The sequence below is a fragment of the Anarhichas minor genome, unplaced genomic scaffold (assembly GCF_050575085.1).
Source record: "Anarhichas minor isolate MPS153535 unplaced genomic scaffold, ASM5057508v1 ptg000027l, whole genome shotgun sequence".
NCBI classification, from domain to species: Eukaryota; Metazoa; Chordata; class Actinopteri; order Perciformes; family Anarhichadidae; genus Anarhichas; species Anarhichas minor.
This window is the reverse complement of record NW_027466473.1, coordinates 5,161,157-5,218,399: the sequence shown is the minus strand read 5'-3', so window position 1 is coordinate 5,218,399 and position 57,243 is coordinate 5,161,157. Positions and strand designations below refer to the sequence as shown.

The 57,243-nt window shown below is 41.6% G+C and overlaps 3 protein-coding genes across 5 annotated transcripts; 2 read left to right on the top strand and 1 right to left on the bottom strand.

Moving 5' to 3' along the window:
• Positions 1–10,254: 10,254 nt before the first annotated feature.
• On the top strand, positions 10,255–16,719 carry slc37a4b (solute carrier family 37 member 4b). 2 transcript variants are annotated; one of them, XM_076102315.1, is made up of 9 exons: positions 10,255–10,758; positions 11,201–11,433; positions 12,779–13,025; positions 14,162–14,314; positions 14,411–14,496; positions 14,579–14,692; positions 14,773–14,838; positions 14,942–15,080; positions 15,180–16,719. In XM_076102315.1, the coding sequence occupies exons 1-9, from the start codon at positions 10,611–10,613 to the stop codon at positions 15,344–15,346; spliced, it is 1,353 nt and encodes a 450-aa protein (XP_075958430.1). In that variant the 5' UTR covers positions 10,255–10,610; the 3' UTR covers positions 15,347–16,719. The 2 variants fall into 2 exon arrangements, with proteins under 2 accessions (XP_075958430.1, XP_075958431.1); XM_076102316.1 differs by lacking the exon at positions 14,773–14,838.
• Positions 16,720–18,742: 2,023 nt separating this feature from the next.
• Positions 18,743–22,052, bottom strand: hmgn1b (high mobility group nucleosome binding domain 1b). Of its 2 annotated transcripts, none has more exons than XM_076102208.1 (6): positions 21,853–22,052; positions 20,349–20,366; positions 20,173–20,202; positions 20,035–20,076; positions 19,839–19,946; positions 18,743–19,743 (listed from the first exon to the last, which is right to left on the bottom strand). In XM_076102208.1, the coding sequence occupies exons 1-6, from the start codon at positions 21,868–21,870 to the stop codon at positions 19,696–19,698; spliced, it is 264 nt and encodes an 87-aa protein (XP_075958323.1). In that variant the 5' UTR covers positions 21,871–22,052; the 3' UTR covers positions 18,743–19,695. The 2 variants fall into 2 exon arrangements, with proteins under 2 accessions (XP_075958323.1, XP_075958322.1); XM_076102207.1 differs by having other exon boundaries at positions 20,035–20,079; positions 21,853–22,049.
• An 11,589-nt stretch (positions 22,053–33,641) lies between these two features.
• igsf5a (immunoglobulin superfamily, member 5a) lies at positions 33,642–40,813 on the top strand. Its single transcript, XM_076101702.1, has 8 exons — positions 33,642–33,708; positions 35,486–35,803; positions 36,891–37,181; positions 38,340–38,459; positions 38,616–38,640; positions 38,762–38,863; positions 38,987–39,062; positions 40,715–40,813. Exons 1-8 carry the CDS (start codon positions 33,642–33,644, stop codon positions 40,811–40,813), a joined length of 1,098 nt encoding a protein of 365 aa, XP_075957817.1.
• Positions 40,814–57,243: the final 16,430 nt, after the last annotated feature.

The following is a 57,243-nucleotide window of genomic DNA, read 5'->3' as shown; positions in this document are numbered from 1 at the left end:
TTGCCAAATCCTACACAGTAGACCTTTTAAGGGCTACCTAGAAATGCCTTTGATCTCTGCTGTCTTTCTATGGCTGTTTAAGGGGACATAGGTCTGACATATTTTATTTGTAGAAATAGGAAAAGGAGACAAAGTTATTTTTGTCCTGTGTAATGTTATGAAATGATGTTACTCTCTGGTTTCACCAAAGCGGCAGATAACTGCGGTGGTGAAACCAGAGAGGTGTCTTATAAAAAATATAAATTAAAATCTATGACTATTATGAAAATAAGAAGTGTTAAGGAGCCTGCATACTCGATCAGTGTATGAAATCCCCTCCACCCAACACCTCTCTGATGTTGAATTGGAGGGACTGTGTCCAACGATCTTTGTAATGCAGCCCCCTCATTCATTTGAATGAGACCAGCCTATTGATGCAGCGGGGTGCCAACACAGATGGCTCCGGCAAAAAGGTTGAACCTGGCTCAAACCTTCAATGTGACGTCATCCGTCTAAGCGAGGCGTTGGACGAATCAAGTAAGTGCAAGCGCACATTTAGATTACTTTGTAACGTGAACGTTGCATTCATAACCTGTGTATAATTAACTCGTTGATTGTCTCTGACTGAAGTTGTAAAATATACACAACACGTCAATACCTTATTCAGAGGAAGAATCATGTTTGAATGCCATTTTGGATTTCTTCAGATAGCACAGTATGGTTGGTACCGTTCCAAAGCCCTTAAAGAGTGCAGCATTGGGAAATGAATGAGTTTTTGTTTGTTAATGGGAGCAGAATTGTTCCAGTGGGCAAGAACTGTGTACAAACAGGACAAGATGTTTCTGAAATTGGTCATGCTAATGCAAAGACTCTATCACAGTACACAGTAAGGAGACCCAATATACAGGTGGTGGCATTTTACTTTGAAAACACACATGACAACAAAATAGGTCCCTCCTTGAAAGCTTTGACCAAAATGCTTTCAACACTGACAGGTGACATGGGAATAATATAGATTGATATTATTTTACTACCCCTGCTGTCATTCATGCACAATCTGTCCCTTTCCACACTAGTCTTTTAGCTTTTTTTGTCAAGGATTGTTCTTCCCTAGATTTGAGTAGTATAAATTACATTAAGAAGAAAAGTCACTTTAAAAAAAAAAAGTCATGAAAGAAGCAGCAGAAAAATGCCAAATTGAGCAGCTGCAGCGAAGAAGAAGCTGCATTATGAATCACTATACATTTTTGGTGGATTTACAGCAGTATCTTACAGTATTTCATAATAACTGTAACATAGTTAGATATTCATCCTTCCCATGTAAATTAACAGTTAATGCCGTTGGTTAACCAAAGCGGCAGATAACTAATTTATCAGCATAATACAGTATTTTCTATGTGGTGGAAATATACTTCCCTAAGTTCAGTGAGTCACTATCCATCACATCGTGCTGTTGATTGTAGGCTGTTTCTGCTATGATGATAGCACATTTGTACTAATCAAACTGCTGATAGCCCACTTATCATTTTTGAATGGCAAGATGTGACCGACTTTGTACCGCACAGCTTTGGTAGTCATCCTACTGAGCACAACCATGTGGAGATGAACCGAGGAGCCCAGGTACAGTGTCCGGTATTGTTTTGTCTTCAGGATTATTGAACTGTTAACATCTCAGATAATCTTTCATTTGGTTTCATTACATCAGGTTGTTAAAATTGGCAAAGCAAGCTCTGTAACGTTAGCTAGCTCGAGCTCAAGTAGCTGTAGTAACGTTAGCTAGCTAACAGCATAGCCGACAAAGCTTACGTTAGTAAAGTCAATCATCAATTACAGTGTGACGATGAACGACGATGATTGTTTTTGTCTGCTGCCTGCTCTCCAACATTGACGAGCCCGGACGAATGCAAAAGTCTGTTTTCTTTCTCGAGAATTTGCATTTCAGTGCTTTATTTAACAACAAACACTAATGATGAAATTTTGTGCACACACACACACACACACACAAGCCATCTCACTTTTCCTACAAGAAAATCTGTAAACCCAGTTCATCTAATGTCACTACACCTTTCAATGAATGTGTTGCGTTCAGGAAGGTGAGGGTTGTTGGTTTTGGCTTCATCTGTAACTGACATCTGACTCTGTAACATCCCATCTGTTGACTCTGCAGCCCACTGAAGCCATGACGACATCTATAATCAATCCAAAATTTAAATTTCATGGAATGTAGACTTGTACTCATTTGTAATGTGTACTTCTCTTTGATTTAGTGAACTCTGCAGCTGTGTTTATAAAAGTTACAACAGAAAGACACCCAAATATGACCCCCTCAGCTGGGTGTACGGTGAAGGCTCATCAGCTATGCATACTGGATAATGTATGCGTCTACTGTAAATCAGTTTAGAACAGAGTGACTGACTTTAAATTTCTTTGTCTTTTGGCTCTCGGGTAAGGGGATGAGGGTGCTCTTTCTTATGGAGACTGGTGAATTGTGTGTTCATTTAGCTGCATAAGTATGTAGTGTCCTTCGTTTTCTAAGTAATACATAGTGATATTTCTTAAACTGCCTGCATTGGAGAAATGTGAGGTGAACTTTTATTTATCAACTTGGAACACCAAGCAGCTACTTCATAATTGACCCTTCACTAAGCCCTGCCCCCACTGCTACTCTGTCAAGCTGTCAGAGCTACCATGGAGCCCACACTGTCACAAACTTTTTTTGGGAAAAAAACTAAAAAAGTTATTTCAGAATGAAGCCGTGCATGAAAACAAGTGAAAAAGACAAACATAGAAGCTAAAGCCTACAGATCACAGCGTAAAAGTGAAGCACCACATCACCTGAAGATCGAGACAAAAGACAATGACATTAAGGAACAACACTGTTCCCGTAAAGCCGGATAGGTCTTTACTCACTGTTACAATCATACTTCCAGACCTCATGTGAACAGCTGTCCCAGCGCTCCCTCCGCACAAGACCACTAACAAATGAGGAAAATGGAATGATTGCAATGTGCCTGTTATGCCTGATGGTAAAACTGTTAAGGTACCTCTTTCCTTGTTAGTCTTTTAAATTGATCAGAAGGTGAAATGTAAAGTAAGTGAATAACGGGTAAATAACACTTTTAAATTAAGTATATTTATTTCTTTCTCTGTCTTAAAACCACACTATGCTTGACTCTGTTGTTTGAGCTTTTACTAATGGGCTGGGATGTAATGCAATCAATTTGACGGTTGACGTCATTATGTCACCCTGATATGGATAGACTGTAATACTCAAAGCCTGATACATAAGAGACTCCTCCGTATTCATTAGAATTTACTTTGTGAGATTACCTTAATAAATACATTAATTCAACCTGTATCATTATATTATTTTCATTGTATTAAAATAATTGAAAACATATTTTACTTGACCTGCTTTATATGGAAAATGTCTTCTGCCCTGATTTGGAGCTATTGACTTGGCTGACTTGAGCCCCCAGCCTGGATGTTGGAGACTTCAGAGAGACACCATGCTAGGTTTGAATACAAATTTCAAACTGTATCTACTTTTGAGATACATTTTTTTCAAAGCGTGACAATGTAGGTGGGGTTAAGGATTTTTCTCAAGTGTAACCCCTTTTATAAATGTCAGCTCTCTGCTGCCGGATGGAGAGCGACACGTTTAATTTGTTAGTTCAAGAGAGAAGGAGTTTATGTGACATTCACCCTCAGCAGCACTGCTAACATATTCCCTTGTATGTACAACAGTATGAGGCACCGCATGGCATAACCCCCCCTTGTTTGATCAGTGTAATGGGAACACTCTCTGACTTCAGATGGTAGCTATACGACAATCTAAATGTACTTCATGATTTCTAAACTGGGGTTGAGGAAACGTTCCTCTCGTATACATTTTACTGCTTCATAAATGGTGAGCTACGAGTGCATTTTGGCAGCTGGAAATTATATGAGACACGATTATGAATTATGCTTTGAGAGTGTGTGAAAAAGTGGGTCTGGATGTGTCTATTATTATTCCGCGCTATCATTTCGCTCCCACTCTGGTCCACTCTGATTCATTTTTCTCATTAATTTATTCTGTTCAAATTTACATAATACTTGTGCCAAGCCTGTGAATTTTTTTTTCTGCATAATTTAACAATGGTTAACTAATTTATGATGGTGCAACTATCCAGTCATAGCGGTCTAATCATAATTGTGCTTCCTGTTTTATCATGGATTACAATTTGCGTAGAGAGAAAGACAACAGTACATCACACTTATCGAAACAGGCTTTGATCATGAGTGGCGGTGAGCGACGTTTAATGCAGCGTCTCACTGAACGCATGGCTACACTCTCTACAAGTCGGCGCTGCACTGATATGTGATACAGTTGGTCTGCAATCCCATGTTCACGACGAGCACACCGGGGTTTAATAGCTCAGGAACCATAACAGCAAGTCCTGCTGCCTCCATTCGCTTATACCGTCCAATTATCCAAACGTTGCTCTGCAGATCCTCAAATTGCTTCTTATAACTCTTGAGAGGAATTTACATTTTTATTAAACTTCCATCTTTCCTTGTGTATTTTTTTTTTTGCCTCTGCACCTGTGATCTGCTTCCTCACTTCCCATTGGCCTCTGCCCCGCAGCTTTGGGTGGTGAAGTGTTGGTGTAGGAGCTGCCTTTGGGAGATACACCCCATGCAGAGTATCGATTGCATAGTGAGTCCATCTGCCTTTGATGCAGGAGAAATAAGATTCACTTTTCATAAATATTGCATTACACAGATTCATTATTTTTTTGTATTTGATACAATTAAAAGTGCTCTCAAGGAAACATTTGCATAACCCCCCCCCAGGACACATACCTCCTCATATTCCCGTTTACATAGAGGAGAACATTGTGTATTTTCCCCTTAATGCCTATGTATGCCTATGTTTATTTGAATTCTTGTGAAGTCTGCACCAATTCCCCCAAAACACAATGAAGATTAAATTAATTGATTACAAAAGAAAAGAGGTGAGAACGCATGACATTTTCTCGACAGCGTCGCTGATGCAGTGCTGCACATGGGTGAAATTGGATCTGTAAGAAATAAGTGTAACCCCAAGGGGGGGTCAATCCTCATCCAGAGCAGGGAGATAGGGGGAAAGAGAAGGATGGGGAGTTGTAATGGCCTTGCCAAGTCCCCAGCAGCAGGGGCTGAGTTTGATGCATTAATTGGGATGTGAAGCTTATTCCTGCACTGTGGCATGTGCCTGCGGCTGAGAAACCCTGATTGCTGCTGGTAAGAGTCGACTGAATGAGCGGAGTAACACCCCCCCCCCATTATTTCTCTTATGCTGGAGTGTTATTCCAAGTATCAGTGCTGTTGAGGTAGCCTTTAGACAGATAAACAGAAACAGAAAGATAATTAAATAAGCTTTATTTAAAAGTGCTAAATTGAGGCCATTAATATGCAACAAACAACTATTTTCTTTGTGTGTTCACAGTAACATCGTCCCGACCAACAGTGCAGAACGTGTTGCTCCCACGCTCCGGAGTTCCCCATCCGGTGAAACACTGTTAGCTCCGTTGCCGTCGTTTGAGCTGTTAGCACCGTTAGATGCCAGCCGCCGGCTCAGCTGTCGCCATGTTGAGAGCCGCGCGGAGGATGTGCTCCGAATTCCATATTCCGAGAATGTACTCTGCTCTCATTACGATGTCCTGGGAGCTTCTTGTTGACAGCACAGAGTCTATAGTTCCATTATGATGACGTTTCATATGAAACATTAAATGCATTGAAATCACGTCTTCGTGTAGACCACATTTCACCCGCCAGCGTAATATGACTGAGGAGAAATACTTTCAAACCAACCAATATCGTGTCTCTATCAACCTACAACTGAACAAACCATCAATATTTTAAAACAAATTGGTGTTTTGTGACACGTTGGTGTTGTAACCGCATTTTAGCCGGTTGAACAGACGGTGAAAATAGTTCTTAGACGTTCAGACCCAATTTCAACCAGTTTTCAACCAGAAATCAACGTTGAAATCCGGGTTGGTGCTCACTGGGTGAGGTCTCCTCATCAGTCTTGGACGTTGTCCGAGCTAGCTTCGATGTTCTCATGCTTCTTCCTTTAAATCCACTTTTCTGTCATTTGGGAGTAAATTAATCTTTAATTCATTACACAATACAGCCATGGGGCATTGTCTTGAATAATTTAAAACTAGGCTGAGGTATGTATGTAGGTTGCGTCATTGCAATAGTGTCCAAAAAAACGATTGCCTCCCAATTCCACAGCACGTTAATTGTGTATACTGTGTATTGTAAAGAACAACCGATGTGTTATTTGATGCAGTGCAGGGAACTCCCTCTCTCTGTGGATGCGGCTGGCTGTCACTCACCGTCGATCAGTGCATCCACTCTGCAGGTTACAGAGTACAGACGAGAGAAAAAGGATCACCTTGTGTCTTCAAAATGGTGCCGTGTCCTTGGGTGGAGAGAAAAAAAAAAGAGATGTCTGGTCAGCTAGATCACATTCACAGTGAATAACACTGAAACTAACATTTGAATGAACATCCCGTCAACATGTCAAAGTGTAAAAACAGAGATAGAAAACCAGTCTACATACTGTATGATTGAATGACTCTTAACTGTGAGTATGAACTTATTGAGCAAACTGTGTACCATCACCCTCTAAATGGTTCACTTGCGGAGCTGGATTCTCAAGCAATTTTAAGGATTAATAAAAACTCTCACCTCAGAAGAAAAACGAAATTCACAGGAAACAAACAAGCACAATTTTGACTTTGGATGTCAACAGGAAAAAAAATGAATGATTCAGTCATTTGATCTGCATAAAACTGTCTGCATGGCCTCCTGGAATATGCACCATACTACCTGTTCTGTCATATTACGTATGCAAAATACATACGCCAGTCTGTCACGGCCTAATAGTCCACCACAAATAGCACATACCTTTAGCTCCATCTGCTGGATGGAGAAGAAACCAGGCATTCAGTGACAGAACACTAACCAAAGAGTTTATACAAAGACAAGATCACGATCCTACTCTCTACAGTGGTAATGTATTGGCAGGTGTTTTAGTAATTGTAGGTGATTTGACCTCTGCTCTGGTAAAAGTTAAGTGGATTTTTTTATTAGGCCACTAAACTCCATATACTATGATACAGGTCTGAGGGTGTGGGTGGACAGTGGTTGTGTAGCGCCCTGACTGCCCATAATGAATTGGTCATTAACGATATATTGTATATTGGTTACGGGATACAAATTTCAAACAGTGAGAGTCACGTTGTTTAGTTAGTTCATTTTATATTATTCTATTTTATGTATATATTGTGTATATTCATATTTAATATTTTTTACTCTGCAATTTTTATTGCTTACTTATATAAATGCTGCTGTAGCAAAATAATTTCCCCTTGTGGGATTAATAAAGTAACTATCTATCTATCTTTCACAAAGACTTACCAACAACACAGGAGCACAAATTACATCATCATCAAAAAAGAATAAAAAAGGATACTATAAAAGCCACATACTGTATAACAGATATCACTGAAGAGAGTAATGCAGTAAACAAAAAGTGAAGCAAACGAAATTCAATACGCCTCTTTTTCCGCAGCAGACATTTTGACATGTCACTGTCAGAAAAGCACAGGTGTGAGTAATAAAATGAAAGTGGAATTCCGTTCAGCTGCTTCAGTTTCAGGGTCCTGGCCTGTGTCTGAAACAACTCCCCATTGGTGCACTATATTTACCCTCCACCATCATTTTTGAAGTCTTTGCCCTATATACTACTAACCTATATAGCATACTGCTTTCTGCAGTTTGTATACAGGACATCAAGACAATCTTCTTAGAATGTCACTGCCAATTAAATTTCAACAGTTATTTTTCAGTTTTCCTAAATGTTTTTGGTGTTCCACCATCCAGGAGAAAAGTCTCCAACAGCAACACACTTAAAATCAGTATTTGTTTCTAGTCTGCACACTGACTTTTGTCACTTTTCCTGTGCATACTCTAAAAACCTGCTTAGAATTAGTGTGTAGTCTGGATATAGGACACAGAGTGAGTGTAAAATGGATGCACTGTGCAGTTCTCTCAAAATTCAAAGTGACCATGACATGCACACTACTTACACTTCCAACAATCCCACAATGCAATGCTTTGCATTATATTACAGTCAGGATGTGTCTCTCTATCTGTCAGTGAAGAGGGCCAGTCCAGCTTATGGTGCCCTGCTGCCTCTCAGTCATGATGCTAAGCTAAGCTTCATAATTAACAGCGTTTGAGCGTAGGTCTCCCAAAGGTTTACTCTGCTCAAAGACTGTTTTGCATGTTAACAACAGCCATTCTGACAATTCATCTGCATTCTTCTGTTGCTGACACCACTGCTGCCCAGAGATCAAATCTCCTGTGAACTGTTTCAAAAATTAAATTGACTCTGTTGAATACTGGCCTACTGCACTGAAAATATCTATTTTTTAGTGCCATATCTAGTGGAGCTTTAAGTTTGTCCTCTCAGCACTGTTTTACCCATCCAACTTCATTAGTCCTTCTTTGCCAGACGGGCCCCAGATGTTGCGTTCGAGGACATCCCACTTTTGAGACCTTACAAACACACGGGAGACTAAAATTTGCCTTTTTCCCAGCAGTGATTTTGGGCTTTGAAGGTGACCCGATACAACATCGTTCCAGCTGGCAAACGCGAATCTGACGACCTTGGTTGCTTCTCATCGCACAAGCTGTATCGCTGCTATGACTTTAAAATAAACTCTAAATAATAATAATAAATTAATAATAATTTTATTTAATTTTTTATTAATAATAATAAACTTATAATTCTGCTATAACTATTCACTAATACTTATACTATTAATACTCGTGCATGTTTTTGCTGACTATTAAAATATTTTGTTAAAGCAGTCAGACATTAAACCAATAATGCCGCCAGAGGATGGCAGTGGTGAGCAGTGTTTTATAATAGATCTACATAATATTGGCCTATATATATTAGATCCTAGACTATGCCGAAGTTTATTCTGCAGGTCTGACTGATCCCGAAACGGTTTTGGACCATGACGCATTCCACGTTGGCAGCGCCGTGAGAAATTACACATTTAAAGTCGCATATTTGAAATGGAGTTGGGTGGCATGAATTGATTGCGTTAGGAATGCCACCAGGATCGCAGTGCAACATTTGTAACTAGTGTGCGGTGGTTCGTGGCCACGCTGGCTGCTGCGAGTGTGTCACGGTGACGCGCTCACGAGCTGCAGATTCATGAACGCGCGTCGTCCCTTTTTTCTTTTTTTTTTTTGTTGCATGGATGGGATCAGCGAGAGGGACGCGAATGAAAGGTAACCAGCTTTAATGTCTTTCCCCCCCATTCACCGTGGCAGCGACACGGTAACCGGCGTGTCAGACGGCGCAGAGCATCGATACGTCTTGCTTTATGTCGGCATTTGGTGACGTTAAAGCCCCGAAGGACACTCGGATAAAAGGACCGCAGCCCCACACTTTAGTTCGCCACGAGTAACGTTCACTAACTGAGGGTGTTTGTGTACCAACGGGGGCGAAGAATGGTCCTGTTCAAAGAGTTTCAGTCCATTGTCATGTGTAATGTTGTCGTATGCACTCTGTCTGTGTCAGGCCTCCGTCAGAGAGGTCAACTCCAGGGAGTTGAAGTGTGTACATGCATCTAAGAGCTAAACGCTCCGGATTCATGACGGCAATGGATAAACTGACAGGCTGTTTGAGGTCCTCGTGCTTCCTCGTATCGTTTTATATTTGAAAATAGGATACAAACCGCGTCGGTTATGTGAGTTCCTTATTGGACACCTGATATCTTCGGGGTTGCTGCCTGGAGACCCCCAAAACAGATCTAGCGCGTTAGAGCAGCAACTTTGTATTTATATGACGAGTGAAACATAGACCAAGCTGCGGGTGGAGAATGTCACTTTATCCTGAACCTGTGGGGGCTGGAAATATCAAGGTGGCTGCTGGGGGTCAACTGACCAACTGTGTGTGTGTGTGTGTGTGTGTGTGTGTGTGCGCGCGCGGCTCCAGATGTCACATTGCTATGAGAAGAAAGTGTTCTGTTTATTCATGAAGACTTTTCTTCTAATTCATTTATACATCATTTGTTGTGTCCAAACTAAATATCATTCAATTGTCTTTTATCTACTCGTTCAAACCAAAGTGTCCATGTGCTAAGTATCTGCAATTTTCAGAATGACCAGTCGTAATGGTTTCTGTTATTTATTATGGTGTTTTTGTTTTTTTAGGTCGGTGTAAGGTTTCCTCCCTCGGTCCTCGTTTTCTACAAGCAGCAGCCTCACAGATAAGACAGACTGAGCCTCCAGCCGGCAAGAAGAGAGCTGTCAGGAGTGTTTGTCCTCCTCATGGAGAACATTTAATCAGCGCCGCCCAGCCAATGCTGCGTCCTGTCTCCGCCGTCCCAGTGCAAACAAGTAGTTAATAACCTCTACTTTTTAAGAAGAACAGTCCCAACGGCGCAGCTCTCACTTCGATTGGATTCAAACACAAGACTCCACTGAATACACAACTCAGAGGAAATAATACTTCTTCTTTTTTTTCACCCCGAAGTTCTGCGTCTGTGTTTTCGGAACCGACTGCAACCATGGGGGCCACAGGCTACGGCTATTATCGAGCAGCCGTCTTCTCCTGCATGTTCATCGGCTACGCGCTGTACTTCTTCAACAGGAAGACCTTCTCCTTCGTCATGCCCTCTGTGATGGAGGAGATCGAACTGGACAAAGATGACTTGGGTGAGAGAGTAGCATCTTTTCTTATTTGTTTGGTTAAGTAATATTTGCTCAAGCAATCATTGGGTCTGTAACGAGGCTGTTGTTGGCGAAAACACTGCAATAAATCTGTCCTAAATCAGTCTCATTTAGCTTGCTATCCAAGCACAGTGCAAAGGCATTAGCATGCAGTGTGGCAAACTGAACGGCCACCAGTCAGTTCACCCACTCTTTGATGTTTTGTAATTCTCACCCTCACCCCAAATCCTCCCTGCACATGAACCGTGTAAATGTCTAATGCAACACGTTGCTATGTTTGGTGTCTTTTAAGTCCTACTGGTTTGATCTTATTGGCAGTGAAATGACTTAAGTCTCATGCATCTTTGGTTGCCTTCGTGGGTACGAAGCTACAGTCTCTTTCTTTGCACATTGTTTTTTAACAGTAACCTTCATTGTGTCTCTGCAGGTCTGATCACCAGCAGCCAGACCATGGCGTACGCCATCAGTAAGTTCATCAGCGGCGTGCTGTCGGACCAGATCAGCGCCCGCTGGCTCTTCTCTATCGGCCTCTTCCTGGTGGGCGGCATCAACGTGGCGTTCTCCTGGTCCTCCACCGTCCCCATGTTCGCCCTGCTCTGGTTCTTCAACGGGCTGGGTCAAGGCTGCGGCTGGCCCCCGTGTGGAAAAGTGCTGCGCAAGGTAACACTGCACCGCCTGCCACCTCATGCGACACAGATCCCCTTACTCAGCAAAATGTCCCGCTCTCGACACGCAAGGCCGCTCGTGACACCTGCGATTGTTCCGAGCAGCTGGTTGAAAGGGTGTAAACCCGGAGTGTGGGAACCACCTGCTGCCAGTCATGTTGACTGGTTTTCTCTCTGTACTAGCAAGTGGTGGTGATATTGGCAACGGTGATAGTTTTGAGAAATTACAGGGTTACCTAACAAACGGCAAAGGCCTCATTCACAACCAGCTTTTTGGATCATAAAGCTCTGGTGAATGGCTCGCATCGCAGGCAGGACTCTGAAAACAAACGCTCTTTGAGCAAAGCCCGACTCATTCAGCTGTTCTGCCAAGAACCTGCCTTATTAGTAGCAGTGCTCAAAAGGTGAGGGAATAAATAGGCTTTGGCATGTGTTCATCGTGCTTGAAGGGGATCAGATTACAGGAGAAGGTATTTATAGAAGATCCTCAGCAGATCTTTCTGAAAGGAAAACAACTTTGACCAAAGGTGTTTCCCTTTTCTCAAACAGTCTTCTGATAGCTCCAAGTCTTCACCTTGGCTTCATGGCTTCTGTAGCTCCTGTTCCACGGAGCAGAGTTAACATCCGCACAATGTGGATCGACATGGTGTTAATTCAGCCTGGGGGCTGCTCTTAAGTATTTGCCAAGTGGATTCTCAAGTTACTGGTTACTCTGTTGGGTATGCTGCGTGAGGAATGCTCATGGCTGTTTTCAGCTGTGTTACATCGTGAGGGTGTGTGGTTCTGATGCCATTTCTCCAGCAGCAGTAAAATAAAAGTATAATTGGAAATTTGGCAAAAGAAAGTGCTGAAAATGCAAACTATGCTATTTTAGCCTCTGGAAGACAATTTAACTAGAAAGGTGATCTCTGCCAGGTGTGTCTGCAACGACCAATGCTGTAATGTTGAATGATTACAACCCACAGTTGGCTAATGGTCTTTTGAGAATGTGTGATGTATTTTATCATGCAGCCATAACAGGGCACCCCAAATATGATGCAGAATGAGAGATAAGCCGTGGACAGACGCAGAGGTTCACACTCATTCACAAACTCATGAACCAGAGTGATCGCATGATTCTCCTGGCGGAGATGTGAATCAGCGTGTCTCTGACCATGACCTGTGGGTTGCTTCAGGAACGTGGAGCATGGAAAGCAGCCGACAATACGTTTCCATACATGATGGTTTTAAACATGCATATTAAAATGACATTATTTAAATAAGTCTGCATTCTCTGCCTGCAGTGAAGGGTTTGAGGCATCCTCTGCTTTGCTTTCTCTTTGCGTCTCTTTTTCCACCAGTGGTTTGAGCCCTCTCAGTTTGGAACATGGTGGTCTATTCTGTCCTGCAGTATGAACCTGGCCGGGAGTCTGGGTCCGATCCTGGTCACGGTGCTCCTGCATTACTACGACTGGAGGACTATCCTGACCATGTCGGGGATCCTCTGCGCCTCCTTCTCGTTTGTTTGTGTGGTGCTCATAAAGAACGAGCCAAAGGACGTGGGCCTGCCCAGCATCGAGCCAGCCGCCAAGAAGGGGGCTAAGGGAGGTAAGCGAAGAGAGGAGAGGAGAGCCAGCAGGTTTTTACATTGGGTAAAGAGGCCACTTCCTGTGTAGCTGAGGATGGTTACCTCAAAGCATGTGAGTCACATGGTGCCGTGTTAGCTCCCAACATCCCAACAGTGGGTTTGACCCAACAACCACGCTTGCCCAGAGAAGCTCGGATAACACACACAGAGGGAGAGTGAATTCATTATCTGCTCGGGTAGACATTACTCCACTAGATCGTTACAGAGCAAATAGTGGTTTGCTGCTATATTAATGCTCTGAATGTTAAATACAGCTCCTTTTAAAAAATCTTCACAAATGAGCTCTTTTATTTTGAAGCGTAAATGCAACACCAGAAGTACGACATTAACATTAAAATTGCGTAAAATGAGAGGTTTTCTGAAGGGACTCTGGCTCAACCACTTTTGTCCACAGGGACCGCCAAAATCAACACAAAATGAAAGGTAGTAGCTTTAATTATGGCGGAATATATTTGTCGATTGGACTTGGGTGTGTTTCCAAATGTTTCCAAATTATTGCTACTTAACCACCTGAGTGTGATGGATTACAACTACATACATAGTCAAAGCTGTAACTCCTAAACCCTTATCACTATGCAGATCAGGCAGAGGAGGTCATTAATAATAATTCTGATCCTGACATCATTAATGTCCTCCCACGTGCAGGCAGAGCAGTTAGTACCTCATCAATAACAACCACTCTCTAATTTTGTGTTCATGGTTAAATATAAGTCTTAATCCATCCCTCCTTGATCTGTGTCATTGTGGGAATGTGGGAGGGGACTATAAGACTTTTATTTGACTACCCCTGAGTAAAGATCCTCACCTGGTACTTTTTTTAAAAAATAAACAAGCTCTATTAGTCCATCTTGATGCTTGTTCATGCATTTTGATACCTTAATTACGTTCGAAGTGCAAATAAAAATCCCACTGTCTCAATTTATTTTTATTGAGAGTTTATGAGCATCACTGGTATGCTGTGTAGAGTAAGGTATTATAATAGTTATATAACCCACACATACCAGTACCCTTACTGCATACTGTGCTGCATCATGTATATCGACCCATTGCTGATCTCTAGTTCATTTGACCGTGTGAACGTCTATCCCCTCCCCAGGCAACAGTGAGAGCACCCTGAGGGAGTTCCTCCTCTCCCCTTTCCTGTGGCTGCTGTCTCTGGGCTACTTGGTGGTGTTCGGGGTGAAGACAGCTGCCACTGACTGGGGACAGTTGTTCCTCATGCAGGAGAAAGGCCAGACTGTTCTCATGGGTGTGCATTTTTTTTAATTGTCCATCGCCTCTCACTGGTTTTACACTCCATCTGACTGGTTAGGGGTGCTGACATCAGCTGCTTTGTTTCCCACAGGGAGTACCTACATGAGTGCCTTGGAGGTGGGGGGTTTCGTGGGCAGCCTTGCAGCAGGGTTCCTCTCTGATCGAGCCGTAGCTCGGGTGAGTAACGGAGCTTGGCTAGGTCAGGCAAAACATGACTGGGATTATTGTTCCGTACCATCCTCTCTTTGACTTCCTCCAGCAAGGCTTGGGCACCCACGGCAACCCTCGCCACGGCCTGCTCATTTTCATGATGGCCGGTATGTGCGTGTCCATGTACCTCTTCAGGGTCACCATCACACCTGAGATGCCGACGGTAATTGCAACTTCATTTCTTTTCTTTACTTTCCAAAATGCTTGAAGTGGACATTACAGTGGCTCATTGTGTTTGCACAGGAGGCTCCTCTTTGGGTCCAAGTCCTTCATCCTGTCTCTGTCCTTGTTGGTGTATCAGAAAAAGAGGTATGCTCAAAGATGTTAAGGATTTCGTGGGTATAAAAGATTTGCTGTACTGAATCTTAGGAAAGTGTTGGAGAGCACTGTGTTTTCTCGTTGTCGCACACAGATCTGGATCCTGTTCCTCGGTGCTGTGTTTGGATTTTCTTCCTACGGACCGATCGCCTTGTTCGGGGTGATAGCCAGTGAAAGTGCTCCTTCAAATTTCTGTGGAACCTCTCATGCTGTTGTAGCTCTGATGGCTAATGGTAAATTCACATAAACCAGCAGAAACACCTGAATTACTTGCTGTAGTATTCCAGCATTGATATGTTCGCATGACCAAACGAGCTTTCCTTTTGTTGCAGTCGGGGCTTTTATGGCGGGCCTTCCCTTCAGCACCATCGCCAAGCATCACAGCTGGGACACGGCCTTCTGGGTTGCCGAGGTGATCATGGTCGTGGCCACCGTTGCCTTCTTCCTCGCGCGCAACATACGCACCAAGATGGGACGGATCGCGGAAAAAATGGACTAATGTGTCTTCCTGAAATAAGCCAACCGTCGACGTCCTGTCATGTGACTTCAATACTGCACATTAATACAACACCAATTAGACCTAACGAAATCACTGTCACACGGACTAACCTCGGAAAACAAACACACAATCAGGTGCTTTAGTCACACACACATGTTTCCTCACATTAAACCTAGGGATGCGCCGATATCAGATATAGGTCTGATACTGACTCAAATAGCTGGATATCTATGGCTATAGGACGATCTGGTATAGGATGCTATTAATAAAATGAATGATATAAAATAACAATTCAGTACATTTTTATAACAGTATTTACTTGTAACATTCTGTGTTACAAAGCAATGTTTAAGTCAAACCTGGTGTTGCCTTTCACATAAAAGAATGATCCCAGTCTCTTCCACGCAGTGAGGCATACAGCTTATTAATTCAACACTGGTATCGGATCGGTACTCTATGCACCGATACCCACAGCCCAGGTATCAGTATTGTTATCGGGACTAAAAAAGTCGGATCAGTGCATCCCTAATTCAACACCACGAAGATGGCAGATGTAAACTGTTCATCACAAGCTAATGTTTTAAAGGAGCAGTGTGTAGGATTTAGTGGCATCTAGTGGTGAAGTTGTAGATTGCAACCAACTGAACACCCCTCCACTCACCCCTCCCTTTCCGAGCGTGTCGGAGAACTATGGTGGCCAGTGTTTGGTTTGTCCGTTCTGAGTTACTGTAGAAACACGACAAGATTTAAAGGGCTCATTCCAAGCTAAAGAGCGATTCTTATTTTCAGGTCATTGTACACCAATAAAAACATAATTAATATATTATATTTCTGCCGATAGAACCTACACACCGTTCCTTTTTATTGCTTCGAGTTCATCCTAGAGGCAGTTTTCATGTGGAGACATTTAACATTTAAGACGGCTGTATACTAAAAAGAACATGGACATGAAAGTGTGCGACGGTTTGAGTTGATTTTGTTGAGATAAAGTGGATGCGTGCCGCTGCTCGTATCTTGCCTTCAGTGGAGTTCAGTTGGATGTGGCCTATTGAATGTTTACTGATGGGCCTGTGTATTCTAGACTATTATTTGTCTAGGTATATGCACCAATGTCGTAGCACGTGTCATGGTCAAAACTGTAAAAGGCTCATTATTTCACTGAAATGAAGTAATAGGAGAGCATGTTATTTTTATACACAGTTGTGTGCTGCATGATCCAGAATGTCCCTGATGCAGACTTCTTGGGCCATCTGAGCTCGTGTGATCGAACGTGTCTTTAAAGATAGATGAACATCAACATACAGGTGTTTAATCACTGCCACTGTGGTTGCCTAGAGAAGTTTTGTGGGAAGCCTTGTATACTACTGTTAATGTTCTCATCTCGAAAAAAAATCTGTGACTTTTGACAACTCCAATTACTGTTGATTGTACCATGGACATCTAATAAATGTGAAGTTTACTTTGTTTGATTTTAACTAGCAGTAGTTAAAATCTGTCTCTTGCTTTAGCCAATTCTGAAAACAACTTGTTATGAAGCACACAGGCACACCGTTGCTTGTTTTCTTCCTGTTCTTTCCTCTCTCGTCTTTTGTTTCAAAGCCATGACTGTTTGCTCAGCTCGACAGATTATGCGCCTGAACTAGCGACCGTATATCTTATCGTCTCATCACATGATCAAATAGAGACTTGACATTCGACAATATCGGCATACCAGACTGTCGTCATTGCAAATTTGAATAGGACAAAAATACCAAAGAAGTTATTCATTTATTGAATAGTTTTATTTGTAGTTTATTTACAGTTTATGGTTTGTGCAGAATAAGCTTATTATTTTGTTATAGATTGCTACTGACTATTTTACCAATAAAAAAAACAAAACAAAGAAAACCATGACGGAGCTGGTTTTGCCTTTTTGATAAAATGGTATCATTTGGAAATTGAGAGGGGTTATTCCTCGAACACAGTAATATTTTCGAAATGGCATTGCTTGCTGATCTGCTTTCTCTCTGGGCCCCCCTACCCCAGGGGTTTTATATTTATACCCATATGGACATTTGGAACATGTTCCTCTGACTGGGAAAGGATCCCTCATGCAATTTCCAATTTAAGTAATGGGAGGGGGGGAAAATCAAGTCCCTGTAATGTGCAAAAATGCATTCCATTGAATCTTCTGCAATATGAGTGACACAAATTTTGTGAGTATCTTTCAAAGTTCCATCCTCTTTACTACGAAGGTTTTTATTCGTGTTACTCTGCTGCTCTGCAGGGGAAACACTCCACAAAGAGACTTTTATTGACAGAAAAGACGAACTGTGGGAGGGAGACAATATGTTTGACTGCGGTGGCCTCACATTAGCTTCAGGTGAACCCATAGAATGCATGTGTGAAGGACTGTGCATGTTATCCCCCATCACTTGAAGCATCCTTTAGGGATCTCTTCATGGCGTTTTTCCTTAGCTGTACTTATAGACAGCATTTTAGCAACAGAAGCAAGTGGTCTAGTGGTTCTGAGTGAAGCAAAGTGTAACGTGTTTGCGTACTGTGTGATTAGGGAAAGAAACCCATCTGACAGCTCCACCGGGAAGAAGAAGATGGTAAAGTGAATCTTCCATGTACCTCCCTCGTAACCTTTTCCAACGACCAATCACAGCAGAGCCGGAAGTAAGCGTACTACATCACGTACTGCATCAGAGATACGTAATGCTGCACGTTATCGGTTTGTTTACTAACACAGAGGGTAAATATCATTTTGTGAAGGTGATGTGAATGCATCACAAAACTGGTCAAAGTAAAAATGCTGGGGGGGTGGAATAAGAGCTGATAAACCGACGGTCCAGTGAGGAGCTGTCCGCGGTGCTGAAACTCTTCATCTGTTTTTATTGGGATAGTTTGTAAAACCAGTGTTTTAAGAGTGGCTTAATAATAGGTTTAAATGGTTCTACAGGGATGAGCTAAACAACACGTGTTTCTGCTACTATGATGCTGGTGTACTGCTATTTTAGTGCTCTAGTAAAGCGCCACTCCTTGGACTGAACTTAAACTCGTCCTCTTCACCTTGAAGACACATTTGCTGGTAAACCTTGAACAAAATGCAAATATTGAATAAAGCTTTATTTTACATGTAGAAATGATACACTAACAACCTCCAATTTGTTGCACTTTACATGCTTGCACAACTAAACTAGTGACATACCGCTTATAAAATCACTATCAATGCTGAATCTGGAAGCGAATCTAGCACTTTTTACATATTCTTGTTTTGGACTTTTTCGAATTAGCTAGATTTCTTTTTCTCCTTTGAACTTTTTAAGCTTTAGCTTTTAGATCAGTTACTGCAATGTTTCTGCGGTCTTCTCCTCGATCATCAACCAACACCTCAGAATGAAACAGCACAACTACCAACCGAGTTTTATTTGTTGATAACAATCATTACACAGGTACATCTATAAACAAATAAAAGGAACTGCACACTTGTACTTGATACAGATATCTAAAACCCACATTAATATTGCTACTGCTGGTATGCATTTGACATCTCAAATAAATGTACAGTTTGTTTGTTGGCCTTTAAGACGCCAATCTCAACAGGTTTTGTTTTTTTGATGGTTACACCTCATTATTCTGGCTAAGAAAACAGATTCCATTTTTACCATCCTTACTATGTACCATTACACACTGCATATAGAAAGATTGAAAACCTTGTTTTTTTCACAGCAGCTATACAAATTTATTGCGATGCTATCACAGAACAGAGACACAATCAACACACGCGATGCACAGTTCTGATAAGGAGAGCTCCAGTACTAGGGATTTTAGCTGTATTGATCAAATTCATTAAGAAAACTGCATGAGTACAAGAGTTAACATATAAGAACAAAGCTTACAAACATTCTAAAACACTGTTCTTCATTATAAACAATAAAACAATGAGTTGCCCTGTGACTTTGTCCATCCCGGCACAGATTACATACACTGTCCCTTATAAAGCATATGGAATGTAATCCACGCGGACAAACTCCTCCGGTTGTTGCCCCAGCTCCTGTGAACGCCGTGCTTGGCGCCGACACGGTAACCTGTCCTGCACCCTCCCTCCTTCACATTTAAAACTGAAATGAAATCCACTGACAGTAACAACGACCGCGATTTTTTGTGGCGATGCAAAATTGTGGGATGTGACGAAATTCCCGTCTCCAAATTGACATTTTTTTTCTTTCATTAAAAAAAAGTGTTCTCTACAATCAAACTACTAAAAAACCTGTATTTAGAAAATAGTTGATAAAAATATTCCCCTGAATTGTACAAGAAAAGAGGTACAGGGAGCACTGGTAAAAGATGTGGTTTGAGAGATGTTATTCTGCCGCGTCATCTTTATCATCAGCTTCTTCTGTAGCTGGTGCCTGGAAAACAGAACAAATTTTAAAAGTGTTTTAGTTTCATCGCCCAGGAGATTGGGTGGATTTTGCATGTTTATTATACGATGCTTCTACATCACCTCTTCCTCGGCTTTGGCTTCTCCGTTCTCAGCGGGGGCCTCTTGTGCTTTCTCCTCTGGCTTGGCCTTCTCCACCTCCTTGGCTTTCTTAGGCTTAACAGGTGCCTTCTGCAAAACAAAAATATTCATCTTATTAGTCAACAGTCGGGAGTCTAATAAATTAATCTAATCAGAGGTAATGAATACAAAAACTCACCTTTGGCTTAGGTTTGGCCTCTGCCTTTGCAGGTACAGGTTTCTGCTGGAACAAAAAAGAAAAAAAGAATAGTCAGCATAAGAAGTCAGTTAACGGCATGCATATCATCTGTGACAGTGTGGGCTTGTTTCTACTCACTTCACTCAGCCTGAGAGATCTCCTCTTGGCCTGCAGAGAGAGTAAACCGACAGGGTGATTTTCGCGCTCACTGACGGGGTGTTACTGACCCCTGGTGGCTACACAGACTAACTGTTTTATTTATTTAAAAAATATATATCACAGATATGTAAAAAAAAAGTGTAATTATGACTCACCACAGATTCTCCTCCTGACTGTGAAAGACAAAAAAAGAAAAAAATCAGGTTATAGAATTGTTCTTCATTTGCATGTGCCTATGGTGAGTTGAGTTGGTGGGGGGTGGGTCATTTAAGTATTTCGTTATGTAACTCAAAAGTGGGCGTTCCCAGACAGAACATTAGCCTATGGCTGCACAGCTAGCTTCATACATGATTTAGGTTAGAACAACCGCTGTGATTGGCTGAGATATATTCTAAATCTTGGAACAATGGAGCTCATAACCCTGGAAGAGCAAGAAGACTCACTTCTTAATCAGCATGTTTATATTCATTATATCAATTAGAAATAATACTTAGCAACACATCAACATGAATCAATGTGGAAGTGCATTTGTCTACACAACAATAAGGAAATAAGAAGAGCAGTTTGACCTGCTTATATATACGAAAGTGCAGTTTAAAGAACGGCCTGTGGTCGTGCTCTCCCGGCTCCTGCAAGTGAATTGTCTGTACTGTAAAACTCCGGTAGAGGAGGGGGCGGACTCCGCCTCCCCGCGAACACATCCATTCATTGGTAATAAGCGGGATTGCCAGTGTACGGAGCGAAACCGAGCGGTGTAGCGAGCGGTTCCCGCCACGAATTTGAAAAGAGTCACTCCGAGACGCTCAGCGGCGACTCTGTCGATCTGGTAGCAGAATCTACTAGAACCCCCAGCAACAAGAGCAGGCGCTTTGCTGACGGAGGCTCGCCATTGCATAACCCTTCGACTGGCCTGAGCCGACAACACACATAAAGACACTCGGCTGACACGACGAACGCCTTCCAAGAAATGCTTTTTTTTCACCGTCGATAATAAGGGCGGCCATTCATTAACAAAAACTACACATGCATGTTAGGTTTAGGGAAGGGAAATTTAACATATTATCGTAAAAAAATATATTTTGATCCACAAGAAAGCCGTAAAGAAGACTCGATGGCCACACGAAAACAACTAGCTTAGCCTAAAAGCCAAACACCCACCAAATAACAGCCGCTTAATTAAAGTATACGTTTTCGAAACTTTAGTCGCCAGCGTGACGACCCCCATATGATACAATCAATATGCCGCCAACTTTCTCTGCAGAAAAAGCAACCCGTCGACAGATAAAACGACCCCGCTTTGTCCTACACTGCAAGTAAACGTATTTTATACACAATTGTAATTGTGCATTTCACCATTCCGCAGTACAAATATAAACCCCAGCACACGGAAAACACTTGGCACAAAGATAATCACTGCTCGAGAGAGATAGCAGCGAGAATCGGCCACTTGAGAACATCAAAACAGACGCTACACGCCAACTAAACTCCTGTCTGCAAGCGGCGACATTGTACACATTCACCCGGAACAGAAAAAACAACATTTGTAGCAACATTTTTAACAACTCTGATCGCTAGCTGTAGCGAGCCCGTTTTACAGATTGCAGTTGGGGGTTATAAACGCCGTATTACTGAATGCATGCAAGATGTCGTTCTACTCACTTTGCTCCTTTTAGGCATGGCTGGTTTGTGTGGGGTGATTTTTTTTTTTTTTTTAAAGAAAAGAGAGCTAAATGTTGCTCAATACAAGAGAAAAATACAGTGGTATATTCTGGATAAAGCTGTACCAGTACAGTCTAATACAGCGCAGCGACGGTAATGTTCCATTGGAAGAACTAGCTCAAACCGGATTGGATTCTCCCCCTCCCTCCCTATTCAAACCGTCATAGTTCCTGCATGATTGACGGGGCTATATCCCGCCCCCACTTCCCGGTGATTGGACGACCCAGTGGTCAGCAACGCAATTTCAAATCGAAGCTCCTACCTGTGTGGGTACGTCACACGTCAATCAACAAACGCGGCGAGCCATTTGTCTTTCTGTGCAGCCATCTGCTGTAACAAGGCAAAAATTGTCATTAAATCTTGACTTCCACCTCGCTCAGAAGTCGCCTGTGTTTCCCACCAAAATGCTACATTTTTACGCGCGCAAGTAGGCTACTATCTTTAATACATGTCAAAGGCAAACCCATTATGTGCCTTTTACCACGAGTGATAAAAATAAAATGTGGCTATTTGTAGGCCTATTAGCAGAAGATTGAGAGAGGGGTGTGTGGCTCCCCCAGACAAGTCTTTTGTATTTTAGCTTTGGGGGGAAAATGGCGACAGGGTACGTGTGGGTACAGACGTGCGCTCTCGTGCAACCTTCTCGCAGTGTTGTCAACCGTCCACTCGCCGCAATGTGAGCGTGCGGGTCCAAATATGACTCCAGTGGAAACAACCGCGGCGGCGCTGCAGCGTACTTGTGTTGGAAGTCGTCATTTGAGACATTTCAGCACGGAGACGTGCATTATTCCCCCCCTCGAGTGAATGAGACAGACACTACCCTGACAGTTCTCCCTCTTATTCCTCCAGTAGCCCCGAGAAAAGTACCACACCGAGTACTCTGCTAGTTACCGTGGCAGTTAACGCACTGCTTAAAAATGACGACATGTTGTTATTGAATTTTTTTGCTATTTTTTTCTTTCATACGCTACTCATAAAAAACTGTTAATACAAGCTCATGTAATTTACTCCCCTTTATGGCCACTGTACTCACGAATGCCCGTTATCATGTTGGTGAGATATTAACTAATTTAGCAAAAAACATTGTCAATAATTTCTCTTTATATTTTATATTTAGCTGGACATTAGGACAATTATTATATTTTCTAAATAGCCTTTCTTTGGATTTCATCCTTGGCTTATGGAATATGAACAAAGACAATAGATATCCTCTAAACTGGTGTATTCCTGTGCTTTAGTCAAAGTGTTATTAAAATATTTGACATGTTTGGATATGCGTATGTTAATGATGATTTCCAGTAGATTAAGCATAAATTAACCCGCAAAATCAGCACAGATACAAAAATGCCTCTCCTCTTTTTACTTTTAAATTATCCCTCCCTCCCTGCCTTTTGGACGGCCCAACATCCTGTTTTAGCAGGAAATACATCACATGGAGGAGGCAACGTGCTCTCAACAATCAGATTCTTTAACTTTAACATTTATATACTTGCATTGAAAATTAGGCGAGAAGAAAGGAAGATATGCTCTTAAACAGCCCCAGCGCCAACAACACACAATCTTTCTTAATTCAAACTTGGCCCAATATCCTGCGGACTGGATGAGGTTAAAACTACTACAGGTGGATGCAGCATTCGGCCCACTATTATTGTTTTGTGCTAGAAGATGCTTGTTCTCTTTTTATTTTCACAAGGCCATATTTCTTTTGCATATAGTAATTCCGTTCAGTTATATATCACGACTTCTTTTTATTGAATTTCTCAAAGAGCGGTTAATATAGTACTTATTGATGTATCTTTGAGCTGTTCTGAAGCCCCTCGGCCCAGCTCTTCCATCAGGTGTGAACACAATCAAACAAACACACCGGTTTTCCTGCCGGGCCGCATTCGACAGCACTTTGTAAGCACACAAAATTTGATTTGGTTTGGAGTATCCCTCCAACCCACGTCGCACCTGTCTGAGACATTTTACTGCTAACAAATGCTCGAATACATGCAGGTCAAATTTCAAAATATAACTCTGCTGGTATTGGACTGTCGTTGCTGGCCACCAAAGGAGGGATCCATTCAATAGACATTTAGAAGACATTTGAAAGTTTTCAGCGCATGCTTTCATGGCAGTGTGGAAAAGTTCTGGTGATTTGTAAAATTTTGCTACATCAACTTTGATAACATTGCCAAGATTTCCTTTACTTCCAGAGCAACACACTTCAACTACCCAAAGCCTACTTTTTAATTTAATGACATATGAAAATGATAATGCTACAAGGTGGGTTATTGCAAGTAAACCAATACTCTCAAAAGGGTGAGGAGGAAAAAACAAAAGAGTAAGGCTGCATCCACACTAATACGTTTCTGTTTTGAAACAGGGTTTTAAAATGAAAACAATCTCCACACGGGCATTTCAGCATCGTTTTCCAAATGATTTCCTTCCACACTAGCTCGCCTGAAAACAAATATCACGTGACTATTCACGTACACTGAGCATGCGGGTGCCAGTGTAAACAGGAAGATTGGTTGCTTACAGAAAATACACAGTAACAGTAATAACAGTATTATAGTACTCTTTTATAATATAAGGTTGTGCTTGATACTAGATCTTCCTCTATAATCTTCCTCTTTATACTCACACAGACAAATTTTATTTTTCAAACTTAGTTACAAGGCTCTCTCTCTCTCACACACATCAAATTTACTTTAAAATGAACACTTACAAATCAAAGTTTACTAGATAACCGGGACTTCAGAAGTCCGCACCGTAGGGCTAATAACGCCGCTGGACACGGCCCTCGCTAATCGCTCCAATAACAGCTGCATCTTCCGGATGAAGGCAGCAGTACAATTATAAAATGCAGAATTTAACTGCACAACAGCTGCTAGCATAGACAACAAGGCCAGTAACACTTGTAATCCGTTATCCATGTTGAAACGAATCATTGGTCGACCAGGCTGTTTGTTTTCTTCTGGAAAAGGGTCATGTGATAGAGGCGTGACGAATCAGGGAAGGACACGTCATGACTGCGAAGACCCAATTAAGTAGCAAACGCGGGTGTCTACGTCATCCTTTCCAAACTTATGCGGTTCGGCTTGTCCACACGAGGTAACTCTGGAGTTTTCAAACTTATCCGGCCTCCGTTTCCGGTGCCCCAAACCTCTAGATTAGTGTGGATGCTCAGTGTAAACGTAGCAAAACATATGCATTTTCAAATGGAAACGGAGCAGTGTTGATGTAGCCTAAGATGCAATAGTCACAGACTTCAAGGTACAATAGGTGTAATGTAGAAATATATTCATCTTCTAAAAGAGAGTTGCAAATTGGCAACAGAGACAAGCAGCCCAACCCCCAGTTGACACCCTGTAGATTCACCCAGTTTATCCAAATAAAAGCGTTCAATCTGCTCCCCGTGGGCAGAGAGGTGTAAACAATTAGGCCAAGTCACATGCTGATGCTTGCCAGTATTATCATGTTAATGACACCAGGAGTTTACTTCACCCCAGTGGTCCACTTGACAAGGCAAAAGGCCAGAGTGGGTAACGCATGAATTAGGTACCTGCATCTCTTGTTAGCACTCAAAGCAACAAGCTTTAGCGAAGCATCAGCAGAAGCATCCTCTGTAGTAGAAATGTAAACCTTGATAACAGCAACCAGTTCTGCTGGCTGTTTATGGTCTTTGAGTACTTAACTCAGAAATGTAAGGATGTACACAAGGTATCAATTCTAACTTGTTTAAAATGGCATTAGAGATACACAGCTGGGGTCCTGTCCTTCACATTTGCATGTAATCTTGACTGAAAAAGGATCTCTCCCTGTGTAGTGATACAGACATGTGATACAGAAAAAATTGGCTGAACTAGGAATACTGCTGATTGCATAATAAATATGAAGGGCCTTTTAGGGCCGGTTCATGATATATCACTGTTATGAACATTATCTTACAGCTGATGTATTGAAAAGACAGGTTATCATACGCCCTTTTGCAAGTACCACAATAGTTTAAAGCAAGCTGTGTGCAGTTCCAAGTCGCAAGACAGCAAACTTATACTGATGTAACACATAGAAACTCTGTATAGTTTCACATCCTGCCTAAGAAGTGCCAGCCTCACTGTGGAAGACATATTTTGTCAATATCTATCAATAATATATGTCAGTGCCTTATCCATTAAACTCATGAGCAGGGAATGAAAATCTGATATATACAACTGTGGAATGTAAGTAAGGACAGTGACTTAAAGGTGCTCAATACGGACTTCAGAGCATTTCTGTTGCCTCCACTCGCCTCTCAATATGGCGACAGCTGAGCTGGCGGCTAGAAGCTAACGGTGCTAACACAACTAACAGTGCAAACAACAGCAACAGTTCTAGCAACGCCATCAGTGCAAACAACAGCAACATTACCAACAGCGCAATCAGTGCAAACAAATCCACAGCGCTAACATTTCTAACAGTGCAAACAACAACATGGTGCTAACAGCGCAAACAGTACAAACAACAGCAACGGTGCTTAACCTTAGGGGGAACCAAAGGGTGGGCACTACGAGTCTGCGACTACTCCGTCAGTCGGGATAGCGTGATCAGCTGTAACCGGCTACTTAAACAAAGCACAGAAAAACTCGGATTACAACACACACAGAGGGAGCGTGAGGGAGGTAAAATTACTCCTCTACATCTTTACATTGTGAACAGTTGTCCATATCAATGATCAGAATTTTGAATATAGCTCCTTTAAACACAAAAGTTTGGTATTCTATCTTATACTTTCACTACACTGCATTTTAGAGATATTGTGCTTTACTATATTAATTTAACAGCTTTACTCACTAGTTACATTATACAGTAAGTTTTTATGTACAAACCATATGATAAGCTAACATGTTATAGACTAAACAATGGTAAAAGTAGTTTAAATGATCTCCACCTTGATCAACCACAGCATAAACAATGCTGCATACACATGACGGCAGCAGTAATTGTGATACAATAATAAAATATGGATGATAATAAAATAGCATTGTGGAAGCAGGCATTCCTATACTTGTGATGCTGAAAATAATAGAAGAAAATGTGGCACAAGGAGCTGAGTTAGCCCGTCTTGTAGGTAAAATAAATACTGGGGAAGAAGATGTCTGCATCATAAGTAGAAGTGCACGCTATTGATCAATAGAACAACATGGAGTCGGCTTTACAGCTTAGTCTGTTTTTCTTTAATGCAGGCAAAATTCAAAATGGAGGAGTGGGGCATAAGTTTGCTAAAATAAGTGAGTAATCTACTGCTTTAAACTAGAACCTGTCCATATCATTTGATAATAAAATATCTTCCACCACCACTGAACTGCGAAGCTGTACTTTGACTCTACTTTTCTCTATTGTGTCTCGCACAACTGGCTTTGCAGGACGTGAAAATCAGCATGTTGCAAAAAGAATGTCCTGCAGCACTCTGCGGGAGGCTCTCCGTAAAGATACTGTACATGCACGGCGGAGGAGCGTATGGAGGAGAGGGGGAGAAGGCGTCAGATAACAATGCTGTTGTTGTGTTGTGTGCGGGGCAGCCCTTCTATCAGCTGCTGCCTGTTGCTGTCCTTTCCCTCCTTTTTAACTCCCTCTCTCTCTGCGGAGGGGGAGAACGACCCCGCAGGGGAGACGACTGGGACTTTTGTAAAATGCTTCTTTTGACTCACAAAGAGAAGTAATAATGCAAAGAATCCAGCTGTTTTTGTGTGTGTTCGTGGCAGAAATAATGAATATGTTTGGCCTAATAAAAGAATAAATGGAACAGAGGTTAATGGAACAGAGACCGATAATCCTCTGGAGTGTGACAGGATGAAGTAAAGGTGACCTCATCTAAAGCCTCTTTGACCGAAGGCAACATTTATCTTCTTCACTCTCTCTTCCTCACACACACACACACACACACACACACACACACACACACACACACACACAGACATATTTGTAAATGGTCAGTGGCTGCTGATCAAGTCTTGTAGACCAGGAACAGGTGGGACTGCGGAGCTGTGTTTTGCACACTGCCTTTACTGCCGCCCTGTAAAGCAACCGCTGCTTTTGCTGTAGGCAGGTAAACCACAGATATGACTGCAAATGGATCAGCTGGATGTAGGAGAATCTGAGGCTCCCTCTCTCTCTCTCTCTCTCTCTCACACACTCTCTCTCGCTCTCACTAAGTGGATTCCTCCCATGCAGCGAATGCAGCCTTCCCATATGGAGCAGCAGGTAAAGCCAGATTACACTAGTGTGTGTGAAAGGGTCTGCAGAACCACCAGAGTTCACATCATGAACCCACACGAGCATGAAGGACACACGTTATAGTTCCACTCTATACAGCAACTGTATTAGCCTCTTGTACCAACAGTTGAACAGTATCTCCAAGATGTATTTCATTATTAATTTGATATTTAATCATTCATATTTTAAAGTTTTAATTTAAGTAAACTAAACTTGCAGAATTTATTTTCTGTAAAGAGGCTATTTACAAGATTGGGAGCATTTTAATTGCCTCTCAACGGCTCTCAACATGGCGATGGCTGAGCTTGCGGCTCGCCGCTAACGGTGCTGAGAGCGCTAACAGTGCAAACCGAGGGCGTCATCAACTGTAACCACCGCATGAGAGTGCTGCAGAGCATTGGCCGTGAGCCAGCCGGTGAGGCACGCTCACGTGCACTAACTATATGAACGGCTATATAAACGAAGCACAGAGAACTTGTAATAACAACAAACACAGAGGGAGAATGACTTCATTCTCTGCGCAGGTAGACATTACTCCACTATATTTTTACAGAAACAATAGTTGTTTGATGCTATATTAATGCTCTGAATCTTGTATGTGGCACCTTTAAAGGAGGACATGTGATCAGAGAAGTGTCTCTGTCTGTCTATATATATAAACAATGCAAAATGAATGACAAAATGTGTCACATGCAGTTTTTCTAAAAATAAGAGTCATATATTTGTCCACCCAGCAGTCAAAGCAAAGTGTTGCAGTGTAAAGAGGGGAGTGCCCATGACCTGCCTTTAACACAGTCATTTACATGTGAGAGTGGGCGGAGGTTTGCTGCAGTGACACCGCTGCCTAATAAGCTCAGTAACAATAAACCTTAGTCGGCTTTAACCATTGATTAGCCAACGACTGACACAACAAAAACAAGTCCCACAAAGACAAGCCATGCACGCTCTGAAGGATGGCCCTTTTTTGTATGGAAAATACTGCACTGTGGAGTCATATCTTCTTCTCTCACGTAAGGGGCCAATTGAATGGAACTAATCTGTGTTTGTAAACAATGAAATGAAACAATGGGATGCCCGAGAAGTCAAAGACACCGAGACAAAGACGAGGGGGCATGATGAGTTATGACTGATGATCTCTGACACAGCAGCTCGGGTGGCAGAAGAGGCCCTCTGAATCACTTCCATCGCAGGCCATATGCAGGATCGGAGGGGCTGCCGTTGCTGACCCTCCCCCCACTATCTACTTCCTGCTTTTCATGGTTGTCTGTTCGCTTCTGCCTATACAATACCAGCTGTGTCTGGAGACATTCCCGCTCATACTACACTGCTTCCCTCATAAAACCACGACTGTGGGCCAGAGGAGCCTATATAAACAGAGGGGTGTAAAGGGGGTCACGTTGATCCTCTCTGCGGGATCATAGGAGATCTGGAGATCTATCAGGAGGCTGTTCCACTGAAGGCCTTTTGAAATGATTTAAACTGCCAAGTAGCTCCTGGATAGTATTTGTTATTTTGTATCAGGTTTTATACTGGAAACATAGTAACTGCAATTAACCAGTCGAGTAAGAAACAACTTGAAACCATGTGATACAAAATATGTATTAGCATAGTCACGTTATGTGGCGGGTCAGTCATTTTATCTGCTACATACTTAAAATGTACAATTTCCTGCAAGAAAAACACAAACACAATACATCCATTATGACTCCCAGCCCAATTCACACACACAGTAAGTGGTGGAGAGCAACAAATACATTCATTCAAGTACTGTACGTGAGAACAATCTTGAAGTACTTGTACTCTTTTCATTGGGACCGATTATACATTTGAATCTTTTTACATTTATCTCACAGCTATCGACGATTTAAAATGATTTTTCATTTTGTAAATGATGACGCATTGTTATAGATTAAACGAAGTTAGCTCTGCCTAAACCAAATACTACATTAAAGTACTGCTTACATGTAAATACTTCAATGATCATGATGATGCGCCAATTATATGACAATAGAACACTGACCAGGGCCATTTTGCATGAAAGTCCATTTTACTCTTGATACTAAGTACATTTTGTTGTTAATACTTCTGTACTTTTACTTAAGTATTTTACTGAAGTATTCTTAATTCAGGACTTTTATAGTGTTTATACAGTGTGGTATTACTTCTTTTATTCCAGTAAATGATCTGATTACACAGCTGCGTGCTGTATTAGTGCATTTGAGTTACTTGGTCTTCATGCATACAGACTTCTACTTAACAGAATATGGCAGCTGAATAATAAAAGTAATTTAACACATTTTTAGTTGGAAACATGAAAAGAGCCATTCATCTTATTACTGTGCAGTCAAATAACAATTGTTGTGTTGAAAACATTTGTAAACATTTATTTTGTAATTGTAATGCATTAAAATGTATGTCCATCCATTTGAGTTAGTTTTTATACAAAACTTTGATTTGTGTAGAAACAGATGTAATAAAATGCCTTCATATATATATATATATACATTTCTGCATGAATAAAACACATTGTGTAAAAGTATAAATGATCCTACAGTGACCTCTAGTGGTAGAAAAGGAGAAACTCAGTCAGTATCAGCTTCTTATGCAGAGGGTGGTTCAGACCAACAGCTACATCCAAACAGCACAGCAGCCCGTGTTGTCCAGGTGACCTTGGTGGTGATGAGCTTGTTGCAGCCATCCCACTGACACTCATCAGAATGTGTCACAGGTCCACAGGCCTCTCCACAGTACGAGTGTGAACTCTGGCTCACACACAAACCTCCACCTTCATTCATCAAACCCGCTGCAGGGCCAGAGGATGACCTGGAGATGAATACAGTGTGTTTGTGATCCAACGTTTAAAGCAATACATATAATGTATATACATACTGTATGTTGCTCCAGTTTGGTTGTTATAGTTCTATAGAGCTAGTATAAAACTAGCTGATGAGTAAAACATTACCATCAATGGGATTACAACCAAAAATATAATCATCACTTCCTCGATACTTGCTGGATTCATGAGAAATTAAGATACAAGGGGAAATGCAAGTTTGCTGTAAACGTTTTGATACAATAGGTCAATCATTCCCAAAGTCTGGGTCGGGACCCACAGGTGGGTCGAAGGAGATTTTATTTGGGTCACCAAGTAAATTAGAATTTCTCTCCTTCTTTATTGCACATTTATATCTGCACTATACCTTTGAGCCACACGAGGGAGCCTGAATGTCCATATTGTTAGAATTGTAGCTTACTTATAACTTTGAATCTAACATGAAAGGCTAGTTAACTCCATGCTTTTATTTTTTAAATACAAGTGTGCCAATTATTTAACATGTGTATAAGTTTTCAATAACACATGAAACAAAGTTGTGATACCTCAAACATATATCTCTTCTAAGTGGCTGGTTTACCTATTCAAGACAATATAAGGTGATGGAGGAATGGAAGTAGAAATGGACGGGGACGTTGATGGTTTGTCAGTTTTATAAAGTGGGTCTCCAGAACACTAGTTTAGGAACACTGATGGTTACCCTCTTCTTTCTGTTCTCTCCACGGGGAGGTCGAAGGTCAGGTCACTGAAAGATGCTTGCTGTCTTTTCCCCTCATTATCGTGATTACGTCTTTCAAAAGTAACCCTCATCTCGGTGTTTGCGCTGACGCTATAAATAAGCCTGATTTGAGTCTGGGGAGCTCATAGGACGGGAGCTTATCTACTTTTTCTGTAGAAGCTTAAGTGTCACATCTGTGAACATGACTTCAGTTTGCCTGAAATGTTTTTAAACACCACGATGGAAAAAAATCCTCCATTACAAATAAACATCCTGCAAACTAAATTTGACTCGATTATGAGCAGTAAAATGTTCTTGAATCCAAATTAAAAGTGCTCTTCAAAGCACTCAGTGAAGGGGGGTTTAGCTGAGCTGTGTGGGGGGGGGGGGGGGGATTTGTCACGCTCTCAGGTCTGTTGAAGGGTTATAAGCTCCTCTACAGGTCAAGTGAATTCTCCAAAACTCATTCTGTAGCATCTTAAAGGGATTGTGTCATCAAGCTGAAACAAGGCTGTTAATGAGAGATCCTCAATAAAAAGTGTTGAGGGCCTTTAGGGAAATGTCTTCAGTCAAATCATATTTTTCTGTTCTTTTCACTTCTCCTTCATTTCACATTTGACTTCATTTAGTTTCCCCCTTTGTTTCTGTACTCTCAACAAGAGCCCCAACTGAACTGGACTGTTTCTCCCCTTTTAGAAGAATTACACGAGACAGAATGATGTAAGAATTTAAATTGTGGAAAAATACAGTGAAGACTTTAACATTTTGTGACATGTATGGAAAAGATTTACATAAAATGTATTATAAATATTATATCTCACCAAGAGTATCTGGCAATAAAACCAGGTATAAGCCGTCTGATTCACAAAGAATGGACCATGGAATTACTCTTGTGATAACACTCTGCCAGCAGGTGAATACGTCAGCCTCACACCCACAGCCACACGGTTTACTACTGACTGACAGGTAGACCGGAGGTGATAAGGGTCTGTGTTTCAATGGCTGGACCTGGACCTTGCTCCCTGTGAGAGTCTTTTACAGCCTCAGGTGGAGCCCTATACTGCTCACCTGCTGTTTCAGGAAATGAAGCTCTGATCCATTCCACACACCACGGCGGGAGCTCTCATGCAGTAAGTGTGTTTAAACTGAAGATGCTGTTGCTTTTGAGGAATATTTGGTCACAAAGGCAGGGATTTCATCCACGGGGACCTCTAGTGAGAGTCAACACTGGTAAGAATAGAAAAGCTATGAAAGCATGACGACAGCATTTATCACACTCAATCTGAGTGCAGAGAAAAAGCACAGAACTGGATATATAGGCCTTCCTCATTTTTTGTGATGTATTCATTTTGTGTGAATGAACGATGGAATGATATAGAAAACCTCTCACCAGTTCCCTTTGTGAAAGAACAGAATTATGAAACAAGCTTGTAGATTTCATAAAAACATAATTTCACGGAGTGTCAAAAACTCTTCAGATATAATCAGATATTCTCTGGAAACAACTCTTCCTCCAAGCTAAAATCAAGCTAAGCTGCTAATTGAAGACGTCATCGACACTTTTCTTGCTGCCCTGTCCTCTGTCCTCTGCCCTGTCCTCTGTTGACAGACACGTCCAGGCTCGGTTTTTGTTCTTGTGTCATTTATTTCAGGTTTAACTTTCCGCTATAGAGTTTTTTACTTATTTTGACGTTATTTAGTCTTTAAACTGAGAAATTCATCATACGGTCTTCTACTGTCACTTTCACAGACGTTAACCGCTAGTATCCGATTGTCCTCCAGCTCTCATTCGAGATCATTCGAATCAAAACATGTGCATTAAAGTGTGTGATTTATTTTTGTAAAGTTATTATTTGAAGTGTTTTTCTGAACATTTTTAGAGGAATGAGCATTCTCACAGCTGTGTCTCTTCCGTCTCTTCAGGGCAACAACGCTAGCATGACTGTTCCCTGGAAATCACGGCCCGCCCTCTTCTGCATCGGTTTATTACTGTGTGCAACTGGAGGTCAGCATTCATCTTTCAAATAATTGTATAAAGTCTGTGCAAACCTGGACAACATTTTGAGAAATAAATAAACACAAGAGCAATATTTCTTTTCTGAGTTCTTGCAATTTGTTGTCTAAATACTCACTTGTGACTTATTTCCCACATCGTGTTTATGACAATTCATTGTAAATCTTTCATTTAACATTCGCAGAGTCTTAATAACAGCAGACCTGTGAGATAAATGGCCTTACAGGAGGACTACATTCAACTTGAATGATTCCTATGGGGAAATTTAAGTGCTTTAATCCCTTATATTCGCTCCTGATCCAGAGTGAATTAACTGAACCAACAACAAGTGTGACTTTAGCAGTACTGTATGTTAGACTTTACCTAAAACATGTTTGTCCGTCCTTAACATTGGCTTCCCACGTTTATGGGTATGGGTTTTAATAAATGACTTTGTGAATGGAGTCACAACTGTGGGGCGAAGCTCTTCATCAACAGGGACTAGTCAGAGAAATACTTTCTTAACACCACAGCAGGTCCCACAGGGTTTCTGGGTGCTCTTAATAGTGATTAATCATTACCCTCGGTGGTCCCTTGAAGAAAAAAACCCAAACCAAGCTGAACCAAACTAAACTGTGGCAAGTCCAATCAGTCCTCATCAAAATGTACATGGTCTTGGCCAGAGCAGCTTTTCTTCTGCTTCCTCTTAAAGGATGCAACAACAGCAAGAATACATCCAAGGATGTAACATGAAACATGCTCAGACTCCGCCTGAGCTTTGACGCTCGACACGTGAAGGATCAGTCCAGATTGATGTTGTGTTTGAGTTTCAGCCTTGTCAAGAACGAACAAAACAAAATCCACGACCTTTGTAATGTTCACGTTCCTTGAGCAAACTCAAACATGTCTCAAGTACTGATTTAAACAAAGAGCTACATGTGCCTCCATAACATGCGGGCCTTCTCTTTGTCCAGAATCAAAGCAAAAGCTCAGCCAAAGTTGCCAGACTTGTTTTTCTCACATTGCATTCCATTCCACCTGCAATGTGCTGCAATCACACAGAGACCTGTAGTAGACTACAGCTTGGGCTACAAATGATTTTTTCTTCTTCTTCATTTTATATATATATATATATATATATATATATATATATAAACGTATTATTATTTGATTATATATATTTTATATAAAACATTTTAAATATTACCACTATGTACTATTATATTTTTACATATATATATATATATATATATATGGCACCTTTAAAGGAGGAAATGTGATCAGAGATGTGTCTCTCTCTGTTTATATATATATATTAAATGTATTATTATATTTGATATAAAACATTTTAAATATATTAACAAATTACTTATAATAATAATAATAATAATACATACATTTTCTATAGCGCTTTTCAAAATACCCAAAGACGCTTAATCACACTTAATCGGAACGTATAGTACAAATTCTAATTGAAAAATTTATTAAAATCTAAAAATAATAATTACTTTAGTGACAGACTTCTTCAGGCAAACATGTCAGAGTAAAGGTTTTTTGAGCTTCACTTTGGCTCTTCAGAAACCTATGGGTGACGTCACAGAGACTATACATCCATATTTTTTTCAGTCTATCATTTAAACCCAAATCCCGTCTTTAAGTAGTTCCTTCATACAAAAAGAGGGCAAGGTGGCAAGATGCAACTAAAGAGTCCTGTGCCATAACAACAAGATCCAAAGACCTTCTAAGCTCATATAATTCCTGCCTGACATGTCGTCTCTTTCATATTCAGCGGTGTCGGGACAGTTCCAGCTGGAGCCGTTGAATTCAACAGTGCTTCAAGGCTCTGATGCGCGATTCAACGCCACTGTGCAAGGAAAGTGGCTGGTCATGACCTGGACTGTCGGAGGATTGATAGTCGTCAATTTCCCCGTCACCGGTAAAATAACCTCATCCTCAGAGCAGTTCTCTGCCAGGTTCTGCTCCAGTGGTGACACCAGCTGTGTGGAGTTCACCATCCATAACGTCACCCGCAGCGGTAATGCCGGCCCGGTCGTTTGCGGGGTGCTGGGTGATTATGGATCAAAGACGGCACACCTTTACGTACAAGGTAGGGTCCTCATCAGGCAGCGGTTGTTTAGGTTTGGTACTTTGAGAGATATGCGCTGCTTTGTGGCTCTCCTTTGACCTCTGACCTCACTGTGGTCAGATCACCTTCAGGTAATCTCATTGTGAAACATCTGGGCTCCAGTCTGGCTCTGAATGGATATTGATTATTAAAGTGACGGAGCTCTATCTTATGCGGATGATTGGGACCTCAGTGATTTCACACAGAGTCTCCTCGCATGTAGCAAAACCTGCACCCAAAGCTAATGAACCCACTCAATAGACCTGCCAGTTTAGCCCGTTGGTTGATTTTCTGGAAAGGGATTTAAAAGGTTCTCTATATGAGATTCAGACCATTAAACTCAGCAAAACACTGTTAATTATGTAAAGATATAGTGGAGTAATGTCCTGTACCTGCAGAGAATGAAGTCACTCTGCTCAGGTCTGTGTGTGTTGTAATCAACACAGTTGATTACAACACAGTGAAGATGTAGTTGAGTCGACCGCGCGTGCCTTTTAGTCCATGAAAGTGCATTTGTGCCCCTCTGCACTGCTTTCATATGGCGGTTATAGTTGATAACACTGTCCTGACAGAAGCCGCCGTCAGCACTTTTCCCGTTGTTTGCACTGTTAGCTGCGAGCCGCCCGGCTCAGCCATCTCCATTTTGAGAACCATTGAGAGGCAGTAGAAGCGCTGAGTTTTGAATTGAACAACTTTAATGAGACACTAAAAGTTCAATAGCAAACACTGTTTAACGGTAAACTAAGGAAAGTTTCGTATGAAAAGAATACTTTTCTTTTAGACTGACTGATTAGTTTACCTGATTGCGGTAATGCTAACATGAAAATGATCCGTGTGCCCCTGTGCATCCATTCTAACACTTAGCTAACCATGTTTTTATTTGACTTAGAGATCACTGAAACTATCATTATTATACATTTTCAGCCATTTACTATCCCTTCCCAGTGTTAGCATGGAGCAGTGAAGCCAACCAACACACAGGGACACTACATGTTCTCAACTACCGCTCCTGAAGGCATGATGCATACCCTGACTTCACCTCTCCTCTGTGCCTGTCTTTATTTCTCAGAGAGCGGTACAGTCAACGTCAACGGGGGAAACATGACGGTGGTGCAGGACCAGCAGGTGGAGTTCCAGTGTGTAACATCTGCTTGGTTCCCCACCCCTACTGTCAGCTGGACCCAAAATGGCCAAGCTGTGAGCAGCAGCCTGTACAACACCACCAGCATGGCCAATGGGGATACCTTCAACTCCACCAGCGTCCTGAAGTTCCAGGCAGTCTGCAACGCCATGGTGGAGTGTCGGGCGACTGTGCTGTCACTAACAAGCCCGCAATCCAGCTCTGTCTTCTTGGTGGTTGGTAAGAAGATCTTCCACAACTTTCAATGTTTCTGGCACAAAGCTTCCTCTCAGCCTTTCTCCCGCTTCTAAGTTAGAAAAATAGTTTTGCTGCTTAGTTAGGTGTCCATTGAACGCAAGGGTAGGATGTGAAAAGGTTCAATTTCACCAAGTCTGCTGCTACACCATAAGGGCGCTGTGGGGCAGCATTTGGGCAACGCTGTGCATTGAGCTAAATGCTAACATGCTCAAAATGACAATTGTCCCATGCTGATGTTTAGCGGGTGAAATATTGACCATGTAAGTAGCATGTTAATATTTGCAAATTAGCACTAATCATGGCCAACCCAGAGCCATGCAGCTAGCATGGCTAAAGACTGGTTATGATGTAGTCAAGACCACTTAAAGTGAGACCAAGTCATGAGCAAGACCAGAGTGTACCGAGACCTGAGACAAGACCAGGACCTTAAGGGGAGTGAAGACAGAGACCAGTGCCAGTCCCACACCGCATGACACTCTTGCAATACAATGGGGAACATGCAAACAAAATCCAGAGTCTTCTTTGTCTGAGACCGAGACAAGGCAGGGTAAAAATATGTTCGATTCTGGGACCGAGACCTTCAAAAAGTGGTCTTGAGACCGGTCTCTAGACCAAGGCCGATCTTGAGTACTACAATACTGCACGTTACTGCTTTGCCTGATCTAGGATGATGTGATGTCTGAGGATCCACAAATAGCCCTTCTCATAGACATGCTGTATATAATAATTACATTAATGGGACAACCCTGAATGTACAGTTTCAACCAGGCTGATAACATGGATAACATGGATAACATGTCTAAGATTGAGAAGCAGCGGGATGAGCTACTCGTCATTTCTGGCAGGGAGTAAAACAGTCCGGCAGCAACCTGCATGTTGGAGGGGAAAGAGAAAGCCAGTTCTGATGCATATGAGAAACATGTTTTATTTAGACACATCTAAACAAAATGTATTAGAGAAAATAGAAATATAGACTTTGTACCGCTTTTTGTGTTTTCAGTGTACTTCACAGTGAATATTGTGCTTCTTTTCTCGTTTTGGGTGTAGTCAGTATTTGCGTTTTGACCGTTTAATTTGACAATAATAGGCTCTTAAGTCTTTGAGTCTCCCCCTGAACGCTGGTTGTCCTCTCTGCGACAGTTCCCAAGCCTCCCGACTGGACCGTGCAGATAGCTGTGGTCGTGTCCATCGGAGGTTTCGCTCTGCTGGTTTTGCTCATCATCGGAATCATCTTCTGCTACAAGCGCAGGGAAGAAAAACGTAAGGCCCTCATTAAATCTGTCTAACTTACACCGTACGGCATGTCCAAAATCATAAATGCAAAATCAAACCACTCACATGTAGTACTCAGCAAATAATTATGTACAGTATGTCCCATTCCCATCGACTAACTTGCTATCTTACAATCCTCCCCAGAACCCAACTACAAGGATGAAATGAGGTAAGAAGCCACCAAATATGATCAATATTTTGTCAATACTTCTTCAATCGAACTTTCTTAAATCGAGTTAACAGCACGTGCTTCTACACGTTTCTATACAAAATCCTCTGTTTGTTTGTAGCAGAAGAGAGAGGACGCACAGCCAGATAAGCGGTGCCAACGCAGCCGGACAGAGACAAGGTGAAGAGAACCCAGGATACATGCCGGAGGGTCAAACAAGTAAGACAATTTAAGTGCATCTACACAAAAAAAATCTTTCACAACTTGGCACTCTATCGCCATATTACTAAGCCGGTATCTACTTGTCACACAGTAAAGTCACAACTTCTTTCTCCCGTCTCTCTTCTCCGTTCACAGGTGTGGCTCCCAGCGAACTCACTGACAGCGGCTTTTCCCAGTCAAACGGCTTCGAAGTTTATAAGGTAGGTTTGTTTGTTTAGAGGTACACAATAAGCAGTAGAAAATGGTATACAATGGACCCTGTTAGGTCATAGGGTCGAGAGTAAAGACGTACCCCTCGTTTATAGACAATACATTTGGTGGGCACAACATTGGTGGGAAGGAAACAAAGAGCTAAGCTGTGAGAACTGTCCTCTTCCATTTGTGTTTGGCTTAGGGATTGTACACAAATTACAGGGGTGGTTAGTTTGACATTTTTTTGGAGGGGGGACCTAGAATGGTTTTCTTAATATCTTAAAAACACAGACAGAAATCAAGTGATCTGAATTGAGGTGGGTGTGCTTGGTATAGGGACAATGATGCTGTCTCTGTTTCAGGGATTCATTTTTTCCATCACGCTAAATGTCAGTCCTACCAAAAGACGTTTCCTCCACCACTTCCTTCTGCATCATAGCAAAAGTTAGCCTGCCATATAATTAAAGATCTGTCTTTTGTTATGTTTGCTAATTGCTAATTTCACCTCTTATTTGGGCATTGGTGGTAAAATGATACCATACCTATATTATGGTTCAAATCAGATTACGTCATCTTAAAATCTATATGCTTTGCTTTTTTAGTTATTAATTATCTAACGAGTTGTACAAACCCAGTTCTATATTCAGAGACTATAGGGGGAGGGTGTTGCGGTCAAAAGTAGCATCCAAGTACAATATTGATAATGCTGGGGAGGGAATTTTGAAAACTGAAATACAAGTTTTAGTCCCCTTCCCCGCCTAGTAACTTTTACACAGTACCTAAATTGGTATCATTTGGGATGTGTCTTTTTAATTTCAAGTGCTTTGAGCTAAATGCTAAAGTCAGCATGCTAACATGCTTACAGTGACAATGCTAACATGTTTAGCAGAAACAATAACTTCCATGTTCACCATCTGACTTTAGTCCGTTAGCATGCTAACATTTACTAAATTGCACTGAACACAAAGTACAGCTGAGGCTGGTGGGAATGTCATTAGTTTTGCGGATATTTATCATAAAATATAACTAAAACAACCAAAAGAGGCATTGAGACAGTTTGTGACTCATCAATTCTTTTAAAGAAGTAAAAACCTAAATCTATGATGTGTTGCCTGCACTATCCCACACTGCACTGCCACACTCCATACATTATTCCCAGTAAATAGAGTTTTGAGAGAAACACTTTAAAAAGTGATCCTTCCCCTATGCTCCGCTTCTACAAGTCTGTAGGAAACGTGAGAGGTGGTGATTTATATGGATCCCTGAACATGGCTCTTACAAATGAAATAAAAAATTACCAGCCATGTGCATTTATTATCTTTAATTATAGAGATGCTAATCATTTTAAGTGGCATCTATCAGGCATGGCAGAGTACATATGGGTAATTCATTGCTTGATCATTCAACTAATTTCAGTGATGAAAGAGGTACCTCAAAAACAAATACAGTATATTATTAGAATCCACAATTACAGCTTAGTAATTACAGTTTAGCAATATAGTTGCACAGTTTATGTGTTCGATGCATTTTTATTTGAAAACTGCAAGGAGGGAAAGGCCGGGGAAATATGAGTCTACACTGTTTGAAGTCTTTGCTATCTTTGGGAGGCAAATTAGATCCATTATTAATGTCAAATGTGTGTTGCTTTTGATTTTTTTAGGTGGCTGATGCTAACCAGGCTGGAAATGGCTATGGTGGTGCCCACATCACTGTGGGTGAATCAGGCGTCAGGAAACACAGACATCTCACCATTGTGTAAGGACAGGGAGAGGACCAAAACGTTTAGGAGTTTTGTAACAGACTTGCACAGCACCTTAGAGCTTTGCTGGTTTTGGTCTCCAAACATTTGGAGAAAGATGTGAAGAAGGACTGAATCGGCCCAGACCAAAGACTTTTGGCAGAGGAGACATGTAGGATATGTATTTAGTGCACTGCCTGTATAAAGCTGTATGTGCAGAATGTAAACTCTCCGAATTGTGGGAAATATATTCCCTCTTAGTAGCAGTATCATCGCCGACCAGGTGAAGACCGTTAACACTTTCACAACTAAGGCTGTAACAGCACTACCTGTTTTGGTTGGTCTCATATGGTTGACTAACGGGACATGCTATTTTAGGGGAATTGCTATGGCACTTTATATTAAGCAATATATTTGTATTAATGTGTTATGTAAATCAAATCAAATATTCAAAAAGGGACCATCATAAACCTACTTTGTTCAATGACATCTGCAAGTGTCTTAAATTGTAATCCTCCTTAAATATAATGCTTCTCTGCTCGGTGGCCTATTTTTAGGATGTGATGAAATAATGAGTTAACCAATAAACCCTTTCACATACAGTGTTTGAAATAGTCACCATGAAGAACATTCCACATGTATGAATTGTTAGCCCGTCATAACATTTCTGTTTGTAATTTATTAAAGGTGCTCAATACGGAATTCAGAGCATATCTGTTGCCTCGACACAGCTCTCGATTTGGTGACGGCTGAGCCGGTGGCTAGTAGCTAACGCTGCTAACAGCGCAAACCACAGCAACAGTGCTGACATAGCTAACAGTGTTTACCGGAGGGAGAACCGGAGGTTGGCCGCTAGACTTCCACGACGACACTGTGGATTCGGGCGGTGTTACCAGCTGTTACCGCCGCATGAGCGCAGTGCAGAGCGGTGGCCATTAGCTGGCCAGTGGGGACCAACAGAGGGACTCACATGCACTAAAAGCATGCACTGACAGCCTGGCTATGTAAACAGAGCACAGAGATACTCATATTACAACACACACAGAGGGAGAGTGACTTCATTTTCAGGTAGACATTCCTATAGCAAATCATTGTTTGAAGCTATATTAATGATCTAAATGTCTAATTTAGACCTTTGAATTATTTTTGCACAGTATGTCTGCCTACATAAATATTGAAAATATAGGTAACTAAACTTTTACTTTTATAACCCCTGTAGCACATTTATTCCCCCCATATACACAGCATGTATTTGATCTCACATAGGTGATAGTTATATTATCTGGGGAAATGTGAATGGAGGTATGGATGATGCATTTTACAGGGAGAGAAACACAAAACATGTACATTTTTGGGATTTCTATTTATTTTCAAGCAAGACCTTTATGACCCTCCTGAGATTGATACTGAATGTTGCAATCAAATAGAGTGAGATGAGCTGTTCACACATTGCTTCATGCCAGGAAAAGAATATTTTCCCGAATCCGCTTGTATTACCTTTCTTTATTATCCTTACTTTTTTTAAATTCTTGGATTCATTTACCAGAGTGCCAAAGCCACATTTTCAGTTTTCTTTTTTAGACAAATACACATGTATTCATGATAGGAATACTACAGATGTGGATGCAAAGTACTTTAGCACAGTGGTTTTCAACCTTGGTTTTTCGAATTGTTAAATTAATAAATAAACTAATCTATGTATTGAAAGGTTAATTAACGAGAGTTAAATCATCAGATTTCCAATGGAAGTTCTGACTTGGATGTTTCTTTTAAGATTTTCTTTCTATTTCTTCACCTTCACTTGATTATTTTATTAGTTGGGACTCTACAATATTCAAATAACACAAGAAAAACTCAAAGACTGATTCAGTTGGTGAAGCAGGGTCGAAGAGGTGGGAATAACTGATCCAAAGCGTATCTATAATGGAAATGCATTCTATTCTCTCCTGTCTAACGAAGTCAGTTTCAGTCTGACCACTCAGTTTTTGCGCTGCTGAGCCAGCTGAACCCCAATGACCTTTACTTGGCCAGGACACAAATTACTGGACTTGTTGGCCAAGATGCACCAGCAGGGAACAAACTCGCCCTAGTTGAGCTTTGGGATCAGATATAAGCCAGCGATGTGGATCAATTAGGTGATAACATGATGTTCACTGTGCAATGGCAGAGTTCCACATCATCAGCCCAGTTAATTAGGTGTTTAATTCAATTAGTTGATTGGTGATTGGATTTAATGTTATCTTTTTTTCAAATAGCCACCTCAAGTCTGAGTGGATTTTGGGAGGGTCTGCCTCTTGGTTATAAGTTTGCTTCAGACACTACACAAGTTGTAGCAGATTTGAGGCTTGAGTCAACAGATTCCCTGGGTTCCTGGAAAGGTTCCTGCACTGGAAAGGTGTCATCACCAGCTGTCCATTTGTCCAAGGCTCACCGAGGGACATGGACACATCTCTTCTTGGTGGTCCAACAATGGTGCTTGGATGGATCCTTAATGGTCACCAATTCAATGAGAAATATTTTGATTTTATTATGATTTTATTCATGAGAAGTTGTCCAATTGTCTAAGTATGACGAAATAGAGAAATCAACAGTGATAGTTTGATGAGCTTCAAATGCTTTTTGCTTCAATATAGATTATTCTACCCTTGGTTTACTTAAACCTGCATTATCAGTTTTTTTGACCACTTGGGGGCAGCAGAACCAGGCTGAAAAAATGTACATATTATCACATGCTAATGTCAATGGCTAACTTGTTAGCAAGCACATGGTTACTAATGCAGATACAGAGCAACTATAGCATGCATTTGGAGTTGTGTTTCGGGCCACCTGGTGAATGTAAGTCCAAGATTCACTCTCTTTTAGCTCTGTTTTGGTCTCAACCAACTACTGAGAATAAAAGATCAGGCCTTTTTAGCTGTTAAATGCTCCACTATGATCAGAGTTACCAACTTTGTCTCTCTGCTGTTTGGTGCTAAACAGTAGGGTAGTTTTTTTTGTTTTTTTTTAGAAAACAGCTGCTTGCTGCATCTAGCAACAGTAAACCAAACAATATAATTATGCTAAAGTTCTGTCTCGGCCATTTTCACTGCTACACAGCAACCAGGATTTGGAAGAGAAAGGATGGATACAGGGAGTTACCATCATTCAGTGTAGAGCTCTACAGACATGCCCACTGTAAGCATAATGTCAGTTTTACGTCTCTGTGTCTGGACAAATGACGGGAGTGATGCACATTAGAGTGCTGCTGTGTCAGCCTGACATGCGGAGAATGTTTGACTCGATGGAGGCTCCTCTCTTACAGCCTGCAATAAGAACCCTTCAAGTCGGGGAAACCGTTTATCTGCTCTATTTCTGTTTCTATATTTGAAATGGGATAAATGGCATAAACATGAGAGAAACTTTTACAACGTATTATCTCTACTGAGACACTAACATTGTTTGAAACTACTTCAGATAAAGCAGTAGTAACTTTTTTGGCTTGTTGATGTAAATATTATTTACAGCACTGTAATTTTATCATACTTTGAGCAGAAATAAAAAATAGTGCTTTCTTAGCTCTCCTACTCACTTAAGCAGTAGCTGAAAGAGTTAATGAAACGACTAATAAAATGAAGCTGTGGTAATGACTATTGATAAGCCATATATAGTGTGGCTTGTCAAGTCATGCTGGCTTCCAGGGCCCTTCCCTAAGCACTTTTATTATCACATAGGGAATGTCTGACAAATTAATCTCCCAAAGCAGACCTCAATCCTCAAATTGGCTCTGTGCAGGGAGCCGGGATAACACGCATGCCTCCCGCTGGCATAAGCCACAGCCCGTCCTGTCAGAACATGATACAAAGTAAAAGCTCAATGTTGACCAGACGGGCTTAAATTGTAAAATATTAGCTGCTACTAATGATTATCTGCAAGTAAAAAGCAGCAGTTGCACCTTTAAAATCAGCATCTAAGCTGTTAACCATTTCTTTGGCCAATACTTCTGTTGTTCCTTCATGCATGTTGGATTATTAACCTTTATCTTAATTCTTCTTATCATTTCATTCATACATTTAAAAGTAGAGGGTCTTATTTTGTAGTATCTCGGTCATAAATGACACAGAGCTGCAATGATTTCAAGGAAAAAGGCAACACAGGGTTAGTTGATGACAGTTGCTGTGGAGATGTTTCTACTTTCTTAGTCTGCTCATGGATTTGTCTCGGGGAGCAGAAATTGCAGGGCAGCATTGACAATATGTTAACAACGGTCACGCATCCCCACACACTGTATATAGAAATGAAGAGTGGAGATAATATGAAATCAGGGTTGACTGACTGAGTTCAGCACAGATCAAAAACAAGAACAATCTGATACATTGTCTGAGTGTGATAGTCACAAAAAAATCAGCAATTCTTTATATCATTTTTTTTTAGATGCAATTTACTGTATCATGCTGTGATGTTATGCCAACTTATCATATTAGCGATACAGATGGGACAGATTTAGCTCTTACCTCACAGTGTGATGCACTAATCAAAACTGTCGTAACAAGTTACCCTTTTTATAAAAGAAAAAGATGCTTCTTCAGAGAAGCAATACCAAAATAGCAGGTCTTAAGGTAGCAGCTATTATCTAAAAATGCCTCAGCAACATTATAAGAGCCAGAGTGAAGCTGGGTGACAGACAGAGAGAGGGGGGCGGTATTTCCATGCATCTAGTAATGGATAACCCTGTAACTTGGCGTGCAAAGCTGCAGCACAGCTGAGTGCTCACTTTGTCAGATTGTCAATATGTCTTCAGCACATGGAGGCAGGAGGTTTAGAGTTTAGAAAGAGTTTGCAGATTTGATCCCTGCAAAAGCCGACATGCCCATCAACGGCTACCACTGGCTGCATCCGAATATCTCTACAACCCCCAGGATGGATATGTAGATTCATGTGAAAATATGTTTGTTGTCATTTTCTTTCAAGAATGCAAAGTGATTATGATTCAAAGTCCCCTCCCTGTGTGCTGTAACACAACGCGGTCTTCACAGCTACTGTGAGGTCTGGCTTCTTTGCACCAATGCCTCAAATTGAATGTGATAATAAATGAATTCGTTAAATTATGGCACCATAATGAGCCTTCACTTATTCAAAAATAAATGTCCTGGCTACGGGCCAGAGCCCTGACTCATGACAGTAGATCCCTGTCGGCCTTTTTTGCACCATTATTTTACATTCTTATCTACTGCAGCTCTTTTAATGAGCGCTTCGATCGACGTGCTGCAAATGAAAACGTGTCCCAGCTGTTTAAAGGAGTCCTGTGATTGCCTTTGATTCTTGCCAGCTGTGACAATGACTCACTAATATGCACACAGTCCTATATGTTCATGCGTTCATGATGCAACAAAAAAACAGATATCTGCTTGCTTCCAGACCCACAACTCAGGTTTCTTTCCATTTTGTTTTACAGTTTAATAATCAGGCTAAATAATACGTAGAGGGGATTACAACAGGAACGTGTTCCCAGAAATAATCATGGTCAGTTTAACATGTGTTTCTATGACTGCAACTATTTTATCTTCTGTTACATGGTCAGTGGCCCTACGCTTCAAACTATGTTGCTTTATGTGGCCGTAGCAGGAGTCAGGTGGCAGAGTATGAAGAGCGACAAAGTCCTCATAGGGTGGGGGTCAGGGTGAATGGATCGATATAAAACAACAGGATTAACCCCCCACGAGACCGCTGACGGTGTCCAGTGTGAAACCAATCGTCAACGTTGACTTATTGTAACCTACGAGCGTAAATTAAAATTCATAAGTACTAAGCTAACAAATGTACTTATTTTAACCCAATCCACGACCTTTTCCTAAATCTAACAGAGTTGTTTCCTGTGAACACAGAAGTTTATTTAGAAAGGACAGCGTAACTGTCTGGAAACTGAAGCTAGAAGGGAACCCCAGAGCGCCATAGTTTTGAAGCGTAGGGCGACTGACCAAGCTGCTATATTTGATGACGGACAAAGAATATGTTATGAGAGCTGTGAGAGTCAACCAAAACAGTAAAGTTGCTGGCCAGAAAACCAAAACAGTGTGCCGAAAGACACCAAGAACTACACCAAGGTGATAATCATCTGTTTGTCACTACAAGCAACATCTTTCACAGAGTCATTTGATCCACTGTTATTCTCAGAAATATGTATTTTAGCAGTGTTATGCCCACTGATTTTTCTCTTGGAAGAGAGCTGTGTCTCAGTGTCTGATCACTCGAAACTCATTCAGCAATCAGTGGAGCTTTATATCTACTCAGAAAAAGCTCTGTTAATCCTTGAGCCTTTGTCTTTGTCAGTCTTGGCAACTTTATTCAGGAAGCCGAGCAGGGGTTCGCTGTTATTATATTCTGCTTCTCCTTGTCTCCTGTTCCTGTCTCTCCAGGGATTAGTATTGTCTTTTTGTTTGATTCAGTAGAATAATGGTTTTATTTTCTAGTTAGTGTGGCTTTCTTTTGCTTGTTATTTTGGCCTTGGAGCCCCCGTCGCCTTACATATTTCTCTGTTCATCATTTTCACATAAAGAAAGGCCACTTATTGTCACACCTTTTTACTTGCTGTGTTGGTCCCATTTTCTGCAAAGATTGGGTAAGTTTGTTCTGTTATGATTCAGTTCTGTGATGAACTGAATCATCTCACTGAAGAAATAAACAGAACTCCTTTATCCCACTGCAATTTAACGGTGCGTGGCACACAGTCATGTACGGAACAGGTTCGCAGTGGAACAACTGTTCTGTTAAAGTCGGCTGAAAGGTTCCACAGTGACTTTGGTCGTGTGCCCGTCCAGTAACGCTGGAGCCTCTCTTCTCTTTGAAGCGTTACACAAAAAGCCCCCTGAGCTGCTTGAAATGGAATCAATGCATTAGTGCAATGTGCAAAGCATTAGTCTTCTCACATGTATTGAAGCAATGAGTTCAAAGATTTAAAAAACAAAATAATATTTCACTTTTTTTTGTGGTGGGAGCTGAGTGCTTTGAATGCGCTCCCTGCATTTCTTCTACCTACAAACCCACAGCAATCTGTGACATTAGTTAATCTCCAAGTTTACATACATTTCTCAAGATATGAGGGACTGTCTGTATGACATGGCTCATGTTGAAAAACATTATTGGCATAAGTTATTTATCAAATTCTGTAATAATGATGTGAACTGATGAAGAGTGACGCTTTAATTCGAGTAGCTGATGAGATTCTGTGTCTACGGGCGATCCAAACGAATCGATGCTCAGAGTGGCTGGTGATCAATTTGGCCCCAAACACGGATCCTGAGGGACACCGGCTCAGTTGGATCTCGAAGCGGCCGAGTGCTCTGATTAAAATGTGACTTAGCGTGTGCCAAACTCAGCTTGATTAATGACTCTCCACACACACACACACACACATACACATGCAAGATGTGGGTGTCCTCCGCCAAATCAATAAAAGCATTTAAAGAGAACGGCATTGGTTGAGGACAAACAAAATATGTGAGCACAAAAACGGACAAAGAATTTTGTGTGTGTAGCCCCAGTCTGACATTGCTATAGAACTCTAGCGTGCTCTATAAACTATTGAAAACATATGAAGGAGCATACTGTCGGACGTGCTCTTTCATCGCCATAGATATGGCTTGTGTCGTTTATTCCCGAGACAGCTCAGCATTTTTGTTCTCTGGAGTGTAGAGAGTCCTCTTGAGAGGTCTTTAATTGGATAGAAAGATAATACAGTACCAGCCGTATGGTTTAATGTCAAAAAATAAAAAATCTGCCTCTTGAAATGCATCTAAATGAAGAAGAAATTAAAAACGCGAGATAATTGATTGCATAAGTATTCGCTCCAGTCAAGTCAATAATTAATATGCACCTTACACTCTTTTTTGCCCCAGTTCTTCTCTGCAAAAGTGCTCAGACTCAGTCAGATGAGTCATAACGACCATGAAGTTCTGTCTTATACGTCACTTCAGGACTTTAAACGCTGAATCAATTCCTGTGCCACTTTGCCTTGATGTGTGGGGTCATTGATGGGAGAATCAATCTATTCCAAAGTGACAGTTCTCTCTTTGCAGTTTGCTGTACTCATTTCCCTTCTACCTCCACAAGCCTCCCAGGTCCTGCTGCTGCAAAGCATCCCTGCCATCATCACCATGCTGCATCACATTGCACCCATAAACACTGCTGGGTTAAAAGCAAAGGATGGTTTGAGTCTGAAGATGATGATGATGTGCTGTGTTTCCTTCCTCCTTGGATCAGAGTCTCCCACGTGCCTCTTGACAAACACCTGCCCAGATGTCATGCGAGTTCCATGCAAACGGCCACTGAGCTTCGGCCGGTAAAGCACCACGGCAACGGTTGTTATGCACAGCATCTCTCCCGTCTCTTATGGAATCCTGCAGCTTCCTCACAGCGATCACAGCGGCCTCCTTCACTACAGCACCTTTCTCTCACACGTGGTGGACGCGGTTCTATTTGTTCTTACTGTTCTCATATCCTTCCCCATACCAGACTGGTGCTTTTTTTTAATTAACATGTCAATGATTTGTTTGGCATGTCCCTATTATCCTAATGACGCACCTGGGGGGGATTTAGGTTCGTCACAGTAAAGAGTTATTGTGTGGTTCATATTTATGCTTCATTTAGATTGATTTGTTCCAAAAGATCTGCATCCCAAAATCCTTAAATACGTCTACTGTGATTCACAGGTCTAAAACAAATAAAGAAGTCCAAGTGAGGATGATTCCATTTATAAACATGTAGTCAGTCAGTGTGGGGGTGTCTGCATGCAGATGTCCAGGAAAAGCAATACACCCTCCGACTCATTTTGTAATGTAGTAGATTACATGAAGAGAAAAGATGTAGCCACAGGCTGTGGTGGTCCAAATGAATGCTTTATTTAATCGGTTTGTTAGGCTATTTAACACATGTGCAGACTGGCCAATTTCACACCCAGTGGTCAATTTGGTCGGATTAATGTCTTCCTTACTCAATGGTGAATGTGTTTCAGTATTTTCCCCTGCATTTCCATCACCCCTCCACTGCCAACAATGAACTAAAAACAAGCCAAATAAAGTGGCAGATTATTGAAAATACGATGGGCTGGGCCACAACGTACACTGTACAGAGAGAGAGAGAGAGAGAGAGAGAGAGAGAGAGAGAGAGAGAGAGAGAGACCCACGTGCCTATTGGTTTTCATGGAGACGCGGTTGAAGAGAGCGGCGCTGCCAGGGCTATAAAAGCAGACCGCGCGAGTGGTGCGGTTTGGAGAGGACTGTAGTGTATTGCCTTCCTTCAGTCAACTGGACGGTGCGCATCGCAGATCACCGGGAAACCACGCAGAAACGCACGCACGCACACACACAGAGCGCGCAGCCATGAGTGAGGTAGGTGCTTCTTTCTGCTTCATGTCATCCTGCGGTGACTCTGGTGTTTTAAGCACTTCTAAGTTAACTGAGCAACAGAAGCTGATGACATGTTAAGCTCAGTGTTGGTTGTTAAACCATTCGCCTCCCAAACGTCGCGCTTTGCTCAGCAACCTGAACTTTTCATAGCTTTATCTGTTGAATTGTGTGCATGCCTGTATGTAATCGTGACACGTATTGCATGGGTGAATTTGGAGTAACAGCTTCTTTATTAATATTGTTTTCCCGCGCACGTGCCATCGGACCGCGAAATCATACATGATGCTGTGATGGAGACTGATTTGCAGTTGCACTCCTGCTGACTGGCCAACAATAAATTAAGGACAGTGCCATCTTTGTATTTATTTATTTGTTTAGGCAGCAGGTCTGAGAGGCAATTGTTAACTCTGAAACTTGAAATGACAGCCAGGGCACGTGACGTTTACACAGACTATAGATATATACATCCTTGTTGGTTAATATGGCTCAACTGTGACATTTGAAACTAAAGCTCAGCCCAGCATGAGCACATGCCAGATGAAGCAGAGGCAGTATTGACCTACACAGTTAGTCCATGCATCATTTCATTGGGAGCCGAGCCATTACAACTTGTAGAATGGAGATTAGAAAGGACCCCCAGCGAGAGTCTTCCCTTAAAGACGATTCACGGGCAACAAGCACATCCAATAGTCACTGAATTATTCAAGGCTTGCTGCTAAGAAATAAAACGTTGTCACAAAGTGAGCCTGGCTCCAATCAGACCCCATCATGTGTTCGTTCACCACAAGGAGCTGGGCCCACTAAAAGCACGAAATGCAGTAGAAGTCATCTTTGAATCTGGGTCCTGCTGTATGTTGCACGGTGCCAAGTCCTGGTGGTCTCTCCTCAGCTGCAGCATGTCGCCCTCTGTTGAAGCTTTATTATGTAGAAAACTGCTGAGACATTCCTCGATAATATGAAATAAAAACAAGTTGTTTGTGTGTAAGTGTGTGTGTGTGTGTGTGCACTGTTATGAACACCAGCTGCCACTTCAATCCTTATGAATCTTTTAATGCGGACTTGCGATGTCACACACACACACACACACACACTCGGGACACAGTCAGGTCGTCGACTTCTCCCCTACCCTCTGGTGTACTGCTGTACAGATGAGGACTTATAAATAAGATATTACACATGAAAAATAACAAAACTCAGTTGCATCTCATGTCAGTGATGGAGACAAGAGTACGTTGCTCTGAATGAATAATAAAAATAAAAATCAATGGTGGGCTCCGTCTCCCTCCACGCTCCACCGCCTTAACTCCGCTCAGACTCGCACAAAGTAGCAGAGGGGATGTACATTTCTCTAGAATCATAAAGATGTCCAGATTGGAGCATTTCCTCTAAAAAAACGGAGAAATCTTGCTCCATTGCCTCTCGCCGCCTGCCTTTCATATCCTGTGGAATGACTTAGCCTCTTTGTAGCAGCTTGTTTCTCGAGGGGCCCTTTGATAATATCATCTCAGGCAAGAGCAGGCCTTTCTTATATTAATAATCAGTTTTTATAAAAGCCCAAAAGCCATGTTTCACTGTCACTATTACAGCAATCCACTCGATCCAAACTGCTTCACAACCAGAGAGATAACATATTAAAACAACACAATATCTATAGTTGCTATTGTACAAATCAATATAATTGCCAAATTAATTGTTATATAATAGGATACTGGGGCCATAACCGAGTCTCTGGTTGGTATTGCTGCGGCTGATTCATCTTCAGCTGCGTCCATAAACATCAAGCAGTTTGAGGTTCCTGTGGTGACGGTAGCTTAAATGGGTGGACTGTCACCATAGTGATGAACAATTCAGCATTCCTCTGCTGCCCTATCTCACAAATTATGACAACACGGAGGCGTTCACAACGCTTTGGAGTCGGAGTCTGTCATTTCACCACATATTAGTATTAGTGTGGCTATTTCTCAAAATCAACCCAGTTTCCCACCTTATGCTGAGCGTGATTTGCAGTAGATCATCATTCATAGTTGTGTAATAATTGTGACATCAGCCTCAATTTTGAGATATTGTGCTGTTTTGATTTAACAAAACAAGCATCTTCTCAACCCATCTGATGTGAATATTCACGCTGTCATTAGTGCCTGCTGTTGTCCTCTGGAGACTTACTCCCCCCTCTACTTGAGCCTCAGGTTGTTCAACAAAACTTTAATTAGATGGCACTCGGTGGAGAGGCTCCAGCCAGATGCCAATCGGTTGCCAAGATATGTCAGTTCCACTTTAGAGATGTTCAGCAAACAGTAATGATATCCTCCGGACCCCATTGCAGGTTAGCCACTCACCCAAAACCATATCTGCCTTGATCCCCTGGTTCAGAAACATCGACATTCAACGGATGAACAATGGCACAATATTTTCAGGCGACTGGGTTGTTAGTCATCTGTATAAATCTGCTTGAAAACGCAATTATCGAGGATGCCCGCTTTAATACTGCCACAGGCGACCCTGTCCTTCAATCAATGCATCGACATTTAAGTGGTCTCTCGCTGTGTTCACCCACCACGCATTGTAATTACAGTGAGAGCGGTGGCTATGGTGACAACTTGGCAAAGCCATTTGTTTCATCAACCAAAGTAGACTAGAGCCCTTTTTTTTATCAAATGAATGAGATAAGAGTGTTCAAAGTTGCTGATCAATGTAAAAAAGGACAGCATGCTGAGATGGAGAGAAGTAGTCGGGGATGGATTTCCTTAAAACTCCTTTTTTGCTAACTGAAGACTGACAAAGTGATTACAATCGGGCCCAAAGCGCTGATTAGATTAAAGAGAAAAAGGCCCTTTGCAACTTCGGAGTAAAACGTTTAAATACCATTCCAAGCACGTTGGATTTTAATGTGATTCTTTTCTCACTTACTGACCCGAAATGTAAACACAATTTAAATCCACAAATTCTCTGTGATTTGTTGCGAGGCTCGTAGACTTGACCTTAATCCGGCTTTAAACAATGAACAGAGATTATACATTGAAATAATCTGTAATCCGTCTAAACAGTCAGCGGGCTTTGGCGGTGCCTTCCCTCGCTGTAACACCCCGGGCTTTGTGGAGAGAAAACGACAAACATCGGTGATTTAGGAGTGGGATGTGAACGGTCAACACAAGAGGAAACCACAGCAGATTACACCTCAATTGCCAAAATCAGTGCTATAGTAGCGTCACCAGCTTTTGCATAGAACTCACAGGCTGTTCAAATGTCACACACCATTTCTCAGAGGGATTGTTTAAAGTCTCATAAAGCTGTTCATATCACAGACTGCCTCATAATACACTGATTCAATCTGCAATAGTATATAGTCACCTTAAAGGAATACAAAAAAACTGTGCTGAACACACAAGCATATACACTACATTATCCGTATGTCTCTTGTAGATTATTATCTGTCTTTTTGCACTTTAGCATGGGCTGAATGAGGATTAAAACAATAGATTTGTAAAGCTGTACTAAGTTAAATCGACCAGTCAGAAAGATGTCTCCTCATCCGCTGACCCAGGCTTCGCCTCCCCCTCTGTCTCCCCCTCTGTGACTGCCTGTAACTGACACAAAGGATAAAGTCACACTCAAGTGAGCCAGCTAATTACAGCGGTGATCCAACGGAAACAACACAGGATGTGGCGTGAAAACCTCCTCATTTCTTGGGGGGAGGGGGGGCTTTTGATCCATGCATTTTGGCATTTTGTTTTCGTCACTGGATCTGTTTGCTGCGCCACTTGTCATCTGTGAGCAGCTACACAACAGTAGTGGAATGTTTTTTGGACCTGGATGGAACGTGAGCCAGATCTGATCCCTGTCAACATCTGCAGATCGATTATTATAGGTACTTTGTGCAGCAGAGCAGTAAAGATGTTGCTCATTCGCCCTTTTAATTACACCCTCCAGATTGTTTCCAATTGCTTTGTGACAGATAGTGAGAAGGAATGGTCTGTGCAGTTTGATATATGCTGCTGGGAGGGCCATACTCTGCCTAATGCATGCTAATGTTCTATGGGGAAACCATGCTGCTATGCCATTAGTTTCACTTGAATAAATCCAGCTGGAAGGCAAACTGTGCCTCCCTTACACTGTAACGATGCTGTTGTACATATTTAGGTGATTGAAAGAAGTTTCTCCTTGGTATAGCAGATCTGTTGAGATTTAAAAGGGGCATTTTACCCAAACTACAAAAACAACAACAAATCTCACTAATACCTAGTGGTATGTATCATGCAGCTGTTTCTTTTTGTTTTGCCTTTATATGTCTCTTAAGACATATGTCACCATTAGAAAGGTAATAATAAACTCTATGGCATGTAAGCATTACTACACTATCTAAACATTTGCCATTTTCCAGGCTAGAGAGAGTGATGGCAATGCTAACTTTATCAGAGTTTTATAATTGCCACCCCCCCCCCCCCCCCCCCAGTAGTCACTCCTTTTTACCCATTTTTTTCTTCATCTACAAAGCTGTCTTCAAGATTAATAGTACCAATTTAATTGAAGTCTGGGGTGTAACTGACTCACTTTAATTAGTGGATGTGTCAGCGTCAGATAAAGATGAAAAAGGAAGTCGGGCCAGCTTTCATATTCTAACTTTTCTGTCAAAAACAACAGTCTCAATGCACGAGAAGAGGACACTCTTATTATCCCACTGCTACATAAACATCCTCTTTCATCATATTTATTCTTTACTGGGAACACAGTTTCAATTGAGGACAGACATTTTACAGCATTACGCCAACTTTCAGTTGACATATTTTCCTGAAGGGCTGGTAGTGAATCAGAATTGGCTTTCATTTTTTTCTATATTGTTGACATTAACATAGCAGATGAACGAATGACCTGCTTTGTTGTGGACAGTTAATTAGTAGGGAAATGAAGTGGGTCTTGGATTCACACAGGAGAAGAAGTCTTAGATCTGGAGTCCAGTGTCCATTCGGAAGCGGTGTTGGTGCAAAATGTTGACAGCTAATACTGTGCTAGAGATAGCAGAGTTTCACTGATTACATTACAGTCATTTAGCAGATGCTCTTATCCAAAGCGACTTACAATTCAGATTCTATGACACCGTAGGCACAGCTACGGGAGCAATTGTTGGGGTTAAGTGTCTTGCCTGGGATCGAACCGCCGATCCTCTGATTGAAGGGCAGCCCTGCTCTCCACTTAGCCACAGTCTTGCCGGATGATGTCACGTTGGGTCACGCCAAAAACTGAACTTTGTTGCCGGGCAACACTGCATTGTTTTCCCAGAGCCACCTGCGTTTGCACCGTAGACTTCTTGTACAGTTTATGAACGTATTCTTCTTGACGTCCCCCATCGGTTTCTGAAGAGCAGTTGTAAAGCTAAAAGTGGGTTGCCGACATCGCCGCATGTCCACCATCTTGGCAGTGCGACAGAGCCGAAGTCCCTGCTAATCCAGAGATTGGTAAAGAGCGGAGGCAGGCCTGGGTGACAGAGCAGAGCAGACAGTTAGCAGATAGCAACCTGAGAAGGCACCCACCTGTCACTCCAAATGGCCACGCCCTTAATTATGCATAACTTGAGGCCGTAATATGAATTTAACGATATATAAAAAAATTCAACAGTTGTCATGAACGGGGATATTAGCTATAGAGACCAAACCCGTTTTTGTACCAAGCTGTAAACATGTTTAATTATAATGTAAAGTTTGGGATTTTAACATGGGAGTCTATGAGGATTGACTCGCTTTTGGAGTCTTAAGTGGCCATTTGAGGAACTGCAGTTTTTGGCACTTCCGAATTTGATTCATTTTTCTGAATTTTTGGCTGCACCACACTGACAAAGACATTCAAAGAAAAAAACTATAAAAAAATAAAATAGGCGATAGACTCCTTTCCCATTGCGAGTAGACAGGTGGAAAACAGGGTTCGTAAACAGTAGGTTGGTTACTGGTTTTATATCCGTTACTTATTTAGTCTCTTCTAACTCGGTGCTGACTAATTTGGAAGGATGTTCGATTGCAAACTGTATGGAGAACGACAGAATTTGTGGCTGAGATGACACAGAAAAGGGGGGCAGAAATTAGCGCGTTCACCCAGGTGTCATCAGTGCCGATCGGAGCTGGAGCCGATAAATACCCGTGACTAATGCGGAGTAATTTATTTCGGGAATTAATTCTTGTAACCTTTCCCACTAAACACAAAAGCCAGATGTTAGTGGGTGTTTCTGTTTTTGTTTTTTTTGTCCATTGCGAAAGGAGTTTCCCTCTTGTTTGAATAAGGGCGACTGTTTTAGCAAATGTTTTAAATCACTTATAAAAAATTGTTCTATTTTAAACTTGGTTGTAGTGCTCTGTAAATGTCTCACTGTGACGTTGTTTCTTATACAGCGTGGTACATCATCAAAAGAAAGGCAAGTTGCTGCTCATCTCCAAAAGCTGCTTGCAAAGCTAGGTTTTAACAGAAGAGTCAGTGACAGCACAGTGTAGTCCTCCATCGTGGCATCATCGCCCCGCGCTCAGTCTGCTGGTGGGGAGGCTGCACAAGAGTTACACTGATGCTGGGTTGAGCTGTCTGTGACCTAGTTTCGCTGTCTCTTCGTTAAATTGTTAATAGATCCTGAGTGCAGCATGGAGTCTCTCTGGGGAGCCTGAGCTGCCATAAGAACCAAAAATAGCCCCCCCCCCCCACACACACTGGGAAGGTAATTTATTTATTTCATCAATTCCCTCCATGTTCACTCCAACCCTTCGTGCCAGCGTGGTGCTTCATAAACACACATAAGCATCACAAAAGGAAGCGGTGACAGAAGCGGCAGCAATTCAACTCATCCTGACTCTGTGGACGCACATTTGAGCCTTTGCTGATACTGCAAAAAACAATCTGTCAGCTGTAATTCATTTGTATGGATGTACTCTGCAGCAATAACAGTCCAAGTATTGCTGTTTCTGTTCGAAAACAGAAAACTAATCTAAATATATTGAACTATTAAATGCAATAGTCTGGCCAAAAGCATGCCATCTATTTCAGTTTTATTTCATTTAAAAGGATACTGTATTCTCTGTCATTTAAAAAAACAGTAGCTCG

Bases quoted from the DNA above. Each gene is read 5' to 3' on its own strand.
- slc37a4b (XM_076102315.1), top strand. From the start codon at position 10,611: ATGGGGGCCACAGGCTACGGCTATTATCGAGCAGCCGTCTTCTCCTGC. The intron at 10,759-11,200 runs GTGAGAGAGTAG...GTGTCTCTGCAG, and splicing joins ACTGGACAAAGATGACTTGG to GTCTGATCACCAGCAGCCAG. The intron at 14,839-14,941 runs GTATGCTCAAAG...TGTCGCACACAG, and splicing joins TTGGTGTATCAGAAAAAGAG to ATCTGGATCCTGTTCCTCGG.
- hmgn1b (XM_076102207.1), bottom strand. The intron at 20,080-20,172 runs GTGAGTAGAAAC...TTTTTGTTCCAG, and splicing joins GATCTCTCAGGCTGAGTGAA to CAGAAACCTGTACCTGCAAA. The intron at 19,744-19,838 runs GTGATGTAGAAG...TCTGTTTTCCAG, and splicing joins AAGCCAAAGCCGAGGAAGAG to GCACCAGCTACAGAAGAAGC.
- igsf5a (XM_076101702.1), top strand. From the start codon at position 33,642: ATGACTGTTCCCTGGAAATCACGGCCCGCCCTCTTCTGCATCGGTTTA. The intron at 38,641-38,761 runs GTAAGAAGCCAC...GTTTGTTTGTAG, and splicing joins AACTACAAGGATGAAATGAG to CAGAAGAGAGAGGACGCACA. The intron at 38,864-38,986 runs GACAATTTAAGT...CCGTCTCTCTTC, and splicing joins CCGGAGGGTCAAACAAGTAA to TCCGTTCACAGGTGTGGCTC.